We start from the raw sequence: 72089 nt of genomic DNA, 5'->3' as shown, positions 1-72089 counted from the left end.
CTGATTACCATCTTTGCAACCTGGTCCAAAAGCAGCCACAAATAAAGGAATATGATTTCTGACAAGGGTAGGAGCACACGCAGACATCAAGTCACTGGATAACACGCACACTGATTTATGGAGACCAAAGACCTGTGTCTTTCTTAGGTCTGATTCAGGAAGGACATTTGTGCTGATGCCCTTTCTTTATCCTCTTTTGCATGTGGCCAAACTCAGGCTCAGCAACATGGAAAACTAAAAGAATTGGATACGTCTGTACACTCTCCACATATAATGCATGGCTGGCAGGGCTCAATGAACCCTTTACTGAGCTGTTTACAACTCATCAGTGTGGACAGTGTGATTAACTACCATTTTTTTAAGCTACTACCATATGGTAAGCATAGAACATTCAATGAATTGTTTAACCTCAAACCTTGCCAGGTCAGTTACTTTCCCCATTTTACAGGCGAGGTAACTGAGGCTCAAGGTCACCCAGCTAGTAAATGGCACAGATGGGGTTCACATAGCTCTAAAACTCATATCACTTCTACTGTGTTGGCCTACTTCTCTGAAAGAAGTGCTTTTTTTTTTACCTCCATGACAAATACGTGAAGAATACTATCTAGAATGAAAAGCTTCACCACCAGGGGCCCTCAAATTATATCAAATTGTTAAATGCATAAACCACCTCATATGAAAGACTGGCCCTGGTGAACAGAGTGTATGTACATATGTACACGTGATGCATATAAAAATTACAAATCCTTGAGTATATTACATATACAAACTTCATAATTCGCCTAATGTAAAATAATGTGCATGCTTCATAGCATGTTTAAAACTTGACCTCCCAAATCTCCCCTTTTTCCTAACATTCTATTGCTTCCATACTGTTAAAATCTTGTGTATGCACCACCTTGGGTTCCCTAGATTGGTTATCTTTCTATGTAAAGGCCTCAGACTTTGGATCTGGCACAAGGTTTAATCTTGCGATCTTAGAGCTGAAACAGAGAGAAGCAGATAATAAACAATGGTAACTCAAGAGATATAAATACACCCAAACTGGAAAGAGCTGCTGGTGCACCAGCACCATCCAATATTGGAAACTGTCTCCTTTCAAGTATCAATCAGTCGGGAGATCTTAGCACTCAAAATCAGCAAGATTCATTTTGTTCCCCCTTAATTCAAGATAAAGAACAGACTCCCTTCTCCCCTCATGCTCTTTTCACTTTGCTGGCATTTTATAACTTGATGGATATTAATAAATAGCCTAAAATGGTCAAATCAGAGATTTCCAAATAAACTTGGCAGAACACAAAGTACTGGGCTTCAGATGGGCAAGAAGAATATTAGACCTTCTGGGGTATTATCCACCCAGTCAGAACATTCTACTATTCATCCGTCATTACTTATTTCCTCATTCCAAAGTGGCCTCTTGCCATGACAGCCTGCCACACACTGCCCTGCAATCGTTCCCACACACATTGCACCTTTGGCAGAGAGACTTCCATTCTTGTTTAAGGCAGTTATAGGTCTCACATTTGTGATAATTTATCAAATGTCTTGCTGAAATGCTATTTTTTTTAATGAGGGTATGTAAGAGACTCATACCATCTTTGCTCTACTTGGCAAAAATGAAAAGCTTTGAAATTTCTTGGCCTCTTTTGAGAAAGAAGCTTAAGGCAAATCCATTCTTCATATCTCGTACAGGGCTTGGCATTACCCTCGGGCTGTAGGCATTCCTTATGCCAAGGCTGGCATGCTGAATTGTTATTTTCTATAATCCATTGCATGAAAATATGTAAAATTCTAGCAGTTGCATTTGGAATTAAGTCCTAGTCTAATAGCCACTAGGGCACGCCTTCTCCTCAACTCAAACACCTACCATAAGCATCACATATAGAATAGATGTTTGTTGGCAACTCATCTTGCCAAGTTGGTTTAAATGCATGACCTTAGAGAAGGAAAAAGAGGGAAGAAGTCACATCCAGGTGCAATAGGAGTAATGAAATCCTTCAACGAAATCATGATTAGCCCTATTACAGATGGGTTAACTGAGGCTAAGAGATGGTAAGTAATCTAGGCAATGACCACAAAGCTCAATGGTATCATGTTTGATATCAGGACCCTCTGGCTTCAAAGACCATGTGATGGCCACTTCTTGATGATACAGAAGAATACACTTCGAATAAATATCATGTCAAGAAACCTATATTTTTACACAATTGGCATTCAATTGAAAAGGATTTAAATGATACTTTTACCTGATGAGGAGGTGGAGGAATTCAGCAAAAAATAAAAAAATTAAAAAAAAAAACAAGTAAATAAATAAAATATGCTGCTAGCTCCACTGCTAAATTATAATGAAGGAACACCTGTATGAACACACGCAAATAAACACACATAATAAAGAGCACCTGGTTAGAGACAGAGCAAAGCAAGATGGCATAGCCACTTTTTGAAACCAATACAACAGAAGCCACATTAAAAAGAGCATATTAGAGGAAAATAAAGTCTACTGGAAGCCTCAGTTTATAAACATTCAGGACAGACACACATGCCACCAAAAATTTAGCAGTCAGCCTTCTTCCAGAACATGGGAAGACTGAGTCGTAATTGCAAAGACACAGTCATGTTACTAAATACAGTGAAGACACCTAAACAATGCTGTCTAATAAGAGTATAATGCAATCCATAAATGTGAGTCACATGTAATTCTAAATTTTGTAGTGGCCATTTTAGGAAAATAAAAAGAAACAAATAAAGCTAATTTTAAAAATAAAATTGTATTAACTTAATTGTCTTACTTCAGGCTATTATAACAAAATATCCTAGACTGGGTAGCATATAAACAACAGAAATTTATTTCTCACAATATTGAAGATTGGGAAGTCAAAGATCAGGACACTGGCAGATTGGATGCCTGGTGAGGTTCTGTGCCTTAGTTTTTAGAGGGCTGTCTTTTTACAGTGTGCTGATATGGCAGAAAGGATAAGGAAGCTAGTGGTCTTGTATCTCTTTTATAAGGTCACTAATCTTATTCATGAGAGCTCTACCTTAATGACCTAATCACCTCCAAAAGCTCTATATCCAAATATATTACATTGGAGAGTAGATTTCAACATACGAATTTGGGGATGGGGAGGGCACAAACATTCAGTTTACAGTACTCAATATACCCCAACTATTATCATTTCAGTATATAAACCATATGGAAATATATTAATGAGCTATTTTACATTTTTTATAAATCCATTATGCATTTTACACTTAAAGTACATCTTAATGTAGACTAACTATACTGCTCACAGAAATTAGGGGATATTTTATGCCTTCACTTTTTAAATATTCCCTAATTTTTGTGAGCAGTATACATTTTAAGTTCTTTGTCCCGTGGAACCATATTGGACAGCGCAGCTCTCTACACTATGCCTCTAGAAAAAGAGCTAACATGGATGTGTGCCAATATATCAAATTAATATCTATTGTTTGTCTCATTGGTCCTTGTGATGTCTAAATATAGGATACAGACTAACAAGAATACTGGGGAGTGTAGGAGGACTGGACAGACTTGAGGAAGATTTCAAAGCTAAGTACAGTGTGTCCGTAAAGTCATGGTGCACTTTTGACCAGTCACAGGAAAGCAACAAAAGATGATAGAAGTGTGAAATCTGCACCAAATGAAAGGAAAGCCCTCCCAGTTTCTGTAGGATGATGTGGCAGCATGTGCACATGCGCAGATGATGACGTAATACCGTGTATACAGCGGAGCAGCCCATGGTCATGCCAGTCGAGATGCGGATGGTACAGAGGAAAATTCAGTGTGTTCTGTGGCTTGCTAAATTCGAATTCATGACCAAAATGCAACGTGAATATCAGTACATTTATAATGAAGCGCCACCACTTAGAAATAACATTACTCGGTGGGATAAGCAGTTGAAGGAAACCGGCAGTTTGGTGGAGAAACCCCGTTCTGGTAGGCCATCAGTCAGTGACGAGTCTGTAGAGGCTATATGGGATAGCTACCTAAGGAGCCCTAAAAAATCTGTGCGTGAGCCCACATCGAACTGCACTGAATAGGTATGAAACTGGGAGAGTTTTGCTTTTATTTGGTGCAGATTTCACATTTCTATCGTCTTTTGTTGCTTTCCTATGACCAGTCAAAAGTGTACCATGACTTTACGGACACACTGTATAGGCAGGGCGACTGGCACCCTAAGGGACAGAGTTAGTCCACTTACAGGTAGAACACTGAAATGGATTCATGAGCTAAGGAGAGAAAACGAGGAGTCTTGGAAGCAAGACTTCCTGCAATGTGTAAATTTTCACATAGCTCACAGTTTGAGACAGGCAGTGGGAAGGTCAAGGAGCTTTGGATGACAGTCTGCCCTCCAGAGCAGGAGCTGGGAACACACACGTGAAGCCCAGCTAGAGATTCAAAGAGAGCTGGCACTGCTCAAGGTGACAGAGTGGGACTAGTGGCTGTAGTCATACCTTCGGTTGACAAGTCTTTGGGTTGAGAAAGATTTCTCTCAGAAAAAAAAATGCACAGAAACAATAATAGCAATGCTGAAGAAAAATTAAAAACCACATCAAAAATCAATGGCATAAGTGTGGATTGTTCTACTCTCTAACTGCCATTGAGAATGTGTAGAAAAAAATACAGATATATTAAAGTGTTAAACCTTTCTCTTTAATAAAACAGTGGAAAGCTAGAAGAAAGTATCAGAGAATGTCAATATTTTCCCAGGATAAGAAAGGTTTTTCTAATCATAAAATTTATGGAAGAAAGCCATTTGGGGGTGTGAGAAACAATCAATGTGTTTGTATCAAAAATAGGACAGTTCTGAAATTCAACAAACATTATAAGCCAAATTAAAAACAAATGATCAACAAGAAATGTTTTATATAAATGTATTTTTGCAAATCAATAGCAAAAATAAAAAATAATGAGTTAAAGACATGTATAGACATTTTTAAGGAGAAAACAATCGAAAAGGCATGAACAGACAATAACCTTGCAGAATTTAAACAAATGGAAAACTGAATGACAATATTCAATCTTACCAGTAACAAAAAAATGAGACTTAATTCAAAGATACCATGATGTCAAATCTATCTATAGGATTGTTTGTCATAACGTTATATGTATCAGCAAATGACTAAAATGGGAGTGTCCTCTGTGCCAAAGAGAGAAAAATTGGGCAAGTTAAATAAAAATACACACTTACAGAATAATATTTAATGACATGTTTTTGATGTGAGGTAAACAGGAGGAAAATACAGGCTACCAATATTTATTTGATATAATTCTAAATTAAAATGAGATACAAACTTACACATAAATTTATTTTTGTTAAAATATATGTGTTGTTTATATTTTTAGAACAAGATATATTATATAGCTCGTCCAGTTACCTCAGTTGGTCAGAGCATCATTCTAATGTGCCAAGGTTGTGGGTTCAATCCTTGGTCAGGGCACAAACAGGAGTCAACCAATGAGTGCATAAATAAATGGATCAACAAATTAATGTTTCTCTTTCTCTCCCTCTCGTCATCCTCCCTCTCTCTAAAAGCAATAAATAAATAAACATTTATACAGATTAGATTTTATTAAGATTATATATGTGATTCTATTTATATACACAAACACATTTATAGAAAAAAACTGAAATATATTAAAGTTTTAACATATTTATCTCTGAAAAATAGTTATGAATTATTATTATTTTTTGTATTTTGTTTTGTGGCTTGCAAGTGTTCTAAAATGATCACATATTATTTTTATTACTGACTTTCACTAATTTTTTAAAAACCCCAAATATGAGTCGGCAATATGTTTAATATGGGGCAAAAGAGTGATGTGGCCACCAATAAAACTAATAGGATTTCTATTGCTGAAACCAAAGTACAATATAAACAGGTAATTTCTGATTCAAGTGAAAAAAAGTGACTAATGTTCAGCTACCGTAGTCACTTTTTACTATAGACAATTACACATAGACTATGAATACAAGGACCTTGAGGAAGGAGAAATCAATATGAGCTGGAAGTATTGGGATATGCCTTGTAGTAGAAATAAAACTTGTCCCAGTCCTTGAAGATATTCTGAAAAACAGATAAGGTAAAGGCTTGAGATTGGAGAACATCACTGATAAGACAAAACTAAAAAGAAAAGACAAAACTACAGAGGAGTTCATGTACAGAGAGCTTCTTTTACGCAAGTGCAAAAATTTTCTTTTTTCTACAAATTCTCTTTCTTCCAGTAAACAACCTAGCCTTCTGGCTTCCAGACTATATGTCTTTGGATCTAGGAAGGATGGTGGAAGAACAATTGTATCAGTTCTTAAGCTTCTAGCTTAGAGATACCAGTCACTCTCACTAAAGGGAGCCTCCTCTAAAATTAGAATTGCAAGGGTAGAATAAGCAATAATTTCAGCTTAGTTAATTTAATTCATTCTTTGCTTTGTGTCTTGGCCAAAGTCACAGGCTACTCATTCAGCCAAAGTCTCAGGCTAAACATTCCTTCTAATTAAATTCTTGCTACACAGATGGCTGAGCTTGAGTTAGATGACTAGCATGTAACTCTCAACTTCTAAGAATATATCCTTGAAATAGACATTCCAGTTAACTGTGTATCATTAATAATCTTATATGGAATTTCTTAGTTTCCATTCCCTTTCTAAAGTCTTTCACTATAGAAAGACTTCTATTCTATCCTTCTGCCCAACCCATTCTTTCTTCTGAAGATTGTCTTCTCTGCACCTAGCTTTTCTGCCAGCTTCAAGAATTTCACCTACTTAGTATTACATGTGGCCCACAGTGAGACACAAGGGGTCTCTAGTATATACGAGGGTAAGAAAATGATCCAGATAAAAAGACTTTTCTAAAGAAACACTTCTTTGTACACTCACAGGACAGCTCCCTTTGGTTTGGGGCACTGAGGACCACCATAATAAGATAGTGTTTTTCTTTCCAGCAAATCCAGAGTCATACAGTTTGACTATTCCAGACACTGGCACCCAGTATGCTGTGTTGTTCCAAAATCTTTTCACATGGAACAATCCTCTTTCAATTAATCACAAAGTACATTCCAAAGGGAGATCCCAACCACCAACATACCAACAGGGACCAACAGGGATCTGGCCAGTGACCCCAACTCTTGTAACTTGTTGATTCCTCAGGTGAACTTGAATGCATTTCCTGAAGGTGAAACCAGCCTTCAGAGTCCACCAAGCCTTTTAGTCCCTTGAAAGTTCTTACAGTGTCTATAAAAATTTCTGCTCTTAACCTTTCTTATGTTATAAAAAGAACAGCCACATTCCTCATAACTATTTGATGTCTTATATAAAACCCTTTATGAAATAAAATTTAAAAATCTCCCCAGATAGCCTCAAAAGAAAAGTTGTCCGGCATTGCCTTTAAATGGCTTGCTTATTTAATATCGACATGAAGATAAGAGTCAGGGCTCTGAATTCTGGACGGCCCATGCTGGCATTGAGGGGCACGGTTAAAACCTGCCAGTTGCTAAAATATCCCTTCTACTCCATGGGGAGACAGTGTCAAGAGTAAAAGCCAGAAAGGGAAATGTTGGCTGGCATCCAAAAACAGTTGTAGAAAAGAAGGTTCTCTCTCCGACAGCCTTCTGACATGCTTTCTTCAGTTTTGCCATAAAGTTGAAATCTTTCCTCAGGAGAGATGAGTGTATATATTAAGACCGCACGAGCATGGTGGGCTCACGAATTTCAAACATGGCCCAGTTTGACATGAAGGAAGGAAAGAGGGTGGGGGGTTGTGAAAGAAACCGCTGAACTTTCAGAAAGGCCTGTCAAAAGTGAGCCATTTCAACAGGTTTATCTTTGAAAGGTTCCTACCGCCAAACTCTTCTGGGCGATTCTAATGTAACTTGCACTCCATCCTGGTATGATTTTATATGTGGCTGCTTGGTTGCTTGATTTCGGATAGTTTGGGTCCATTATATGATACATGTGATCTACATGACTAAAATACGGGCATACATGAAGTAATAAACACACACGTTAGTATCCAAACAGCAGCTAAGAAATGCAGTCAGAATTTTAAAAGCGTATCCAGCAAGAAGAAGGGGTGATAGGAAAAGTATGTAAAAAAAAAACAAACCTCTCCAATCTCAACTAGCGGTGACTCTGTCATGGAGAAGAGTGGCAGGCCTCGGTCTTTATTTAGACTCACGAAGTCTGAAATATGTCGGAGAGATGTGTCTGTGTACACCTATCAGAGTAAGGTAGAGTGAGGAGGAGCCTTCAAGCAAAGTAAAACTTCAAAAAAGATACATATGCATATGTTTAGTACACTCATAAGCTATGTAGAAAAAAATTTAAAAAGTAAATACTTGGCAATTGTCTAAATAATTTCATCATTGACTTTAACAACACACAACATGTATGTTAGACCTTAATCAACTGTGTGGTTTTAATAAAGCAATCCTTATTCCATGCTTTCTTGTGTTTTGAAGTATAAGAAAGAGCAGTGTTTCTAACCTTTACGTCCCTCTGAATCACTTTAATAAGTAAGCAAAGAAATAAACCAGGTATAATTGTGCACTAAGGAAGTTGAAAGTTAATTTCTCAATAAGCCTATAAAGTTATCAAAATCTGTAATGAAAACATAAAGCATAATGTTCTTGATTTGTCTACTCGGTGAATTTCGGGATTTGTTCTCCACTAGCTAGTTCTTTATCTTCTTTACAACAAACATCTTCTGAACATCAATTTTCTCACTTGTGAAATAGAAATAATAATAACACCTATGTCTCAGTATTATGTGATTTCAAAAGGTACACTGGATTTATCTTTAGCAGGCTATAAAATGATGCTGCACACATGTGGATTCATGATGTAGCAGTAATATATCTGATTCATTTCACTCACAAGATTGAAGAGAAAGGATATTTTATAGCTCCTTAGATTTTAATCAGTTTCTAATGCACTAATTTCATGGTCATAAAATATTAGAGCTGAAAGACATCTTAGAAATCATTTCATTCAAACTCCTTGTTTTTAAGGCCCACAGAGTCGGTGATGTGCTCAAAGTCAAACAGCAAACTTAGAAAGTTACGGACATGCACAGAATACGGACATGTGTTCTATGTGCGAAATATTTTCTTTGACAAGATTCTCTTTCTGCAAAAGATTAGGTTAACAAATCTGGCCTTAAAACAATTTCTATGAAGTAAAATTTCTATTTCCATTAGTTCTTATAATAAAGTTTAGGGGAGAAAAAAAGATCCCATGGAAACAGGAGCCTGAGAGATTTTTTAAAGCTATAAATGCAATCATTTCATCCCTTTCCTTGAACCTTCCAAGCAGCCCTCTCTGGACCTTATTATAAAAACTCCTCACCATCTCCTGCAAGGTTCACATACTCTGATTCCTGCCGGCTTAGACAAACTCTTCTCTATTGTAACACCCTTTCATCAATTATACTTGGACTACACCTGCCTTTTTTCTTTTTCTTTTTCTTTTTTCCCAGTTCTGGGATTTAGGTGATGACTTTTCTCTCAGATCACTGGAGATATTTCCTGTGACTTCCCCAGTCTCTTTTCTTTCTCCCTATTTGGCTTATTTATGGTGCCTCACTCATCTGGTCTTATGACTATTTTGCATGTTTAGTATCAGTCTCTGCCACTAGAACATAAGCTCCATTAAGAGAGCAATTATTGTCTTTTTTTTACAAACTACTGAATCCCCAGTATCTAGCTGGACTAGCACAGAGTAGTAGTCATTAAATTGTTTATTTGAATAACTGAGTGAATAAACAAATGGATGAATGAGTAGACTATTAACAACTTTTGATGAAAATGATGAAAAATGATGATCATAACTACTTGCAGCTCTGACCTGGTTATAGCACCTTGGCAACCAGAGCCATGTTGAATGAATTACACGAGAAAAGATCGGCACTTGACAGCAAGATCAAAGAACACCAAAGAGTGCATTTTTTTTTTTACCGCTCATGCTCTTGATAAGGAAATGATAACAAAGACCCAGAGTATACATTTTATACCTTTCCCTTAGTCTTATCCTAGCATCTCTACCCCAGAATCTTTCTTCCAGGAACCAAAGAAAGTTTCAGGTCCCAGAGACACTGCACCAACCATGTTCAAAGAACTTAAACTTGAGGGGTTTTAAGGCCCACAGAGTTGATGATGTGCTCACCAAACCCCAGTTCCATTGGGTTGGGATGTGCCTGCTGATCCATTCATTGTTGCAATTTTAAGTCCTCCCTGTTAGACTCAGGAAAAGGGTATATTTTTCTTTACCTTGGTTCAATTCTGTAAACTAGCACTGATCAAGCATATCAATGGTGTTTGCCAAATACTTGGAGGACAGTTAGGTAAATGAATAAATGCTTGGATGCATTTGCTATAGACACATATAATATCTGTCAGATAATTCCCTTTATCCTAAGCCACAAGCCCTGTTCTCCACAGGAAGTTGAGGAAAGGCAGCTGAAACACAGATCTTGAAACCACAGAGACGTGGGTTCGAACAGCAGCTCACCACTCTCGCTTTGTAACTCTGAGCAAGATCCTTTAACCTATGAAGCCTAGCCTTTCTGTCTTTAAAAAGTTTCTTTAGAATTTATCATAAGATTTCTTTCCAAAATGAAGACTAATGAATGGTATCATGTATATAATTATTTACTCTTCACTTGTAGACTACTTGATAGAACTTTTTCATACCTGGTCTGACAACAGGATTTTTATTTATTGCTGTTTGGCTTTGTATTTGTTTCCTATGGCCTAAGATTGTATGAAAATGCCTGATGCTTTTATCCACGCCAAAATAGTTGTCTTGCTATTTTATTTTTGTTAACTCTGACCTCTGCTGGGGGCAGGTAGCCACACAAAATACTATAGAACTGTCTTACCCCACACCCAAATACATACACAACATACTGCTTCTTGATATAATACATCATGAATAAATTTGAAAATGAGATTCAATTCAAGTTTTTTTTCATATTCTCTGCATTGTGACGCTCATTTAAAAACATATTCCCACTTGTCACTGCTTATTGTTCTTCCTGATAGAACTGCAAAATTTGAAGGTGGTTAAGCTATTTATTTATTTTAAAGCTAAGTCTCTTTCATCTCTCCTATCTTTCTCCAATTTCCATCACTCTGGGACTCAAGCTCTCTCTCTCCTTATCACTTCTGCACTGCACCCAGGCTTGAGGGCCACGGAAGAGCTCAGCACTTCCTGGACAAGAGCATCCCTATCTCGCAGAAGCAGAAATGGGATGCACGAGTTCATTATCGGTGAAGAAGGGGAGAATGAGCATAACGTTCAGAAAAGCTGCTGTGGCAGGCCCTGTGCAAATCAGAGATTTGTGGAAATGATCACATTTCTACAGGCTGCCTTCCCTCCACAGCACGTTCTGCTCATTAATTCATTAATCTCTGTACCATCCCTGCAGTGGAGGTAACTATTATTAGCTTGGGTTTGTAGATGGAGAAATAGGACTAAAGTACAGAAGTTCAGCAACTTGCCCAAGATCACAGTGGGAGATGTTGTTGGGAGTGGGATCTGAGCCCACAAGTCTTGTCTCCCAAGTGTCTGCTCTAACAGAGACACCCCCTCCCACCTCGTTCATTAGCATAATGGTTAAGGGAAGCTGTCATTTTATTTCTTGGAGCTGTATTCACCTAAGCTACTGAACTCTCCTGAACACACACACAGCTGAGTTGTTCTAACATTTACATTGCCACATGTCTGCATAATTCCTCTCCTTTCCTTGCCTGGCTGTCAGCAGCTGCCCGGCCTGACAGAATGCACCCACTTGGTCAGGAAAATACATTTTGAAAAAAAAAATAGAAAAATACCATTATACTTTAGGCTGGTGCTACAAAAGAAGCAGGGCATTGTCACCCAGTGAAACAACGCATGTCCTTCTGAAAGGAAAGGGCATAGCGTTATTTTTATACACTGACCCTCTCTCTGCATCCCACCCCAATGTGCAAATGACATTTTCTTTTATCACCGTGATGCTGATGATGAAAATGATCTGACAGTTGAGATGTTTGGCTTGTAACTCCCGAGTTGATTTCAGGAGACCTGAGAAGTAGATCAGGGAGGGGACCAACATGGGCTGAGGGCCTACCATGTGCCAGGCACTGTGCTGCACTCCTTAACCATTACAAAGCTGCCGGGGCTATGGTTATAGATTGAGATGATAAACCAGGACAACAATGCTCCATGTAAAGGGAACAATCAGAGGATTAGCTGCATCCTCACCTACAGGATTTAAGTCATCACCATCAAATTATCAGAGAGGTGATCTTGACCCGGATGACCCAGCTATCAATCAGAGCCAGGATTTAAACTCAGTTCTGACTCTAAATCAGGGGTCCCCAAACTACAACCCGCGGGCCGCATGCGGCCCCCTGAGGCCATTTATCCGCCCCCGCTGCACTTCTGGAAGAAGCACCTCTTTCATTGGTGGTCATTGAGAGGAGCACATTGACCATCTCATTAGCCAAAAGCAAACCCATAGTTCCCATTGAAATACTGGTCAGTTTGTTGATTTAAATTTACTTGTTCTTTATTTTAAATATTGTATTTGTTCCCGTTTTGTGTTTTTACTTTAAAATAAGATATGTGCAGTGTGCATAGGGATTTGTTCATAGTTTTTTTTATAGTCCGGCCCTCCAACAGTCTGAGGGACAGTGAACTGGCCCCCTGTGTAAAAAGTTTGGGGACCTCTGCTCTAAATCATGCTCAATCTATATATTGGAATAAGAATATATCAATAACATTGACCTTATTTCAGTTGAACTCATCTATAAAATCTATACAATTACAAGAGAGGGACCTTGCCTTACACACTACTTGCTGAGCATGAGCTCAGAGCGGTTCTGGGTTCTTGGGATTCCAGCATGCGTACATAGCTGGCTGTCAAGTCACACTGTGATAACTGCTATGCTTGAGGTGGAAATAATGCTATATGAGTGAGGCAGCCCAGCCTAGGCATCCAAATAGACAGAGAAGTACACACTAACAACCAGGTGCCCAGCAATGGAACGGATCCTCTCTCCATTCATAGATACCGACACTAAGTTTAAAGGGCAGATGTGATAGTAGAAGACACAAGGCTAGTGACCAATCTAAGGCTGAGACAGAGCTCTCCCGACCTCCCAGCACGCTTGTGGCTGGGACAAGATCTCTCTCTCTTGCAGCCCTGCTAAACTTTCTGCATGCCTGCCACACAGAAAGAAACCTTCCTTTCTCTGACATTCCTCTTTGCTTCTCTGGTAAGTCTGCTAGTAAATTGTTTTTAAATTGATGTTTAAACTTGGATGGACAATAGTTGAACAATAGTTTCTTTGTAGAAGTTTTATTACAAACACGGGCATAACCACTGCACACGTTAAGAAATAAGGCTTCCTTGTATCTCAGAAGCTCCCAGGTGACCCTATCCTTTTCCAGCGAAAAACACCATTTTTCTGACACACAGAATAACCTCCCTTTATTATTTTGCTCACAAACATAACACTGAATGACATAACGAGCTATGCAAAAATTCATAGAAGGTGATTCCACTCATAAAGTGAAAAATAAAACTATATTGTTTGGAGATATACACACACAGGTTAAAACTATTCAGAAAAACATGCAAAGAATGATTACTTTAATAATGTAAATCAAAACATGTCATTGGATATAAAGATAAATCCATCTTCCTTATCTTACCTACAAGGGTGGGCAGACCTGGCACCTCCCACCCCTCTGGCTTGATCTGCCTTGACCTCGGCCTTCTCTAGACGCCGCTTTGGCAAGAAGCAAGAACACAGCAGGCTGACTGGGTTCGGCCCTTCTCAGTGAACCTCTTTCCCAGGACGTCTGTCCTGCTGACCCATTGTCAATCAGATCTCACTGTGATCTCCTTTCTTGGACTGGTCCTCCCCCCACCTTCCACCTAAATTTGGTGAATTCACTTTCTATGTTTCCATCCTGGCTTTGATCATTACTAATGTTTTATTATTTATTTAGTCATCTGTTTGATGATGTCTGTCTGTCCCCACTAGAATATTAATCCCATGAGGGAAAGGGCCGCCTCTGTCTTGTTTGATAGTGCCTCCTTAGCAACTAAGAAAGCACCTGCTATGTAATAGGTGCGGAATAAATAGCAGGTGAATAAACTGGTAAAAGAAATACTATTTTCTGCTTGGATGTGAATCGAACACCAAGAATACATAAATGTTTTATAACAGAATTCTGAGTTTGTGATAGAGAGCTGGCAAGTGGCAGGAAGCAAACCTCTGATAAGAAAGAGAAAGGCCCCGTGGAAGAACTCCTGCTCGAGAGGCTGGCACATGGACTCTCAACTAAAACCTGAAATTCATACATAGGAAGTAACGAATTTCACCTACTCCTCCTGCTTCCCATCTCACCCCTACCTCCACACTCGCAGAAAGCAGCTTTTAATTAAACCACTGTCTGCCAATTCTAACCCCCTCTCACACCGATAACAGAAAAAAGGGGGAGAGCTAAGGAGCAGAAGAGAGCTGTGAGGACTCAGCCATGTCAGGATGGGACTTTCGGAGCCCCATCCTTCTCTGTCTCCTGTCCTAACTCATGCTACGGCCGTCATCCAGCCGTGTTATCAATGGACCACAGGTCCCATTCAGGGTCAGGTGACCTTGTGAAGCAGAAATAATATGTCACAAAGATATTGTGTAATAAAAGATGTGTGTGAGGCTTGGCTGCCAAAGCCAGCTTTTCTAAATAACATTCTGATTGTACTCGATGCATCAGCAACCCCACTATTCTTGCTGCCCAGGCGCTCTGCAGCCAATATATGCTCTGGATGATGAAAAGCCGAGGGACCCACTGGGCAAAAGCCAAATCTCATATCGGCTGCATCGGCAGAAGGGCATATAAAGCAATCCTGTTAAATATTTAGATGTGTAGGGCCCTAGAGCGTGACACACACTCAGCTAGAAATGTACTTTCTTTCTTTTTTTTTTTTTAACCAGGAAACTTGAGATTATAAACCAGGATAATATTGTGCCTTTTAAAGGGAATTGAATCCGAGGATTTGTTGCATATTGACCTACGGGATTTAAATCATCACCATTAAATCACAGGCAGGCCGGGGACTGGGTTCATTGAATCACAGCATTAATCCCTCACATTTACATTTTGCTTTTTTTTGTTGTTGTTGCAAATCGCTTTCACAAGCATTATACTGTTGGATCCTCAAAACAAAAATCCATGGAGATAAGTTCATTAGCAAATCTTTTTTGAGCATTTCCTGTAGACTGGGCACTAAACTGCACTGTGAGAGACAGACTAGCCCTCAACTGGAGGAACAGGACATGGATAGAAATGGACAGGTATTGTCAAATCCTTAAGGGAAACTGTAATTAAAGGAATATCAGGCAAATATCAAAGATAAAAGTAAAGTTTAACAGCAAGAAACAGTATTTATCATGAACCTGTTATCAAGAAACTGTTTTCGGTTTATGGCTGAGAACTAACAGCCCCCAGTTGTTTTGAGTACAAAAGAGAAGACAAACCATTTCAAAAAAAATAACTATAAAGACACTATTATATGTTAATGCCCACTGAGTGACCCAGAATATGACGATGTAAGAGCGCAGAGGAAGGGAGGCTGAACAGGTGTGTAGGAGAATTCGGAGGTGGGCTAGTATTTGAGGGGAAGGTGAGAACAAGAAAGTGTATGTAACCCTGTGCGTGTGGGAATGTGTAAGTGTGTATTCTCAGGGAAGGGCTTAGTTTTCACGTGGAGAATACTGTGAGCTCTCAAGGGTGACAGAGCTAACCAGCTAGAACTCAGAGGCATTACAACCTCCTCTACTGCAGAATGCTGCCTACAAATAAAGGAAATGACCTGTTCACCCTAAACATGGACTGAGTATTGGAGGTGGAGTCACAAGACTGAATGCAGACAAGGTAGCCCAATTAAAAAGGTCGAATGTGGGAGCCCTAGCCAGATAGCTCAGTTGGTCAGAGCATCATCCCGAGGCATAGAGGTTATTGGTTCAATTCCTGGTCAGAGCACATATAGGAACAGATCAATGTTCCTGCCTCTCTCTTTCACTGAAATCAATAAATTAAAAAAAAAAATTTTTTTTTAAAGGTAGAATGTGGGAAATATCTAGAATACATAGGATAGGTTCCTAGAGGGAGCATCTGAGTTTATTTGAAGCATTGATAAGAGTTAGCAAGAGGAGACCTGGAATAAGCATTTCTGATGGGACAGAAGAAATGGAAGAAGAAAGGTTTGCATGTGGATACAGGGCCCCTTCCAGCTGGAAGCAAGTGTTACCCAGTGCATATGACCCAGCAGAACTCTTCTTTTCTGAGTGAGGGCCTTGGTGGGATGGTAAGAAAGGACGCTGGTAATGAACACCCACCAAGACGGAGCCCTTTAGCAGGATGAACGGGAGCATCAGCACCGAGCAGAGGAAGTTCGAGCACACGTCCTTTTTCAGCCCCAGCCACAGGGTGAGTCCTGGGGACTCTGCTCGTTCTGGAGATGCTACTTCTCAGATCCCATCCGACATCAAAGCAGAGATTTAAAAAATATCTGGCGCCTGACCTGTGGTGGCGCAGTGGGTAAAAGCGTCAACCTGGAACGCTGAGGTCGCCGGTTCGAAACCCCAGGCTTGCCTGGTCAAGGCACATATGGGAGTTGATGCTTCCTACTCCTCCCTCTGTTCTTTCTATCTCTTTCCTCTCTCTGTCTCTTTCTCTCTCTGTGTCTCCTCTCTCTAAAAAAAAATGAATAAATTAAAAAAATGTAAAAAATAAATTGTAAAAAAAAAACAAAAAAAACATACATACATACATACATAAATAAATAAAATGCCTGACCAGGCGGTGGCGCAGTGGATAGAGAGTTGGACTGGGATCCAGAGGACTCAGGTTCGAGACCCCAAGGTCGTCAGCTTGAGCGCGGGCTCATCTGGTTTGAGCAAAAGCTCATTAGCTTGGACCCAAGGTCGCTGGCTTGAGCAGGGAGTTACTCGGTCTGCTGAAGGCCCATGGTCAAGGCACAAATGAGAAAGCAATCAATGAACAACTAAGGTGTCACAACGAAAAACTGATGATTGATGCTTCTCATCTCTCTCCATTCCTGTCTGTCCCTATCTATCCCTCTCTCTGTCTCTGTAAAAAAAAAAAAAAAAAAAAAAAAAAAAAAAAATTACAAAAAAAAAAAATTTTAAAGCCCTGGCCGGTTGGCTCAGTGGTAGAGCGTCAGCCTGGCGTGCAGAAGTCCCGGGTTCGATTCCCGGCCAGGGCACACAGGAGAAGCACCCATCTGCTTCTCCACCCCTCCCCCTCTCCTTCCTCTCTGTCTCTCTCTTCCCCTCCCGCAGCCGAGGCTCCATTGGGGCAAAGATGGCCTGGGCGCTGGGGATGGCTCCTTGACCTCTGCCCCAGGCGCTAGAGTGACTCTGGTCGCAACAGAGTGATGCCCTGGAGGGGCAGAGCATCGCCCCCTGGTGGGCAGAGCATCGCCCCTGGTGGGCGTGCCGGGTGGATCCCATGTCGGGCGCATGTGGGAGTCTGTCTGACTATCTCTCCCCATTTCCAGCTTCAGAAAAATACAAAAAAAAAAAAAAATCTGGCAACTGACAATAATGAAGTTGAGCTTGATATTAAACCTAAATTGTACATAGATTTCTTCAGCCTTCTGTATTCTTTCTTGGTCCTCTCTCCAGTTTCCTTGGTGGTTCTTGAATATCTGAAGGTTCAGTAAGAACTATGGAGGGTAAGTGTATTAAGTTCCATCAATTCATTTTTGTTAAAGATAAGTGAGAGTTAATTACAATCATGCCTCTTGAACTTCTCTTAATGAACCATCTAAACCAATGCTTTGAAGAGAATAATAATATTTATAACCATCACTAACCATTAGGGAGTTGTTCACTGGAACTGACTTTGCATTAAAAAAAAAAAAGAAAAGAAAAACCCTCAGACAATCTCATCTCTTATTTCATTGATAAGATAACCAGAATAAAAAAGAAATCATGTAAATAAATATGGCATTTTATTTTCCCCTGCTGACATGGTTGAGAAAGAGAGCTACCACATGGACACTAAGAGCAAGAAATTTAAATTAAGAAAAGCCTGAACCACCAATTCAGCCAAGAGTAACTAAAGACATCCTGCATCAAGAATTAGAAGATGGGCCCTGGCCGGTTGGCTCAGCGGTAGAGTGTCGGCCTGGCGTGCGGGGGACCAGGGTTCGATTCCCGGCCAGGGCACATAGGAGAAGCGCCCATCTGCTTCTCCACCCCCCCCCCTTCCTCTCTGTCTCTCTCTTCTCCTCCCGCAGCCAAGGCTCCATTGGAGCAAAGATGGCCCGGGCGCTGGGGATGGCTCCTTGGCCTCTGCCCCAGGCGCTAGAGTGGCTCTGGTCGTGGCAGAGCGACGCCCCGGAGGGGCAGAGCATCGCCCCCTGGTGAGCAGAGCGTCGCCCCTGGTGGGCGAGCCGGGTGGATCCCGGTCAGGCGCATGTGGGAGTCTGTCTGACTGTCTCTCCCCGTTTCCAGCTTCAGAAAAATACAAAAAAAAAAAAAGAATTAGAAGATGGGATCCTGGGCCTAGACCCACCACTTCCTGACTGTGACCCTCCGAGGATCACAGCTCTTTCACCTGTAAAATTGTAGGCAGCCTGACTGCCACCTGCACACTGCAGTCTGCATTCCCTCTCACGGGCGGCACTGTGTGCTTGTGAGGACCCAATAAGATCATCTGGCACAATCCCTGGCACGTTGTAAAACAGTGAAACTGCTCCTTTAGTAAGTGAATAACGTCTAAAGAGGCAGTGCGCTGCTGTGCAAAGAGCGTGGCCGTTGGAGTCAGAGAAACTTGGGTTCTGCTGGCGTATTATGTCTGCGGACGATCGTGAGAGCTTTCTGAATCTCATTAAATGAGAGCATCTGGGACAGGCCTAGCACAGGGCAAAAGAAGTGAATAAAATATTCGTTTCTTTTCCTTTTGCTTCAAAACAACCTGTCATCCGGGACCTACGACTTCCTCACTGATGCAGGTTTACACTTCATGAAATCTGCACCCAAGGTCGTGTAGGGATTATTGTTCAGCCCACCCTACTATCAACGGTTCTTCTGTTGAAACTCCTCCAAGTTTGTAAACCACAGTTTATAAAGCTTTAAGATGAAAGAAAGGACACATAAAAAAGTCTGTGTGTGTCTGTGTGTGTGTGTTTGAATGTGTACAAGAGTGTGAGTGTGTGATTTCTCTGGTAAGATCTGAATTTTAGAAAATTACATGGAAGGGAGCCAATCAGTATGAAACTGTATATATATACAAAATAGTCACAGGGAAGTAAGTGAAGCATAGGGAATACAGTAAAAATATTGCCATAACTATGTATGGGATCACATAGGATACTGGAAATATTACGGGGAACTCTACGTAAAGCATACACACAAACACACACACATATGTAATTCAAATATGCTGAGGGGCCCTTAGGACCCTTTCAGTAGGACTGTAACTGACCTACTGGACCAAGTCCAAGGCCTCGGGTGTTCACAGAGCAACCCAGGATCCAGACCGATTGAAAGATGGGCTAGGTTAGGTAAGGACAAAGGTACAATCTAGACTTTGGTATAATTTTTACTGGTGTGGAAAAAAACAACTTTCACATTTGCCATTGTAGGAAATAATGTTCCTATTTTCTCAAACTGCCTTTTATTTTTTCCTGTCTGAGATTTTTCTGTAAATGGGTTATTCAGGAAAGTAAAAAGGCAGAAAAATAAACACTGCTACTGTTTTCAAATGACAACGAGCACTCCGGCTGTTAGTAACCCTCGATCGGTCCTGCTACACTTCAGTAGCAGTATTCCACACACTTCCATCTTACCAGGAATCTTTAATGTATGGAATACACTGCCTCATTTTATTCTTTTTATCAGAACCTTCAAACTGGCATTTATGAGAGTAGCAATCTGGCTCTATAAATTTGAGGTTTATTTCTCCTAGCAATAACCACAGAAAGAAAAGAAATTCTAAAAAGTTGTGACTATATTTTTAAAAATATTGAATCCAGCTGAAGTCCTTTCTTCTGCCTTTCCCAAACAGCTGGGAAGAATATGGCTGTCGAGTCTGTCAACTGGAAAACACCTCCTAAAGGGCAAAATGCAACATTATGGATCACAGTCAACCAAAGGGGGGGGGGGGGAAGAAAGTAGAAAATTGCCCTCCGAGCTGATAAAAACCCATCTGCCTCCCTTGACAAGGCAGTCGTTCCTCACCGGCTCTCATCCTGAAGACATTTAGAGGGTCATAACTTCCAGTTCCTTTTTATTTTATTCCTCTTTCTTTCTTTTTTCTTTTCTTTTCTTTCTTTTATTTATTTATTTATTTATTTATTTATTTATTTATTTATTTATTTATTTATTTTGTGGGCAAAGGCAGGTCTGAAAGGAGCTGGTTGCTGAAGACTGAGGGAAGATGGCCTGAACTAATTCATCTTGTGATCTTTTAGTGCCTTCACAGGAAGGTGATTTAATAGCACTTCATCTGTCAAAAATCGGAAGCTTTGTAATAATTGTATATTAAGCCGCATTTTAAGGAGCATTAGCTAAAGTCCTTGCAGTTTACAAAGAGAGAAGGAAGGAGCAGGGAAAACACTTGACATGTTTATCATCATCGAACTTCCTGTTACTGCCTAGAGAGGTGCTGGACTCTAGAGTGACTAGCCCACAGGGCAGTGATGTCCCTGCATTGTGCCCTGTCCAGTGGAAGGCCAGACCATAACTGGCCTCACTGGAGCACTGAAGGCAGGGTCATATTACTGACGTGGAAACTGGATTTGCTGTTCAGAACCACTGAGGAAAGACAGGGGCAAAACCACCCAAATGAGCTCTGTGACCATTTGGAATCTAGGGTCCTTTGTTGCAAAGTGCAAGACACTGTGACTGGTTTGTCTTTATTTATTTATTTTTAAATTTTACTTTGTATTGGTTTCAGGCCAAGACTTGAGTAGTCAGACAATCATATCCTTTACGTAGAGTTCCCCATAATATTTCCAGCATCCTAAGTGATCCCATATATAGTTATGGCAATATTACTTACTATATTCCCTATGTTTCACTTACTTCCCTGTAACTATTTTGTAACTAGTAATTTGTACTTCTTAGTCTCTTCACTTCTCTCACTCAGCCCCCAATCATCCTCTCCTCTGATAACCATCATTTCTTTCTCTGTAGCTATGAGTCCATTTCAATTTTGTTTGTTCATTTATTTTGTTCTTTAAAGTTCACATGTAGGTGAAATCATATGGTATTTGTCTTTCTCTGACCGACCAATTTTACTGAGCATAATACCCTCTAGGACCATCTATACTGTTGCAATTGGTAAGATCTCATTCTTTTTTATGGCCAAGTAGTATTCCATTGTTATATGTACCATAGCTTGAAGTATGTTTTTTTCAATGCCAAGAATTGATTCTCCAATACCAATCGGTTGCCAATTCTGACCGTATCGACCTGGAATTGGTGTTAGATCCCCCAAGGTAAAGTGGTTCAGACCCACAAAACTACCCCCAACTTCTGATGCTATGCCCAAGTGAGATCCCCAGATGACCCACATTTCAGATTAGTTGACTAAAAATCCAAGGTTTCCCAAAACTCCCTCTTCAGGTTTTATAATCTGTCACTGATTTATAGAATTCAGGAAAGTGCTTTATTTGTGATTACTGGTTAATTATAAAGGATACAATTGAGGAGCAAGCAGATGGAAGAGATGCATAGGGAAAAGTACAGAGGTGATGGGCTCAGAGCATCTATGCCTTCTCCAGACATGTCATCCTCCCTTCACATCAATGTGTACGTTCAACAACCCAGAATCTATTTGAGCATCTTGATAACCCAATCTCCAGCCTCCTCAGAGGCCATGGGGTGGAGCCGAAATTTTCCACCCTCTAATTGTGTGCTTAGATTTGCTGGGACTGTCTCCACACTGAACCACCTAGAGGCTCCATCCTGAGCCACCATTAGCATGAACTCAGGTGTGGTAAAAGGTGCTCATTATAAATAACAAAAGAGACACTCCTATCATTAAGAAAATTCCAGCAGTTTTAGGCATTCGGTGCCAGAAACAGGAACAAGGACTAAATATATTTCTTCTTATACCACACTTGAACATAGTTTGTGCAGGCTGTCAAGGGTAGTGTTGGGCAGATAAAATATATTATGCTCACTTTGTTAAAGATGGCGCTGCCCACGTGGAAGCCTGTTGCCCAGGTGATGGTATTGGTTGCCCTTCTTGCTTGGGATGGGTGTGATTATATTAGTGTGTGTTGGGGGCGGGCTGTGGGCAGGCAGGATCCTTGTAGCCTGGGGCTTGGTTTTGGGACTAAGTCTTTCCCACCTTTTTTGATGTGGGGTGGTGCACTCTCATGAGAAATCCCATTATGCCTCAGATAAGTGACTTTGTATCAGAAACTTCCTTGTTTGTATGTTGGATTAAAGGTTTTGGTTTCTACACTATAAAGTGGGGCAGACCGGAAACTTGCTCTCTCTCGGTTCCTGAGATTAGCATTAGAGGAGAGCAGAAAAAGGAGAGCAGATGAAGGCCACGTGGAGGAGAGGAGATGCAGCCAAGATGGAGGAATGCTGAAGAAGCCAGTTTGTGCAGAGTTTGTGCAGAGAGAAGGAGATGGGGAACAGAGGTGAATAAGGCTAGTGAGCTAGAAACCTTTGATTCTAGGAAACTCGGATAAGTCAGTAGCTTTGTGAGCACTGAATGAGTGGGTTTTAGAGCCCAGTGTATGTTTTTACTTGCCCGCTGGGTGCAAGCTAGGATTAAAGGTAATGGCTCACCAGTTCTTGGCTTCATTGTTTCATTACTGACTGTCCGAATCAAATGCGAACCTGCATGGGCCAGGCGGCTGTGATGGTGGCCATGGCTACTGGCTTTACAGCTGGCAACAGACCTGTTGCCATCCTTACACCTGTAGTGATGGGGAAAGGAGCAGTTGTGAGAACTGGAAGCAGAGAGTTGCACAGAGAGAGATTTCTTTAAAGGATCTGTGATGACTTCTAGAGAAATGAAATCAGTGTCAGATGATACTACAGAGGGAAGAGGGTGAATTAATATAGGAAATTCACTCACTGTCTGCTCTCCTGCTAGGGTTCCCCACTGGTGGAATTAAAACAGATGCCATGGGCAAGTGACCTCATTGATGAAATCCATACAGGCTAGTCCCTGTGGCAGACAGAAGGTGGAGAGCAGCTTAGGAGTGAGTATAACCCAGAGGAGTATAATATAACCATAAAGGTATGGATCCTGTCCTGTAAGAATGTTAAAACCTGTAGAGAATTTTTATAAAAATGTATTTGAGCCAAACAGAGGATACACCTGGAAGTCAACAGACTGAGAAAAATGCTTCCTGGAGCAGCAGTTTGCAGCTTCTTTTATGCATTTGAATTAAGGAGGGAATGTACAGAGGATTACATGAAGGAGGAAAAAAAGCAAGGTGGGGATTGGATTACAGGATAGTTAACAAGATTACATGCTCCCCTGAGGGTGATTATGGCTCTTTTCAAAGGCGAGCTAACCCAAATGCTCAGAAACAATGGACAGGGCTTGTTTAAGGCAAAAATACTCCCTTTAAGAAAAAGTTAGATGCCTGGGGCATGACTACCCACCTATGCCCAGTTAGAAATTTATGATGAGATTACCTTGTGAGGTTATAGTCCATACAGCCCCATTTTTGTCTACATATGCCATGTAAGTTTCTTTAAACAGAAATCAGACCGCCTGACCAGGCGGTGGTGCAGTGGATAGAGCGTCGGACTGGGATGTGGAGAACCCAGGTTCGAGACCCTGAGGTCGCCAGCTTGAGCTCAGGCTCATGTGGTTTGAGCAAAGCTCACCAGCTTAGACCCAAGGTTGCTGGCTCGAGCAAGGGGTTACTAGGTCTGCTGAAAGGCCCACGGTCAAGGCACATATGAGAAAGCAATCAATGAACAACTAAGGTGTTACAACAAAAAAACTGATGATTGATGCTTCTCACCTGTTGGTCAAATAAGTTTTTAAATATGACATATATGTTTGCTCGCTTTTGGTGTGGGAGATAGGCTGTAAACTGGCAAAGTCGTTATAGCCTAAGGCTTAGTTTTAAGACTAAGTTTTTCCCACCCTGGAGTGGTGCATTCTGATGAGGAATCCCATTATGCCTCAGATAAGAGACTTTGTATCAGAGACTTCCTTGTTTGTATATTGGATTAAAGGTTTTGATTTCTACAATATAAATGGAGCAGACTGGGAGTTTGTTCTCTCTCGGTTCCGGAGATTAGCTTTGGAGAGCAGAGAGGAGAAAAAGGCTACATGAAGGAGAGGAAAGGCAGCCAAGATGGCAGAGTGCTGAAGGAGAAGTCAGTTAGTGCAGAGTTTGAGCAGAGAGAAGGAGATGGGAAACAGAGGTGAATAGGGCTGGTGAGGTTAGAAACCTTTGATTCTAGGAAATTCAGATAAGTTTGATTCAGTGGCTTTGGGAGCCCTGAATGGTAAGGGAAGTGTTTTCCCACTGTGTGTATTTCTTCCCTGCCAGGTATAAGCTAAGAATAAAGCTAATGGCCCACCAGGTCTTGGCTCCGTTGTTTCTTTACCGACTGTCTGAATCTAATGCGAACCTGCATGGGCCAGGCGTCTGTGATGGTGGCTGTGGCTACTGGCTTTACATCATCTCTCTTCATTCCTGTCTGTCCCTATCTATCCCTCTCTCTGAATTTCTCTCTCTCTGTCTCTGGAAAGAGGGAGAGAGAGAGAGAGAGAGAGAGAGAGAGAGAGAGAGAGAGAGAGAGAGAGAGAAAAGAAATCAAACCTTTCTGGTAAATTCCAAGCACATATGTCAAGCTTGCTACCTCAAAGTTCTTACTGACCATCTCACATACATCTCAAAACTTGCCACCTCTGAAAACAAACTCCTCCTTTAGTTTTCCCTAAGTCATTAAACAGTACCTACAGCCACTGTGTTGCTCAAGCTAGAAGCAGGGTTTGTGTTGTCTTCTCCCTTCCCTCTGTCTCCTACCTGTAAACCTTCATCAAGTCCTAAAGATTCTTCCTGGTTTTAAAATATGCATGAAATCTTCCTACTCTACACAGTCATTTCTGTGCAAAAAAGCAATATGTCTCAGGAGACAAATTCATTTCTCTGCTTCTTTTCTTTGTTCTCACCACACCACTAGCAGAAGGACCATTTTCAAAAGCTAGTCCCATCCTGCATCCTTCTCCTGAAATCCCTTCACCAAGCTCCCATTGCATTTAGAAACAAATTCAAAACTTCCTCTGGTCTTTTTTTTTTTTTTTTTTTTTTTCATTTTTAGAGAGGAGAGAGAGAGAGAGAGACAGAAAGAGGAGAGAGAGAGAGACAGAGAGAAAGAAGGGGGGAGGAGCTGGAAGCATCAACTCCCATATGTGCCTTGACCAGGCAAGCCCAGGGTTTTGAACCGGTGACCTCAGCATTTCCAGGTCGACGCTTTATCCACTGCGCCACCACAGGTCAGGCCTCCTCTAGTCTTTAAGTTCCTGAAAGGTCATGTTCTAACTCCCTCCCAGAGTAACCAGTTTGACCTCTCCCCACTCCCTCTCTCCCACTCCTGGAGCTATTGAGCTCATTCCTACCTGAGAAACTCTCCTTTCTTGCTGGAATGTTCTTCCTGAAGATCATGCATGCTGTTTATTTTACTTGGCTGAGGTTTCCATTCAAATGTTACCTCCTCCGAGACGCCTTCTGATTGCCTTGTGCAAAATGATTTCTCTCATGATCGCCTTCAAATTTCCTGCCTGGTTTAACTCCTTCAAAGCCTTATCATTATCTGAAGTGATATATTTATTATCTGTTTATAGTCTTCTTCACTAGAATGAAAATTCCTGGAAATCATCAATTCTCGTTGCCTAACTAAACATAATAGTTACTCAATATTTTTTTCTCTTAAAATAGTGGATAAATGAATATGCAAAGTTGCACAAAAAAACAATACACTCCTTCTTTCCTCACTAATGACTCTTTAATTCAATTAAGTAAGCACCTCTCTCATAACTTAATATATTAGTTGTTTATATGCAAAATTAATTTTTCCAAATGGAATGACAAGATTCTGAAGCCTAAAGAACACACATCACATAACTTCTCATCCTTCATGGCCTCAAGGGCATTGTTTGCCACCTAGGAGTTGCTGAGTAAATAATTGTTGGAAGGATAAATAAAAGGATTGAAAAGGAGGGCATGAAGGAAGAAAGTACCTTTCTCTTTGTGGCAATAAGCTCTGCATACAAAATAAACGGCTCCAGTCAAAAACAGCTTGGGTAGATACTCTCAAGGAAATAACCTTCTTCTCTATGTTTAATACACTCTACCTGGTGTTTCTCATTTCTTGAACGTTTTAGTCTTGGCACAAAATTTGGAGACATAAAAGGGCACAACTTAAGCCCTTGGAGAAGCTCTGTTAAAGAGTGAGAAACAGAAGTAAGCCGTGGATATGATTTAAGACAGGTACTTCAGACTCCATAAATTTTTCTCAGTCAGCATTAGAACTGCTTAATATTTTATATAGCATTGCTTGCCTAGGTGTGACATCTAGAAAACCTCATAAATATATAAGCTTTTTCTTTGGATTTGTTTTTTGCTCCTGGCATCTGGGGTGGCTTTTGAACCCATTACCTATCTTCCTCTTCCTCTCTTTCTGTTCATTCATCTCAATTATAAATGCTTGACTTTTCCTTTTTTTTTTTTTTTTTTTTTTGCAATTAAGAAATAGATTCTAGGTCATAAGCTTCCAGTCTTGTTTTTAAAGTAATAAATAGAGATTACAACACAAAGAAAGTTCCTTTATGTCAAATAAACATGGGAAGTCTGATGATTCCTTCATTCATTCATTCTTTCTTTCAATCAGTGTGCTAAATATGTTGGAATAGAAGCAAAAATATATAGAACAGGCCTATTTATACTTTCTGCCCATGACATAGATGTCCGATTGCAAATTGTGTTTTAACACAATACCACATTCCAATTTGTAAACATAAGTCACATTTGTTTTCTTTTGCTTTTGTTTTTGTACTCAGCTCATAGTCAATACCTTCCTTGTGCTCCACGTTGGCTCACTTCTAAGTTCAGTATGTGTGTGGTGGTGCGTGGTGGTGGGCGTAGGTATGTACAATAAAATCCCATTTCCTACTGGACATTAAGTTCCATTGAGAGATAGAATCAACTCTTACGTATTTTACATATCTCCTCTGTGCATCACAGGTTAGATATATAACAGTGACAAATAGTTCCATATTTTTATTTTACATTTACATTTTTTTTTTTCCAACTCAAGTCAATCCGACTTCAAGCATCCATTTGCCATGGTTGACAAAATTCGTTAATGGTCATGCTGTGTGCACTGATTATACACTCTGAGGTCCTGACAGGACCAGGAGGGATAAAAGGTGCAGAAAAGGGTGGAAACGCCTCCAGTCATCAACCCACACCTTCTGTAGACACCGAAGGCTGATAGCTCTGTCACCAGCGGTAACCGTCAGTGTGAGACTGGCTGCAGGCACCCTCTGCTGTTCCAAGGCTGAGTTTCGTGCCCAGCCTCCATGTTCACTCACCAGGCCCGAGCACCTCCCATGCTTGGCCCTGCAATGCAACATGCAAGCACACTGCATGCCTCCACCACTAACAGCACCAACAAATTTCAGATTCCTTTCTCAATCTTAAGAAAGTTAGTCTCTAGAGATAAGCACTTACATGTGTACTTGAATGTGTCCCCAGTAATCTAGTCCCCACCCATCCCTACCTCAAATCACTGGACTGTGTTTCACAATCCTATCAGGTCCAAGAAATCTGCTTTATAATAAACATCAGGTAATGCATGATTTATTAGTCTGATATAAAATTCATACCCTCCTTATTTCTGCAATTTCAAAAATATATGTTTTGTTCTATTTGTATTATAAAAGAGAAATAGGAGGAAAAATACCTTAAGATATTTAATTGCTAATTTAGAAAGAGGTTGAGAAGCTGAGAAACGAAGCAGAACTTGCAGTGAACTCATATAACTGATGAGCAATAATTGGAGTAATTGGAGTAATAACTCTCTGAAAGACAAGGAGTCTTGCTGAACACCACAGGTTTGGCATTGGGATGTCAAAAAGCAAACCCTAGGAATAGGAGTGAGTCAGAAATAGCTTAGCCGTCTCGATGACCGAATGCGTGATTCCAAGTACAGCAAGTCCTTGAATAACATCATTTCACTCAATGTACAATAAAATCCCATTTCCTACTGGACATTAAGTTCTATTGAGAGATAGAATCAACTCTTGCGTATTTTACATATCTCCTCTGTACATCACAGGTTAGATATATAAGAGTGACAAATAGTTCCATATTTTTATTTTACATTTACATATTTTTGTTATGATGTGGATGAGGAGGAAAACAATGATTTCTGGCCAGGTGTGCTGTCTGTGTGGAGTTGGCAGGTTCACCCACTTCAGCATGGGTTTCTCCCCACACCCCAAAGATGTACGCGTGAGGTTAACTGGCATGCCTAAATTGTCCTGGTTTGAGTGAGTGTGGTTTTGTCTGTGAGAACACCTGTAAAAATATGGTGTCCTATCCAGGATTGGTTTTTGCTTTGAACTCTGAGCTGTGGGGATAAACTCTGGCCATCTGCAGTCCTGAAGTGGATATAAGTAAGTTGCAAAATAATTTTCTTACTTGCTTTTATTAATCTTTCTTAAATGTATGTATAGCTTACACTTTTTTCCAATGGTTAATATTCCAAGTCTTTTGGATTTTTATTTAGAAGTTTGGTGATGTTTTTATGATCAGAAATATTCCATAGAAATTTAACTCTTGTTTGTATTAATTAGCCAATGGTAAAATTGATTTTGTTATACATAGTTTGCTTAAAGTTACAACACTAAGCAAGAACTTCTGTAGTTTAGTCTTTGATGGGTATTGAAGTTGATCTAGGAGCATTATAGCTCCCTGTCATCACCACCTCCACTACTATCCCAAATACATAAACATCAACCAGAGCTACCTATTAATTGACCCTTTTCCATAAATAACTTTTAGCACTCAACAACGACAACAAAATAGCCAGTTGTACAGAAGATATGACATGATTACAAACCAAGAGAAAAAGATAGAACATAGGAATTGATTTACAGGAGATCAAACTAATAGACTGACCAAAAAGGAACTTAAATTATTTATTATTGCCATATTCCAGAAATTAAAAGATAAAATTGATAATGTTTACAAAGAAATAGAACTATTATATATAATTAAATGGAAATGCTAGAAGTAAATAGAAGAAATAAAAAAAAATCTGAAATCAATAACTCAGAAAATTGGTGTGAAAAAGGATTAGGCTTAGCTGAACAGAGACTTAGAGAACTGGAAGCTGTCTTGGAGTAAAATATTCTGATCACAGTAAAGAGAGATAAAAAATAGAAAATACAGACTAGAGAAAAAAAGAAATGGGCTCCAGTGATAGGTCTACAAGGTTGCAATTGGAGTCCCAGAAACAAAAAAGAGATAAATGAACAAGAAGCAATATTTAAGGAGATAATAGCTGAGAATTTCCCAAAACTAAAAGGCATCAGTCGAGTTCAGGAAACACTACAAACCTCAAGAAAAATAATGACTCCTAAAGAAAACAACAACTAAAAAAAAAAAATCATCATATTACACTGCTAAAAACCAAATAGAAAAAGAAAAATCTTAAAGAATATAGACAGAAAGGATATATTATCTTCAAAAGAACAACAGCTAAGCTTTCAAAAAAAAAAAAAATAAAGCCAGAAGACAATAAAATGATATCTTCAAGATGGTGAAAGAAAAAAACAATTATTTCCAGTGAGGAAAAAGTAATACTTCATAAGTGAAGGTCAAGTAAATAAATGTTTAGAGAATCAATACATGAAAAAACATTGGGCAGGGTAAATATATGTAATTATACCTAGGGAAATTTTAAATTATATGACAGCAATAGCAGAACATGGAGACAGGTGTAATTGGAATAAAAGTAATCTGAAGTCCTTGAATTGTCCTGGGAATGGATAAAATGCTAATATTTACTAGAATTTAATAAGGCAATATATGTACTCTCAGCTATTTTTAAGAAAGATTAAAAAAAAGAAGCAAGAATAAAACATGATGGGCAAGAAAATAGAAAGCAAAGAATAAGTTTATAGATTTAAACTCCAATATATAAATAATTACATAAAATGTAAATGATCTAAACACTCCAATTAAAAGACAGTTCATCAAATTAAAAAAACAAGATTTACCAGAAAAACATTAGAAGTAAAAATTTCCATGTACCTAAAACCACTTAGCATTTATAGTGAAAGTTGAGGTGGTTGTAGGTTCTATGCAGGTGTTTTGCTTTATTTTATTTTGTTTGTTTTGAATTGATGGAACATTTGAAAGTCATACAGGGCAAAGGACAATCTTTTTTTTTTTTTTTTTTTACAAGATTGTCCTGCTCATTTCCAGATATTGAGCATTCTTGTTCTTCCCCCCACTGAATGTCAAAAAATGCCATAACATACTTCCCAAACCCTCTCTAGGGAGCAGAAGTAATACAATCAACTGGCCTGTGCCACCAGAACGGAAATAAGAGTGGTTGACCTGTAGTGGAAAAACTGAGTACCTGTTACCTGGGTCAGGGAAGCCCCAGATTTCAAAGGGCTTGCTGCTCATCTTGTAAAGTGAAAGGGGAAGTTTTCATTTTTAGCCTTAGGTAATAATTACACAGAAGTGACAAAGAAACACACATAGGTCACTTAACATCTCATGAAGTTTCACAAATTATGGCTAAATAAATAACAACGTATTACTCTGGGACCCTTCTCAATGGAAACCACATACACCATTCGTGCATAAGTCTCCTCCCTGAAGAGGCCAACATTCCCTTTCCTGTCCACAACAGACTAGAAACTGCTGTTGTCGTCACACCTCTGCCTCACACCTTCACACCTCTGCCTATGTGACCACTTCAGAAGAGGATCTCAGCATCCCTTAACTTCTCCCAGCTCTCCACTCCAAAGGAGAATAGACCCAGAACTGGGCAAGGACTGAAACTGGAGACCATGTTCTTCATCTCACTGGAAGTCTGTCAAAACCATAGTTCCAGCCTATGCTGTGGAATGGTGAGAAAAAAGAAAAGATCAGAGTGAGGTTTTAAACTGGACAGGATTAATTTTTATAACTTAAAATGATCGTGAAGTCTGGGGATCTGCTACCCAACTGCAAGGAAGTTGAGACAGAAAACAGTTGAAAGAAGTATTTGGAAAAACAAAGGCTATTTAATGTTTGAAACCTCTCTGAACTGATACCCCCAATAAACTGACAACTAACTAGTAGCAGAGATACAAACAAACAAACAAAAAAACCAGGCCATGCAACCTTCCCTTCATGTGTCCAAACATCTCCAGATCTCACTTTCTCCCTAGGCCTGAGTAATTCCCCCATACTCACACCCCAGGTGATTTCAAATAAGGCTACAGCTTCAGTAGGTTCTCAGTGGGACATACATTTTCCTCTTTCATCCCTGTTATCTGGAGAAAGATCTCAAGCCTAACATCCCAAGGAAACAACAAACCCCTTGGGTTGGCAGCTTCTTGCATCAGCACTGATAGCAATTCACACCAGTCCAGTCCGGAGTTGTGGGTCACCTGATGGGCCGACCTCAGGCCATCCAGCAAGGTTGGATTGGGGCTGCCTGTTCAGCAACCTGGCTTCTTCTCCCCCTGCAAGCTTGGAGTGCTGAGAGCTGCCTTGCAGGTGGGGAACAATTGCATTACCATAAACATCCAATTATACAGTCTCCCAGGCAGGCTCATCTAATCCTTTACAAGAGCTGTTGATGGTGGCCAAATTCTGCTCCAGATCTGCGTATTCTTTCACTCAGGAGATACAAGAAGTTACAGAAAAGAGATTTGGAGAAGGAATTCCACCCAATGAGTTTGGCACCAGAGGCTTTCACACAGACATAGCTTCTGGTTCAGGAAGGATTAAGAATTAGTAAGCAGACCATTGTTGGAATTTAACAAGCTGACTGAAAAGAGACTGATTCTCCCCTTTCTGAAATCATGCTTGGGCTCTGGGATGCTCAACCATTTGAGATTGTCTTAGTTCAAATGCTCTTAGGGAAATACAAGGATTGGATCGGTGGGAGGACAACCTAGCGCTAGGTAATTAATCATACCTCTATGATTACACATCACTTTGTTAGTAAGGTAAAAGCTAATATCAATGCAGTTGCCATTAATCTAGTTTTAAGATAAGCATTTATTTAAAATGAAACAACTTTCCTCTTCTAGTTTCAAAATGTTTGGTTCCAAATCTTTGATGCTTATATATCATAAACAAGAGTTCTATATTCTAAAAATTTACTTATTGATATTAGAGAGAGGAAGGGACAGAGATACAGAGGGTGAGAGAGATAGAAAGAAACATCAACCCACCCATCCATGAACTCACTGGTTGATTCTTGTATGTTCCTTGACCAGAGATCAAACTCGAAACCCTGGAATTATCGGGTCAGCACTCTAACCAATAGAGCTACTCAGACAGGGCAAGAGTTCTACGTTTTAATGATGAACACCAAACATACCTACCTAACTTTTAATAAATAAATCAGTATTATACATCAACTGTAATTAAAACATTAAAAAGATATTTTTAGAACCAGGCCACTCTCTCCCTTGCAAGCCTGAACCTCACCCCAGCCCTTTCCTGGACACATTTTTCTTGTATCTCTCTCTCCGAAGGTCCAAAGCTCCTTCTTTTGCCTCTGTAACTTGTTTCCTGAGCCTATTCCTTCTACAGCTCACTTCTTCTACCTCTCTGACTTTCTAAATAAACTTGATCTTATCATTTGAGTCTGGGCTCTGAATTCTATTTTAGCCAGAACTGAATGAAGTACCAAGGTTGCTGAACCAGGGTCCAGACTGATTTCACCAGATAAAAAATAAAAAGAAGAAAAAAATTTAAAGCAATCAGTGTAAAAAAAAAAAAAACCTATGAGATGGTGAGGAACAAACAATAATTCCTAATCTATGTCACAGGAAATAACAAATTGTCTGCATTTAGACCCAGTAGTAGAAACTGGTCTGTGGAAGGGCTACCTTTTTCATTTATTCCTTTAAGCCAGAAGTTCTCAAAGTGTGTGCCCTAGAAGATTTCCAGATGCGCCCTATGGTATTCCAGAGAAATATGTGCCTTTTGGGGACCAAATATCCAACAGGGTTTTTGGAGTTTAGATTTTTGGGGACAGAGGTGTGGGAATTGGCTATAGCTGACAGTCTGCCCAAACCCCCAACTCACTTGCCTGATTAGGTTGCAAAAGGCTGTTCAGCTGTGGTGTTGGATTGTTTACACTACCCCCCATGTTCCCTGGAAAGACTGGAGGCAAGTTTCTTCTATCCTTTGTTTGGTGTCAAGTTAAGATGATATGTATGGTGGGGGTTTTCTGCACTCAACACAATTAAGAGTAAAAAAGAGAGGAATTCTTCAACGTATTGGTGAAGAAATGAGAGTTTGCCTTTCAAATATATGCCCAAACATTGAAGAAATCGCTAGGACACATCAGGCTCATGTTTCTCATAAACACAAGAATGAAAAAACTTAACACATTCGTGCTGGGACCTGCCGAATTTACTAAATCTTACTAAGAATGTGTCTATATATATATATAAAGCTAACTTTTTGGTCATTTAAAAATTTTTAATCCCTCTTTCTTATGAATTCTAAAAAGCATAACTCAAAAAATATAACATAAAAATGTATTTTAATGTCAGAATAAATTTAATTTTGTCATATTTATTTTATTTAATTGCATAAAAGCATGTTTGGACTTTATATTTTTTCTTTAATATTTGATTTAATTATTACAACATATTTCTCAGAAATTTGTATGTAGTGAGCCTACAATTATTTGTAGAATTTTAAGTGCGAGTGCGCCCCTACTTCAAAAAGTTTGAGAACCACTGCTTTAAGCCCAAACATACCTGATGCAATAGTTAATCTAGAATAGTTGAGAACCATCAAATCCCAGCCTTCGTGAAATGCGTGCATGAATGATATAAATCTTCTGTGGGCCCAGGGTCACTTTGATCTGTTTAGTCAGTGGCTCATAAAGCAGCACTCACCGTCCTGCGGACTGAGGTGGCCACGTTGGCGCTAGGGGCCGCGGCAGGGCCTTCGCAGGGAGGACCGGAATGCACTGCGGTCTTCCATTGCCTCCAAGACCAAAAACACATGCTCTAAACTCAGTTTGGCAGAGAAAGCCAGCGATAGGGGAATGTTTCTACGCTGAACTCATCATCTTCATTGATCCTTCTCTGCCATTAACTACCACTTGTGGGCATAACTCCTAAAGTTCAGTGGCGCCTTCATAAAATCAAATCGGTTTGAACGACACCTAAGTGTGTGCCCCTAAAAGAACCCCAATCTCAAGGTCAGAAACCTAATCATTATCACCACGAAGGGCTGACAAAGGGAAATACATGGCCTTCATTGATTTGGAAAATGTTTTAGCGAAAAAATAATAATAAAGGGGGCATGGTTCTCATTCATCATAATTTGTTTAATACTTTCTCATATCCAAAACCATAGAGAGTGGCACTACTATTTTTATCTTTTTTGTTTTTTCCCTTTTAAAAAAGATTTAGTTCAGGGATGAGCTACCAGTTACCTAAGGAGACTATGCATCACAGACCAGTAAGTGAAGGTCAAAACTATTACACAGGCCTCTGGGCCACTCTCCCATTGTTTATATGTAAATAGGAGGAAAACAAGCCATTTTGCCTCAAAGGGCCCAGAGGAGGCCGGATGAGATAGTAAATTTAGAATATCTGTAGTATGTTTATGAAAAGATAGTTTATGAGGCCAGGGCATAATACATATAAATATTCTTATTATTCTGATGCCTACTGAATAGGGCAGCCTTGCCAAAGGCTGTTTTCTCCACAAAGCCCTTCTGGAGATTTCCACAAGGGTCCACCAGGTGAAAGGCCACGCTTTTCATTAGCTAACCCCCAAGCAAGGTTTGGAAGCCAGAATTTTTTAATAAGAAGAGCTTTTTCCAAGTCCTAGTTTTCAGTGTGTTGACACAGTTACTCACACTGCAATTTCAGAATCAATGCTTCTGGCAGAACTCTTTCTCTCTACTGATCTTTTAGGGATAGAGGTAAGCAGCATAACTTACATGGAGGCAGGAGGCCTTCAGTCAAGGCAGTTCTGGGAGGTTGGGCTACATTCTGGCAAACACCATCCCAGGTGAGACTCGAAACTGGATTATTGCTACTAACTTTTCCAAAACTGACTCAGTTATTTATAACTTTCAAGTTTTGTGTTTTTTTTTTCCTGTATTTTTCTGAAGCCGGAAACGGGGAGAGACAGTCAGACAGACTCCCGCATGCGCCCGATCGGGATCCACCCGGCATGCCCACCAGGGGGAGACGCTCTGCCCACCAGGGGGCGATGCTCTGCCCATCTGGGGCGTCGCTCTGTCACGACCAGAGCCACTCTAGCGCCTGGGGCAGAGGCCAAGGAGCCATCCCCAGCGCCGGGCCATCTTTGCTCCAGTGGAGCCTCGGCTGCGGGAGGGGAAGAGAGAGACAGAGAGGAAGGAGAGGGGGAGGGGTGGAGAAGCAGATGGGCGCTTCTCCTGTGTGCCCTGGCCGGGAATCGAACCCGGGACTTCTACACGCCAGGCCGACACTCTACCACTGAGCCAACCGGCCAGGGCAAGTTTTATTTTTATAATCATTTTAACATTCAGTGATCTCCGCCACCATTATCCCATGTAGGATTAACAAAGAAAAAAACAAAGGAAGATGGTAAGGTTTTCCTTACTTTGTGCATACAGTACCTGGCTTGAAAATTCAACATGGTGTTAATAATCATTTCATAAAATTATTGTCAAAATATAACTAGGAAGGGAGAGGTCTATGTACCCAACATTTCACTGTATACATTTAAATTTTTATTATGAAATGTACAAGTTTGATCAATTATCAGTGATTTGTATGTAACAACAATCTAGGTCCGGAAAACCCCATCAATCCTTTCTAGTCACTACCTGTACCTCAAGTAACCAGCATCCTGGTTTAAATATGACCACATTTTTATATTTATTTGTAGTTTTTACTCTACACAGTTGTCTCTGAGTACTACAATTTGGGTTCACTTGACTTTTGAAATTTATGTAACTGGAATTATACTATATGTACTCCTTTTTCTCTGCCTTCTTTACTCAATGTGTCCAGGGTTTTTTTATTAGGGGTAGTCGTGTGGGCATGAAATGTCTGTGTGATTGGCCATAGCCACTCAGTCTCCAGCCCCCGCAGAGGTCAAACTGACTCAGTGCAGCCCAAATTCCCAGGCACAACAAAAGAGGTGTTCATTGTGGATTGTTGCAGTGTTAGCATAAACTATATGGTATGGCCCCAAGCTTCAGGTATACAAGAGACTCTTAGGTAGGAGGGGGTAAATGGAGTAAAGAAAAAAAAATCTAAAATCTTCTCACTTTCTGCAAAAGTATATTAAAAATTGAAAAATTTAGATAATATGACGCTACAGATCCTCTAAACACCTGTGCAATGAGAAAGACAGCTAGCTTGACCCTGTCTAGGGAGGTTGGAGCCATGAGGGATCCTGACCATGGAGGAGTGGGATTGTGAAAAATGAAGAGCCAGGGACAGAAATTATACTAACAGTTGCCCTTTCATGTATTATAACCAAGCCAATCCTTCCACACTGCTCATCTCTTGAATTTGGAATTCTTTGATTTCTGGGGGGGAAAAATCAAGATAAAGTCTATATGTGTTCCTATATTGTCTATCTGCAGGGTAGGAAATGAAAGGGTTGTGGGGCACAAGAGAATGCCAAGCCACCAAGCCAATGAAGGTACCCAGAAGTCATCCTCCGAGTCCATGAGCTACGGTAAGAAGGACCTGACAAGGGACCCAACAGGAGTTTATGCCCCATGTTCCTAAGACATTGCTTCCTGCTGGAAGCTGTAGAATGTCAGGGTAAACATTATGAAGTAAATATTGTGCACAATGGGGAGGGAATTAGCTGTGCAATTCCCATTAGTGCTAATGAGACTTTGGTGGTTAATTTCCCATGCCTTGTGCTGAATATTTGCCCCAATTAGTTATGTCAAGCTTTTTGCCACACTTCGACCAACCCAGTTTTCACTACTGGGGAGGGGTGTTGAGGGGAGGAGGTAATTGTCCTCATCATTTCCTTCAATTTCAGATGGTGAAAGCAAGGCTGAAGTCATCTAATCATGTTGTTTGCTTCTTCGGATGAAAAGCCTCTGAGAAACTAGCACTTTGCCAAAACTTTTCGAAAGCACAACCCCTTGGAAATCATTGTTTTCATTAGTAAGCTACCTGCTGGGGTATTCTCTTATAGGAGACGGGTTTATTTTAGTTTATTTATTTCACGCCAAAGAATAATTTCATCTCTAGTCTCATTAGACCTACAGTTTGGTTTAACATCCCTATTACTTCCATGATGATGCTCTAGAAAGTAGGAAATTAGAAAAGATGTAGGAGTAATTTTTTTTTGAGGAGCACAATTAGATAGATCAGTCCGTAATAAGTATTTATTCTTGTGTTTGAGATAAGGATTTCTCTTTTGTTCCAAAGAATTGTGTGTTTATCTCATTTATGGTGCCTCTCATAGGTGCCTTATATATTATATATATTCTTTTTTTCCCTACTAGATTTTAAACTCTCTAAGGATTGGGGCAGTGTTTTAGATATCTCTACTTCCTACACACTCAGTTAATATTTTCTAATAAATGAAAATTTAACATGCATAACCAATATGGGTATGAAGTAATACAATGTAGCTAGAAGTTCCCTTTATACCAGAGGTCCCCAAACTTTTTACACAGGGGGCCAGTTCACTGTCCCTCAGACCGTTGGAGGGCCGAACTATAAAAAAAACTATGAACAAATTCCTATGCACACTGCACATATCTTATTTTAAAGTAAAAAAACAAAACGGGAACAAATACAATATTTAAAATAAAGAACAAGTAAATTTAAATCAACAAACTGACCAATATTTCAATGGGAACTATGCTCCTCTCACTGACCACCAATGAAAGAGGTGCCCCTTCCGGAAGTGCGGCGGGGGCCGGATAAATGGCCTAAGGGGGCTGCATGTGGCCCGCGGGCCGTAGTTTGGGGACCCCTGCTTTATACCATACCTTAAGGTTTGTGTAGCCATGCCCTATACATTTTCAGAACTTCAAAATAATTGTTTTTAATGTGTGAGAAGTGTCTCATGGTATAAATAACAGTGTTTGAAACAAAAATAGAGGATAAAAAGAAGAATAGGAAAAGAGGGTGCATTTTCACAATAAGTTGGTGGAAAAGACATATGAAAATAAATGAGAAGAAATAAAATTCAACCTTTAATCTGGATTTTGTGTGGTTTCTATGAGCAGGTTCCTATGAATCTCTGAAAAGGGTTGCAAGGTCATATGCTTTAGGACAAAGTGAGGACAGTATAACCCTCTGCCAGAGAAAGGAATTGAGGAATGTATATTTAAATAGGCTACAGGGCGGCTTTTTATATTTCATACATGCCTGTTAAACCTCATAGCTCTTAGTCAGGGAAGAAGTAGATCCAGAGAACACAATCACTGAGCATGAATCAGAAAGGAATTTTTAAATTTTGCTTGAGAATATATATTTTAGCAGAAAACTACAAACTGCTCCTTCCATGTATAGTCTCCATAAAAAAATTAAAAAGAAAAATTTTAAGCATTTCATTGAAAACTAAAGAAAGTAAATCCTGAAAACATGCTGGTGACTAAGAGAAGGTGACCAAAACTAAGTGTAGACTGCTTCTCCTTATAAATGCAAGGCCCATAAGATGTCATAAATGCAGCCTTTAGTAATAAGTGTATGATAAACATGGGTTGAATAAATTAAGGAATAGTCCCAAAGCACATCACCCCTAGATTGGTCTTGGAAGATACTGTTTTCAAAACTTCATGGGTTGGTTTAGAAAAGTAGCCTCCCTATGTAACAATTTATGACCATCAGGAGAGAGACACAGGCATCTATTTCCTAGCCATCAGATTTCCCTTCCCACATTGTTCTCCATAAAATAATGTCAATTTACCTTTACTTATACCTGTAGTAATTGTGGCTAACTTATATTAAATGCTTCCTATGTACCAAGCAATATTCAAACATATTTGTATTAACTTATTTAATCCTCCTAGGAACCCTATGATATAAGTATTATTATTATTATTATTATTTTAATTTTTCTTAAGTGAGAAGCGGAGAGGCAGAGAGACAGATTCCCACATGTGCCCCAACTGGGATCCACAGGGCAAGCCCCCTACAGGGAGATGCTCTGCCTATCTGGTGCAGCTGCTCTATTGCTTGGCAACCAAGGTATTTTAGTGCCTGAGGTGAGGCCATGGAGCCATCCTCAGTGCCTGGAGCCTACTTTTTCCAGTGGAGCCATGGCTGTGGGACGGGAAGAGAAAGATAGAAAGAGAAGGGAGACAGAGAAGGGTAGAGAAGCAGATGGTTGCTTCTCTTGTGTGCCCTGACTGGGAATCAAACCTGGGACATCCACACACTGGGCCAACCCTCTACCACTGAGCAAACTGGCCAGAGCTGGTATAAGTATTATTATCATTATTTTACAAACATAAAAAATAAGGCACACGAAACAGAAGCACAGAGGGCTAGATGATTTAAAGAACTCTACCACTTTACTTTGGCTCAAACCATCTTTGTAAAAAAATTCACAAATGAAAATAAAATAAATAATTAAAAGTGTCCTTGCGCCTTGCCCCTCATATTTCTGTCCTAGGTAGGCAGTGTGTTTACTGGAACAAGGGGATAGTAAGAAAGAACAAAAATTTTCAAATCAGATCCTTGTCCTCTGCAGACCACTATCTACTTGAGGCTATGGCCACACAGAAATGGATCAAGGCACACAGTAGATGATGTGTGAACCAGAACTCAATTACATACTGCAAATTGTACTGGTACAGGACTCGCTGCTATTCTTATTTATTATAGCCTTCTGTTCCCCTCCAAACACAGAACATAACATTCTCCTGGATATTTGTCTGTTGCAAAATTATTTTCCATAAAGTATAAACAAGTAACTTTACAGGATCAAGCTTTCATTCTATGCATGTTTAAATTTTAGGATCTCCTTCATTGAGTGTAATACCTAAACCTAGATTCAGAAAACCCATGTGTGAGGCTTAGTTTGGTGTGACTACGTGTAAGGCACGTAGCCTAGAGTGTTTTCATCTGACCCAGGTCCATGGTCAAGCTGTCAGGATCAAATCCCATCAGCAAATATGTGGGAGAGAGAACGAAACGGAACAAAACAGGATGCAAAGTAGGGAGAGTCGTTATCATCATTTATCATCATCACACCACCTCACAAGGTCCACATTGCAGAGCTTACGGGGGTGGGGTGGGGGGGTGGGGGTGGATATTGATGTCCTCAGGTTATGGAAAGAGTGTCAAAGTCACATTCTCTAGAGCTAGCATTAACTTGTTTAGGCCACCCTTCAGGAATCAGCCAGACCTTTATTAAAGGTCATACGACCCTGCACCTTGCCGGACACCAGGCTAGAGACAAACAGTGGAGAAAACACTGTCTCAAAACTCAAAGATTTTTTTACAAAACATCAACACATTCAACATAAACAGGAAGAATTACATTAAAATAGCAAAACAGAGAAGGAAGGGAACCTTATAAACTGAGTGCTACTCATAGAAAGGCTGCAAGGAAGAGGCAGATGAAATTTGACATTGACCTTTAAAATGGTCAGGAATCTTCTAGTCACAGATGATAGAAATCCAACTGAAAATAGAAATGTATAGGTTGAACGAAACTTTATAAATAGTGCTGATATCAAGCATGTTGGGATCCAGATGCTCAAACAATGGCCTTGTTTCTTATCTCACTCTCAGTCTCTGTCTCCATCCTGTCTCAGCATTGAATTCCTCACTGTGATTTTTTTCCTCTGGAAGCTCTCTTTATATGGCAAAAAGAGGGTCATTCCGAGCTCTGGGCACACACATTTCTTATTGTTTGTGACCCCAGAAACAAAGACACCTTCCACTTCCGGTTTTTACCTGTCTAAACCCTTGGAGGGATGCCTATTCGCTCTGCCTGGCTGTGAGTTCACCCTGTGGACAGAGTACCAGGGACAGGGGGCTGGGGTGTCACAGCCTGGCCAAATGCTCATGTATGAGGCCAGCAGTGAGTGAGACAACATGATTGGCAGTCTCCTCAAACCCGTAAGCAGGCAATTGCCTAATAGACACAAACAATGCAGAGTCATGAAGCTCAAATAACTGAAAGGAACTAGAAAGGCAGAGAGAAAGGGTGGAAAGCGAGGAAAATGCAGAAATAATAAATGAATAAATTTATGTCATAGACTGAATGTTTGCGCTCCCACCACATTCATTCACCAATGTGATGGTACTTGAATGTGGGACCTTAGGGAGGTGAGTAGGTCATGGGGGTGGGGCCCTTGTGACTGAAATCAATGCCCTGTAAAAGAGACCCTAGAGAGCTCTCCCTTGCCCTTCCACTATGTAAGGGCACAGCAAGAAGATAGCAATCTATAAACTAAAAAGCTTCACCAGATGCCAAATCTACTGGCACCTTGATCTTGGACGTTCAGCCTCCAGAAATGTAAGAAATACATTTCTGTTGTTTTTAAGCCACCCAGTCTACAGTATTCTATAACAGCAGCTCAATAGTCTAGGAAAGTTATAAACGGGGAGATGAGTACAGTGTACGTATTAGGGGAAGGAAAGAGGGTGTGGTATAGTGAGTTGAAAAGAGACTGATCATAAAAGAAAGTCTGAGCATGGATATTATAACATTTCCTCTTTCTGCCACATGTTATACTCCTTTTTTCCCCCAAGATGAACTAAGCAAGCCTTTGTTGAAGGCCTGATGAGTCCTAAAACTAACCTAGTTGATTTGACATAAGATGTAGTGCACACCTTTGTGAAGTTCATAGCCTAACTGTAGAAACAAGACATATACACATAGAAAGCTGTCTAATGACGGATGCTAAGAGATGAACACATAGCCAAGCTCAGTGCTTCAGAATGAATCTGCCTGCACAGCACAGCCCCTAGGCATGGGGTTGACACTTCAGTAGAAAGAAGGCAGGTCTGGCGATGCTCCTGTACAGGTCCTGCTGCATGGACCAGGTGGGCCCTTAGACTGCAGCCTCTTTCTCACCCTGTGAAGGTCAGACTGTGGTTCAGAAATAATCCTGGTGACATAAATTATGTAAAACAACCACTTCAGGGTGTTAAACAGAACTGAAGTCTGAATTTAACTGCCCAGCAAATCACTGAAAAGGGACTATAGCAATATCTTTAATAGATGATATAAATACTTAGGGCATAAAACTGCCTATTCTACCTATTTCCATTACAGCAATCCCCTCCCTCTCCCAGACCTGTTTAGGGCAGATAAACAGGCTCTCGGCTCCTGTTTTCTGGGAGCATGCATTTTCCCCCTCCTTCTCCCACACTATCTAAACTTACTTGTTTGGTTTTATCTGAGATTCGTACCTAAAAGAGCATGAGCAGCAGATGAGCCTTGCTCTTTTGTATGGGACACAGGGATTACTAAAACTTATAAATTCCTGTGTTGGTCAACATGTCAGGCTGATATAACATCTGTCAAAATGTGGTCTTGTCCTAAACCGTCCTCTCAGCTCCATCTCCCCTGTCCCCAACCCACTTCCTCAGTTCTCACCTCTTCTCATGACCCCGAGCCCATGAATCTCTCGAACCCCCTCCTCTGACCATAACAGGCTGCCTTGTGTGGCAGTTTTCCCAAAGTGGAATGAATGAATGTAGGGTGCTCTGAATCTGAAACCACATAAGCACATTTGATTTTTTTCCACAGGATGTGGCAGAATGTCTTGGGAGGCAGCATGGGGGCAGGGGGGGGGGGGAGGGGAGGGAAGGGGGGATAAGCCGGATTTTAACGGCATAGAGATTCAAACCTGAAACCAGCTCTGATGTTATTCTTTCTGAGATGCAGTTGCTTCTTCAAAAAATAGAAATAGTTCCACTCAACTCCTGATTGTGAAAATTAAAATAAAATGGGAAATGTTTATTCTTTTTTCCCCCTCAATTTTCTTTCTTTTCACGGTGCCCATCAGTGTGCCTTCTGGACGTCTCACGAATCTCGTTGCCAGGTCCAGCTGCTCCTCTGAAACCCAGAGTCACACACCACACTCTTTCTGCCTTCCTAAACTCTAACAACATTTAAAAGTCCAGCAGAGCCCTAATTCCTTAACTCTCTAATCATTCCAGCTTTTATTATGTTCTGTGGTCTCCAAGAGCCCTCTGTACTTTATTACTCACTCCCGCTATTTTTCTTTCCCCATGAAGCTCTCTGATGCAAGAAGGTACACTTTGTGCTCTTTTTGTGTTCTTTCTTAAAACTAGCAAAGTGCTGGTCCTTTAGAAGAAATAAAATTAGTAGGTGTTGATCAACAACACCATAATCATAACATAACATGGAGAAATTAGTAAAGGATAGCAGTGAAGACAATAAAAATTGAGTATGAGTCAGACAGTCTTCTAAAATGCTTTGTACAGATTATCTGTTGAAGCAAAAGCCTAAATGTATTAAAATAATCAGGGGCTCTGAGGAAGGGAAGAGAGCTGAGTTGTTTGTTTGTTTGTTTTTAATTGTTGTTTTTTTTTGTTTTTTTTTTTTTTAAGACAAAGGCTTTGGAGAGGAGATAAAACTTCTGAAGAACTTCCAATAGTTCCAGTTACAAGGCTGCAGTTAGAAAGAGCTTGCAGAGTTTGGGATAATGTTATTTTCCTATTATATATGGTCTATCAATCAGCTGGAAATGTGTAATATATAACAGATTCCTTAGGAGCCACTGGCCCAGCCTAATCATGGTGCGCCTCGGGTTTCTGTGATCCCTCCCATTTGTGACCACATAAATAAGAACTCCTGTAGACACGTCTGCCTTCCTTACAGTGTCCTGTGTGTATGATTTGTTTCTCATGAAATGTTAACTTCCTTTCAGAAAGAGACTTTTTGCATCTTCAAAAAAAAAACACAAAACCCAATACAGACCTGAGCCTACACAGTAGTCTATGGAACAACTTTTTTATTAAACTCCCTAAAATTCCAAATATCACCACGAAATCCAACTACATCTCAAAAGCCCACTACCTTTCAGTAAGGAAGCACGTGACAGAGTGCCAATAGAAACAGCAATTTCTTTTCTAAACCCCCCTCGGAAGGGAAACCATGTTGCACAGTAGAGCATAACAATTTGAAATCCTGAAATACAAAGCCGAGCTGCACATGCGGGAATGAGGCCCGTCCCCCACTCGGCGACATCTGATTACTAACGGAGGACTAATTCCTGTCCTTGTATGCCCGAGTACACCTTCAATTTACGCTAACTTAAATGAAAACCCCCAAGGGGAAAACATGACCCTAAAGATTTATCTGATGAGAAGGCCATATTAGATCCTTTTAAATCCTTTAATTTGTGAAAAGTCCCGAAGTCAGTGAACCAAACAAACAGCAGTTCTCTCCCCATGCTGTGTAACTTGGGTGATATTTATGGACAGGGAGAAGTTCTGTGTTCAGCAATTTCCTAATCAACTAAGAACAAATGGAGAAAGCAAATCCATGAAATAGGAAAGGGCAAGACCACCGAGCTATGACTTAAAAGGCGGCAGAGAAATGTTAGTGCCATTACCCTGTTAAGCCTCCCGCGCCCCAGCCAAAATGCATTCATCAGAGATCTTCTAGAATTGGAACCTTGAAGAAATGGCCTAAGGCTGTTGTTAAAGCTTAGAGTCTTGCCAGGCAGCCCTAGAGAAGCAGCCCTGCAAAGGAAAGGTGGGCTTGCAGATAGCCTCAAATATCAATGACATGTCTCACTGGGTTCATTTTTGTTTGATGTGATGTGTTGTTATAGGCTGTTTCCAGTAATCAATTCAAATTGAACAAATCATTTAAAAATACTTACTATGCGTATGTCAACACGTGAGAGAGAAGTTGGAGAACCTTAAAAGAGAAGGCAAGGTCCCCTAAATTATTTTAGAAGCTGGCTTTTGATTTTGACTTTGCTTTTGCTTGGACTTGGGAACCATGACCGCTTCACCTGGGGTCCATCTCCTGCATCATCTTCTACCTCCAGTAGGTCTGCCTTTCAAACCAATATCCCAGGCAGATGAACCATATATTATTGTTACTTCCAGCTGTGCTTCTAAAACCTTATTTCATACCATGGAATCCTGTCAGGAAAATCTTCCCTAAAATATGACTTAACTGCCTCCATACTGAACCTCAGACAGTTCCTTCTCATCCTTGATTTATAGGAAAGAGAATAACAATTTCCTTTTTATGGCTCTGTTTATATTTGCAGACTTGAAAGTAAAAATACTTCTGAATCTAAGGAACACAATGGCAGAGTTTCTCCACACAGTGAGCAGAGAAGGTAAAAGAATGAGAGAAGGGCAGAGTTCAAAGGACCTCAGAGAAGGCTCCCTCTCGGTTCAGCTTCCTCCTGTTGCCCGTGTGGGGACTGTCTCCCAGAAAATATGAGGCATCTGCACAGTGGCGTGCTCTCTTTCTCTCACAGCACAGTGGCTATGGAAACAGGTTAGCCCCACAGACTTGAAACTAGTTTCTTTTGCTCTTTTATTTCACACAGTTTACAAAGTACCCTTACCCAGAAGTTAAGGTAATTTTGACGTGTCTAACATGGACAATCATAGAATGAAACAAAGCTATCAATGTCATGCTGAACAGATTTTTAACTTTCTTTGCGACTTAAATTCAAGTTTATTTGGTTTGGTTTGAAACCTGTTGCTTTATCTTTTTCTTCTTATGGGCTCCTTTTTATTATTATGATGATGATGATGATTGATTGATTGATTGATTGATTTTAGAGAGACAGAGAGAGAAAGGGAGAGAGAAAGAAAAAAAGGGAAGTATCCATTTATGGTTCCACTTAGTTGAGCACTCATTGGTTGCTTCTCACCAAGGATTGAACCTGCAACCTTGATGTTTCAGGACAAATTCTAACTGACTGAGGTAACCAGTCAGGGCCTCATATTGGTTCTTAAATCTCAACTCTAGCATCACCTTCCTTAGAGTTCTCTTTTTCACTTTCTTTTTTTTTCTGAAGCTGGAAACGGGGAGAGACAGTCAGACTCCCGCATGCGTCCAACCGGGATCCACCCAGCACGCCCACCAGGGGCGACGCTCTGCCCACCAGGCGGCGATGCTCTGCCCCTCTGGGGCATCGCTCTGCCGTGACCAGAGCCACTCTAGCGCCTGGGGCAGAGGCCAAGGAGCCATCCTCAGCGCCTGGGCCATCTTTGCTCCAATGGAGCCTTGGCTGCGGGAGGGGAAGAGAGGGGAAGGAGGGGGGGGTGGAGAAGCAAATGGGCGCTTCTCCTATGTGCCCTGGCTGGGAATCGAACCCGGGTCCCCCGCACACCAGGCTGATGCTCTACCACTGAGCCAACCGGCCAGGGCTCTTTTTCACTTTCTTGACTTACAATGCTTGTGAATCAGTACATTAATTTGACAAGTTTTCTAGATTCTCCCTGGGGAGATGCATATTATTTCCTACTGGTCTCAAAGAATTAAAATAGCACTCAAAACTTCTCTCTATGGCTTGTCCACTACTGTTTTTCTTTTTCTTTTTTTTAAGAAGGTGAGGGATGAGGCGAGAGGGTTCATATTTTGGTGAGACATTCAGCCAGGTTTCTGGAACCTCTACACCAGAAAGCATACAGGAATGGAGTGCAGCATCTCCAGTGAGCCCGGGTCTAAGCTGTGAAGTTACAACTATGAAAGGTCCTGAAGCAAGTCATAAAGTTTGCCCAAGACAAATGTTTGGGTCTGGAGATGTTTGGCAGAGAAACTGGAGAATTAAATAACAATAGCATATAGAAATCTACCTTATATATTGAAAAACAAATCACAAAGAAATGACCAGATTATAAGAGTTCTGGTTTGTTTTTTGTTTTGTTTTCCAAGGAGCTTATTAGTAAGGAAAAATAAACAAAATATCAAGGTATGTCAATGAGGAAAATGGAAGCAAAGTCAGCTACGGCCACAAACCAAGGTGAAAGCAGTTCAGTAAACAGTGGCCTCTGGCTCCTTACATCCTCAAAGAGTCCTTCCCTCAGTGGTTCTCAACCACCAGTTCGCCAGGAGTTTCATGCGGGTTGGCAAAAGAGTTAAACTACCCTGACATTGTATGAAGATTATATACCCAGTTATTATACACTTTATAATCTTCATACAACATCAGGGCAGTTAACTCTTTAGAGTACCTGTGGTTGAAAAATGCTACTTCCTACCACCCTAGATTCCTTGCCCCGGAGTCTCCATGACCTAAAACCATGATTGAGGGACATTTGGCTACCAAGGCAAGAGATAACAATCAGCTATCCTTCTTATTGCTCTCTTTTTTGGCTGAAGGTATTCACTGAAACAATGTCTGTCAAAAGAAGCTATGGAATCATGACAGACATCTAAAGGAGTTCCAGAGGAACCAGAGAAGAATTTTCTAGAACAAACCTTGTAACATTAAACTTAAAGACATCCTCAGAGTAAGGGAGGATGGAGGGATAGACTAGAATCAGACAGTCCCATTGCTTAGAGGGACCAGGGTCCTCTGACTATGCCACATGTCCCCCTCTTAAGTGTGTGGCAAGAAGACTTCCCAGCATTTACAGAAACTTTAAAATCAATTAGTGTGTTGGCTTCGGAGAAGATATTGTAACCTGTCCAGAGTAATAAAACCAGCAATACACAGCATTACTTTCCTCTACGAAAAGCTTGAATAAATAAGACATTTATAAAAATGAGTGGAAAATCTGAAATGAATATCCCAAGAACCATAAAAAAATAAGCTAAGAGAAATTGAATTTTCTTTTGAGTCTCTAAGAGACAGGCGGCAGTTGAGGATTTTATGCATAATTTATAAGGAAAATTGTCCCGTTCGCTCAGGTATACACCGTATCAGTTTGTGGCAAAGATTAACCCAGCTGTCTTCTTTTTTTAATTGAAATCAAATATAGGTATGGAAGAAAATGAATTCTGAATGAGAGAGAATGCAATGAGTCACATGGCCAAAGGCTTACTGAAATTTACATGAAAGTTTTCTTTTTTTAACCAAGTTAACTTTGACTTCCTTTATTGATCAGTAATAAGAAAAGGTCCCAATGCAAAGTCCTACTTAGCACTTAAATTTCCTGTTCTCATTTTCCCTCCACTCTAAGCAAAGCTGGGCCTTATAGGACATATCTCTCTGGACACCTATGTTTTGAGCAGCATCAGTAAAGTACTCGGGGTACTGGCTGTCATTGTTCTCCAAAATGTTACCACAATCAATTCAGCCCTTGGATTTTTTACCCAGAGAGACACTTTGAAATTGCAGATACTGCCAGAGATACTGAACTAATCCCTACTAAGGTCATGTTCTCCAAACCTCAAACTGAGAACATTCAGGGAGACTGGACAAGCAAAAAGAGAAAGTCTTGGAAAGCAGGAAATGAGTACAGAAACTGAAAATTGGGAAGAGGGAACACCAGACTGTTGCGATGTCCCAGTTTTGTTGGGACGACCTCACGGTAGGCCAAGAAGATCCACACCAGCAATCTCCACAGAAGACACAAGTCATTTACTGTGGCCCTGGTTTGTCTTGAGCCCTCCCCTCGACCCTCTTCTCCGTGCCTGGAACACTGTTCTGACCGTGGTGAATTCTTTGAGTGGAAGTGACATGCAGCACTAACTTGTGTGCCAGCCTTACATCAGACATTCCCTTCCCATGGCTTTCTTGGTGTTTGCGTATCCTTGGGTTGGGACCCTGTGTAGCTGAACAGTTGATACATCTTTGTCGCTCCTTGGGAGCCTCACAGCATCTGTCACAAAGCTTCTTCTGTCAAGTAGCCTCCATACTAATACTAAACAGAAAACAATGGCAATGTTGCAACTCCTTACAGTTTCTAAAACACATTCACTTATATAACTGCTTATTTACATAGACCAAAAAGGAAATTAGGCAAAAGTATTTATTATTCCAGGTTTACAGCGGAGTATATAGCCTCAGGAATAACTAGCTTACCTTCTGCTGAAAATTACTCTGTGTCAGGCACTCTTCTGAGCACTTACATGTAGCTAATTGAGGTATTTCAAAAGCACTACAAGGTAGCTGCTATTATTATCCCCATTTTATGGATGAGAAAATTTCAGCTTTAAAATTTTTGGCTATTTTTTCCAATATTTTCTCAAGAGCACATAGAAAGTAAGTGGCAGAAATTGTGGCTTGCATCTAGTTCTATAGAATCAAACTTTAATACTCCTAAATGCTGTTATTCTCAATAAGAGTTAAAGTGCCGGAGCTTTTTTCCTCAAGGTTATACTTTCTAAGTGGCAGGAAGTACTTGTAGATCTTACTCCTCATCAAATGCACTTTCAAAACCATCCTGATATTTATTGAAATGCAGGCAATTTGGCTAAGAAACAGAATGGTATGACATGCCTGGCCCTATACCCAAACTTTAACAACCACTGATTTCTTACCTGAAGAACTCTTCTTTGCAATGGAAATTTCTTATGGATTTCTTAAAGATGGTTTTGAGACATTTTATCTGTAAGAAATGAAATGGATTAAATGATCCCCATTAAGCCTATGGTAATTTTAGCTTTTCCAACTTTGGTAATAGAACACACAGTGTGAGCACAGGGAAAATTCCAATCTAAGGTTGCAGGTTTGATCCTTCTATGTTATTAGCAGAGTGAGTCACTGTAACCAAGAGCTATAGAGAACATTTTTTTCTGGTAATGTCTTTGAAGGTGACAAGAAAGAAATAGGAACAACCCCTCACCCCCTTCAACATACTCAACTTTTAGAATTTTACTCCAAAGCCTTCATTATACTGACAAAGCAAAGAAATGTCAACAAAATTAAGAAATGTCAGTTTCTTAACGATGATGATTTTTCATAGAGTGGGCTTGCATTGTCCAGCACTTATTTGGTCGCAGAAAAGAAAGCTGAATTAGAATCATATCTTTTCAATTTAAAATGTCAAGTCAACATATTTAACTAAATCGCCAGGTGAGGTGCTGATTTGGATCTATGCGCTACTTTGAAGAAGTGGTCAACAGAGAAGGTTTGGGTTCTGAGTAGGAGCCTTCCCCAGCTAAGCGGAGTCATGACCTGCCCTGTGCTCTGATCTGTACGGCGATGCTGAGGCTGCCCCGCTGTGCAGAGCAAAGGCTTTCTTTGGGCAGGTAAACCACACACCAGGAAATGCTATGACATGGCCTGAGATTCCTCCAATATATGAAATTCATAGCGCCAAAAGGCAGAGAGGGGACTTGGAATTATTTAATTAATTTCATCAACTTATTTTGACTTTCTGATCCAAGCACTAAATTTGAAATGATATGTCTAGTTGCATTGTGTCAATTTACTTAACAGAATTTACTTTTTCTTGAATGAACTAAAATGTTTGTCTGTATTTATATGTCAATAATATTATTTAATAAAAATCCCCTCCCTCCAAAAATTAAGCAGGGAGAGCTTTTTTTCAGACACAATGGCAGTGGCTCTCCTGGACCTAAAAGTGTTTCTCAAAGTCTGACTCTAAAATCAACCATAAGAATCACCTGATTGGAAGAGCAGTGGAAGGACAGAAGGAGCATCTTTACTCAAGATGCTCTAACACAGACCTCCTGAGTTAAACTCTGGGGAGATGACACCTGTTGTCAGTATGTATAACAGATCCCAGAAGGCACTGTTTCATGTTAACGTTTGAGAATCACTGACCAGGTTCCTGAGGCACCAGGAGAGTGAGGCGCCATGGAGCAGAGGAAAGGGGTGGAGAAGGCTGCAGTAGCCACCATGGAATTGCCTAAGAAAGGTCTCCTGATTGTAATCCTAAATTGTTGTGGCTTTCTTTTAACAGAGCAAGCCCAGGAGTCTAGGGATAGGGCCCTGTGAAAGGTGACGTGGGATGGACCAGGGGCCAGAGCAGCCCATGTCTTTGCAGGCAGGAATTATGAAAAAGGAGGGAAGAGGAAGAGTTGCAGATAGCCTCTGTGCTCAGCCCTTCCCTCACTGGGATCCTCCCCAGGAAAGAAATGAGCTTCACAATTTCAGCTTCGGCCCTGCCCCACATTTGGGGCTCTGGAGGGAGATCCCTTACTATGTTTCCACATAACCTATAGATGCCATGATAAGGTACACTCAGTGACATGACGGGGTGGGTCAGAGGGAGGCCTGAGGGTTGATGCCCTGACCTTCCTCTCTGCCTGACTGAGGGGACATCGAAGGCAACTGAGTTGAGAGCAGTGGCCTGCTTTGGGCCCAGCCTGCTTTGAGGCATCCTCCCTGCCCTAGAAGCGGACGCCAGGGATGGAGTAAATGTGATGATGTATATAAATTATTTAATCAAGATGCTAATTTGAATGGTAGCTAATGGCACAGTCAGTAAATGGGCTTTGAGAATTGAGAACACTAAGTAAACAAAACAGAATTCACAGACAGAAGATAGTGGTTCTAAGAAAAATTAAATTGCTGTTTGACTATTAGGTTTACAGTGGTTTATGAACTGAGCTCTATAAAAGTCTAGCAGTTCCTCTGAACCCCCATTCCTACCACTTACATGTCTGTTGGGGGAAGATGAGTCTCAAAGAGACAAACCGCTAATTCCCTACGCTACCTCCACTTCGTTAGAGCACTACTGATTCTGTTTCATACTAGAACTTTGTTTGATCAGACTGTTTCTCAACTATGAGTGAGAAATACTGTGCTTGAAGATAAAAATGAAAAGGACACTAGGACTTTGGTAAGAAAAGTAGTGATATTCTAAAGTATCATCTCCGGGGCCCAAATGGCCTTATAGTCCAGAACTATTGTCACGTCTTAGAATTTTTTTTCTGTTTTGTTTACTGATGAGTGGAACTGGGGTCTGAAACCATGCTTAGATTGAGTGCAGTAGTTTGTAATGCTTGCAGTCTTGATATGTCCCCCAAGAATAGGGTATTGCATTGATTCCACGTGTTTACAATACAACCAAGTTCCCTAAGCACTACCTCTGGTCACAAGCACAATAAACTGCTTCACAAAGAGCTAATACTTTGAATGACTATCAGCACCAATTTTTATCTGCTAGAAACTGATAAAACAATCAATAGGGAGTTTTTGTGTATTTGTTTTCAAAGAGATAATGAAGTTCTCAGGGTTATTGGGAAGGCCTGCAAGGCCCCCGGAAAAAAGCAAGGACAGCAAGACAAAGCCTTGAGGAAAATCATGGCCTCTGCTTGTTGACCTTGGATAAATTTCTTCTTTTTTAGTCAAAAGTTTCTTATCTGTAAAATGGGAAGGATGATAGCTCACCCAAGCCTTCAACATAGGAATAGATCAAGTGTAAAATAATAGAATCATAGAGGACATCAGATACTATTACTCTGTGATCTCAAATTATCATGTAGCTCTGGCCAGTTGACTCAGTGATAGAATGTCAGCCCAGCATGTGGATATCCCGGGTTTGATTCCCAGTCAGGGCAAACAGGAGAAGCAACCATCTGCATCTCCACTCCTCCCCCTTCTCTCTCTCTCTCTCTCTCTCTCTCTCTTTCTTTTTCCTTCTCACAGCCATGGCTCCACTGGATCAAGCAAATTGGCCTCAGGCAGTGAGGATGGCTCCATTGCCTCCACCTCAGGCTCTAAAAACTGGCTCCGGTTTCAATGGAGCCATGGCCTCAGATGGGCAGAGCAAAGCCCCTTAGGGTACTTGCCAGGTGGATCACGGTCAGGGAGCATGCCGAAGTCTGTCTGTCTGCCTCCCTTCCTCTCACTAAAATAAAAAAAATTTTTTAATTATCATGAAGATCAGACTTGATTGCTTGTTGCCATCATGTGTCATAGTTATCTACTTACCTGTCTCACCCCTATTAAAATAAGATTGTCTTGAGAGTCCAGATAATGTTTTAATTGTCTTTGTGTCTATAGTACCAACATAGTACATGTATATTCTAGAGACTCATTTATTATTAATAATAATAAGTATGTGAAAGAAGGAAATAAACATATGAACAAATAGATTGCTAAGTAGAGGTGTTAAACCATTTAAAGCTCCACATCTAAATCAAGAGTCCTTTATAAAATATCCACAAATAGGTCTCTAAGCCTCAAAACATATATGCCAAGAAAAATTGATAAGGTTGTCTAAGGAGGTGTAGGAACAACCACAACTCATAACATTCCATTATTCTTTTTTTTTTTTTGTATTTTTCTGAAGCTGGAAATGGGGAGAGACAGACAGACTCCCGCATGCGCCCTACCGGGATCCACCCGGCACGCCCACCAGGGGCGACACTCTGCCCACCAGGGGGCGATGCTCTGCCCCTCCAGGGCGTCGCTCTGCCACAACCAGAGCCACTCTAGCGCCTGGGGCAGAGGCCAAGGAGCCATCCCCAGCGCCCGGGCCATCTTTGCTCCAATGGAGCCTTGGAGCCTTGGCTGCGGGAGGGGAAGAGAGAGACAGAGAGGAAGGAGGGGGGGGGGTGGAGAAGCAAATGGGTGCTTCTCCTATGTGCCCTGGCCGGGAATCGAACCTGGGTCCCCCGCACACCAGGCCGACGCTCTACCGCTGAGCCAACCGGCCAGGGCCATTCCATTATTAATGGAGCCTACGCGGCATGCCATTGTTATCAGCAGTCATGTCGTATTATCATACCAAGTCTATAGTCAAACAGAACTCAAATATTTTCCACATGCTGTGGATTCAGATCAGTCTAACTCCAGATTCTTTTGGAGTCTAGAAGCAGAAATGACATAAATTCTAATAGATATTGGCAGATCAATTTGCGCCTATTATTTAATCTTTTTTTTTTTTTTTTTTCTGAAGCTGGAAGCGGGGAGAGACAGTCAGACAGACTCCCGCATGCGCCCGATGGGGATCCACCTGGCACGCCCACCAGGGGCGACACTCTGCCCACCAGGGGGCGATGCTCTGCCCCTCCAGGGCGTCGCTCTGCCGCGACCAGAGCCACTCTAGCGCCTGGGGCAGAGGCCAAGGAGCCATCCCCAGCGCCCGGGCCATCTTTGCTCCAATGGAGCCTTGCTGCGGGAGGGGAAGAGAGAGACAGAGAGGAAGGAGAGGGGGAAGGGTGGAGAAGCAGATGGGCGCTTCTCCTGTGTACCCTGGCCGGGAATCGAACCCGGGACTTCTGCACGCCAGGCCGACGCTCTACCACTGAGCCAATCGGCCAGGGCCCTATTATTTAATCTTATGCTAATGTAAAATATGCACACACACAAATGAAACATCAAGTGTCCATCTTGATGAATTTTCAAAAACAGAACAACCCATGTAACTAGCATCTAAATTAAAAAAAATAGAACATTACCACTTCCCTCAGAAGCTTCCCTTTGTGCCCTCTTCCGGTCACCATCCCAGTAGGAGTAACCAACCACTATTTCAACTTCTAATACTGTACATTGTTTGAGCCAGTCTTCAAATTTTGTACACATGGGACAATGTTGAATAAACTCCGGTGTCTTGTTTCCATTCCTTAATATTTGCTCATTCTCTTCGCTGACATAATATTCCACTATGTTAATACCCCACACTGTATTTATCCATGCTACTGTGGGTGAACATTTGGCTAGTTTCTCACTTGGGGCAATTATTAATCATGCTGTTATAAATAAAATCTTGTGCATATCTTTGTGAATGTACATTTAAATTTCTGTTACAACCAATACATGCTTTTTGAATCATGAATCTACTTCAGTCCTTTCAGCTCCACCTCTGAACATTTTTAAATCCACCTGCCTCTGGCCTCTCCGCTCCCAACTTGTTCTAAGCCACTTCATCTCTGATGTAAAGTACTGCAATGACTCCTAAGCAGTGTCTGCATTTATAATCTATCCTCTACACTGCAGAAATGGCCATCTTTACAAAAAGTAAATAAGATAATATTCCACCACTGGTTTCCCATTGAAATAAAGTAAACACCCGATAGCATGTTCTACAAGGCCCTGTCAGAACTGGCCTCTGTTCCATCTCTGACTTGATTTTGAATTATTCTCCCTCCACTGTTCAACTCTGCTCCAGCCACAATGGTTTTCTTGAAGGTTAAAATATAATAAGAATGCTCCTTCTTCCTGACATGGACCTCCCCCAGAATCTTCACATAACAAGGCCCTCTTCTTCATTTACTTCTCAAGTCAATATCATTTTGCAGAGGCCTTTCTGACTCCCTAATCTAAAATAGTACCTTCCTGCCTGACCTGTGGTGGCGCAGTGGATAAAGCGTCAACCTGGAAACGCTAAGGTTGCCAGTTCAAAACCCTGGGCTTGCCTGGTCAAGGCACATGTGGGAGTTGATGCTTCCTGCTCCTCCCTCCTTCTCTCTCTCTCTCTCTCCTCTCTATAATGAATAAATAAAATCTTAAAAATAAAAAAAATATATATAAATAAAACATTACCTTCCTCTAGGTGGTTTTACAACTATAGTAGTTAAATGGAGCTCATTCCATTACTTAACACTTCTGTTTTCTATTTCCTTCCTTACTCACTATGTTATTGTTTTTAACAATTTTATTGAGATATAATTCACATACCATAAAATTCACCCTTTTAAAATGCACAATTCACTGATTTTTAGTACGTTCACACAGTTGGCAAAGCATCACTACTAAGAATTTCAGAACAGCCCCTCTGTCCCCCCTAGAAGGAACTCTGTATGCCGTGGCAGTCTTTCCTCCCATAGCCTCAGCAACCATCAACCTACTTTCTGTCCCTACCACAGATCTGTAGGTTTGACTATGCATGACATTTCATATAAATAGATTCATACCATAAGTGCCTTTTACATCTGACTTATTTCACTTAGCATAATGTTTTCAAGGTTAATCATTTTGTGATGTGGTATCAGCCCTTAATTCCTCTATTCTTGTCAAATAATATTCCATTGTGCTGACATATCAAATGTTCTTTGTCTATTCATTGATAGATGAACATAATGGGTTGTGTCCTTTCTTTGCAGGGAGCTAGTCTATACAATGTTGCTATGAACATTGGGCACATGTTTTTGTATAGATGTGTATTTTCATTTCTATTGGATATAGACCTAGGAATGAATAACTGTCTTCTGATGTTAGAATGCCATCTCATCTCTGCGAAATAAGACACTGCCAGCATCAGCACATATTAGGTACTCCACGCATCTTGCAGTGGAATTAGTTAACCTAGGATCTCAAAGCAAGGTTAACCAGAACTGATTACCCTGTATAATTTGGTTTAAAAATCTACTGTCTCTTAAACCTCCAATGACTAACAAAAATCAGTGAAAAGGCCCTGGCCGGTTGGCTCAGTGGTAGAGCGTCGGCCTGGCGTGCAGAAGTCCCGGGTTCGATTCCCGGCCAGGGCACACAAGAGAAGCGCCCATCTGCTTCTCCACCCTTCCCCCTCTCCTTCCTCTCTGTCTCTCTCTTCCCCTCCCGCAGCGAGGCTCAATTGGAGCAAGGATGGCCCGGGCGCTGGGGATGGCTCCTTGGCCTCTGCCCCAGGCGCTAGAGTGGCTCTGGTCGCAGCAGAGCAACGCCCCAGAGGGGCAGAGCATCGCCCCCTGGTGGGCAGAGCGTCGCCCCTGGTGGGCGTGCCGGGTGGATCCCGGTTGGGTGCATGCGGGAGTATGTCTGACTGTCTCTCCCATTTCCAGCTTCAGAAGAAAAAAAAATCAGTGAAAAGCTGATTTTTCATATTATCCATGCTGGCTTTCATGTTAAACAGCACATACCGAAAATTATGTATTGATAGAGATATTTGAACTTAAATATACAGTACAATTTGGAGGAGGAAGCAGAATCATGAATAGAATAAGCATCCAAAAGGGAAAAAGATCACCTATGGCCACTTCTACAAGTGAATCAGCCTGCAGGGGCCCTGGTGGAAGTTCCTGGAGGACCAGGGGAAAGATTACTCTACGCTGAGCAGGTTGCCCCCTTCGCATGTGCAGAGACGGCTGAGAAGTGAAACAAATGTCTTTAAATATTTGGGCTGCTGCTTACTGGACTCAAATGTTTTTGTCTCTATCACTGTGGGAATGTATCTCAAAATCCTCTTAGAATCCCATTTATCTCTCAGCAAGGTTGTTTAAGACCACCAGAGCACAGGAACTGCCCCAGTGGAGCCAGACCAATGGTCCATCCAGCTCAGGATCTCGCCTCCGAGAGTAGCAAGTGTGGAATGGTATGAAAAACAGGCAAGAGTCCTTACTGAAATGCACCTAATCGTGCAATGCCAGGGCAGGGGGCTTGGAGCAATCTCTTCTGAGCCCAGCTGGTGACTAACGTCTGCCCTGGAGCGGGAGGCCTGACGGAGCTCGTAACTCTCAGCCCAGCAAGTGTACCCACTGGCTGCACCGCAGAGCCTGATTTCCTTCCCCCGGTGTCTTTAGAAAAGAAGGTTGGATATTTACCACCCAACAAGTTTGCAGCTATTGCATTATGGTGGGCCATTAGAGTTCATTCATTAGCAGAGGGGAAAAGATCTTCAGGGAACTGGAGAGTTTATGTTGAAAATCTAGATAATTTGCTACCATTTCCTATGAAATATTTATTTTATTCTTAGGCTGACTTTTTTTTTTTTAACATTCTGCCTTGCTTGGATGTGTTCCTTAAACAAAGCAGCCTCTTCAGGTAACTGTCTTTGTGCGTCATAAACAGGATAGCAAGCAACATAAGCAACGCAGTTAAGCTATGAGAAGAGAATGCCCTCCCAACAGACACAGTGCCAATATTTCCAGGCTCTTGATGAAAGAGGAGCAAATTATTCATCATTTATTCCTTTATCAAAACTGGGTACTAAGAGCCAGGCTAGACTCTGGGGATACATTGATGAAACAGATAAATCCTACACCTGTGATCATAGGGTATCCATTCCAGTGTGGCAACGGAAAGAGAAAAAAAATGAGACAAATGAAGAAATATGTATTTACAAATTGGGGTACAATTTGCCTAATGAACACAAAGAAGGTATTGAAATGGAAAAAGATTGGACAGAGGCAGGTGTTTAACTCAGTTAAAACCTAGTGTTTTAACTTGCTTTAGGGGTTTTAACAGAGACCAGAGTGCAGTAAAAAGAGAGAGGTGAGTTCCAGCAGAGAGATGCAACCGCTAAGAAAGACTGAGGCAGCAGTGGGGCTGATGTGCTCAGAATGGAGCAGGGACTCATCCTGCAGCGGTGCAGGCTGTGAATAAGAATGGAATATGAGAAGAAGGCCTCTCTGCAGAGCTTATATGTAATGGGAGACAGTTGAAAGTTATTTTCATGCCATGAAAATGTTGAACTTTTGAGGCCAATATCTGAGCAGTTAATAGTCACTGAACATGAGTCCACCATACAGGCAGGTTTCTCTGGGACAAGTTGGCCAGGTTAGTGGAACTAGGCAACAAACCATGCATCTGATCCCTCTGAGACTCTCCAGGTGTGGTCTGACTATCAAATGACCACACAGATTATCAAGCGTCCCCAAACTTCGGCCGGCCAGCGAGCCACATTCGGCCCCCTGAGGCCATTTATCCGCCCCCCCACCCCGCTGCACTTCCAGAAGGGGCATCTCTTTCATTGGTGGTCAGTGAGAGGAGCGCTGTATGTGGTGGCCCTCCAAAGGTCTGAGGAACAGTGAACTGGCTCCCTGTGTAAAAAGTTTGGGGACCCCTGGAAGGCTGCTTGGTCCACACAGCTCCTCCTTTGGGGATCCTGATCTGTGACTTGATATACTTTCCTTCAGTTTGACCCACCTCCCAAACTTGACCCACATCATTGTCAGATCTAGTGTTTTATTCCCTTGATCTGATGTTTAGCAAAGGCATTTCTTTCCTGATTTTTTCCCTCTAATTATCAGCCATTTAACTCAGGGCATCTAATCCTGGTGAGACCTTCTGAGCTCTGAAATCTGGTCCCTCTCTGGGGTAATCTGTTATGCCATGCAGAACACACCATTTCAGGCTCTGGAATTGGCAAGGAGAGGGAAGCATCGCATTGAAACGGAACACAGAGGGGAATGGAGACAAAGATAAAGGAAGGAAGAAACTTCAGGGGCTATGAGTTTGGCTAAAACACAGCCTGATTAAAAATGCAACCATCCTTTTTCAGAGTCTGTAACTTTCAGAATTCAGAAAAGAAATAGAAGTGGTTGGGGAAATATGCATTGGGCTTTGCCATCCTCTGAGCACTTGCAGAATTGGGAAAGACATGGGTACTGTTAACAGGAGATGGCATTCACCCATCCAGAGAGTAAGCAGGTGAGTAGAAAATGCTAATTTTGAGACCTGGTGCTCTGGAGATATTTAAATCCACAGTGTGAAAAGTGGCCAGAGGATGTGGGCTCCTTTGCTAAACCCCTGGAAGGAAACTGGGGAACAGGAAGCTCTCATAGGTTTTGAACTCAAAGACAGATCTACTCTCCTTGCTTTTGACAAAGTGCAATCTAATTGTAATCTGATGACCTCAAAGGGGGGACTCTTCAATGATTAAATTCAGGAGTCAAGAACCACATACCTACTTTTTCCTTTTCGTTTCCAAACCATAAAACTTAATGAGATAAATTCAAGGCCTTATGGAAGATGAGAGTTTAAAAAAAAAAGCCTTAAAAATAAAAAAGAAAAGCCCAGACGGTCTGATCTGGACTTTTTCAAGTTGGCTGCAGCCAGTGTTGCCAAGATCCCAGTCATTATTTTTTAATCTCTCATTGACAAGACAAAGCTTCCCTGCGGACTGGGATTTGGGACTTATTATCTGCATTTTATTGGCCTCTTTGCCAAGAATAGCAGGACCAATAAAACATACTTCAGTCAGCGGGGAAGGACGGGTGGACACTGAGTCCATAGGGACGGCAGAGAGCTGCACTCACACTCCCCGTGGGGGCGGGAGAAGCTTTTAGTTAGTAGCTGGCAGTGAAAAATCATAAAAGGAAAAAAGGGGTGGTGAAATGGCGCAGATAAATGAAAAGAGAGAAAGGGAAAGCCAGAGTGAGAAAGAAAGGGAAGAGAGGAATGAGAGGAGGAAAGAAGGAAGGAAGGCAGGGAGGGGAAGAAGGAGGAAAAAAGGAAGGAAGAGGGAAAGAGAGAAAAGGAAGGAAGAGAAGGAGGGTGGGAGGGAGCAAGGATAATTTTACAAATGGGTCAAAATTTGAAATTCTATATCAGTTTTTTGAGCTGCCTTTCTTAAAAAGTGAAATTATCAAACAACACTGTAACACAATTTTTTCTCACATTTCTCTGTGATTTTAATGGAGAAAATTGAGGGGCTTCCTTTCACCCTTAGAATAAAGTACAAAATCTCTGTGAAGTTTATGAGGTCTTGTAAAATTTATCCCTAGCCAAGTGCCTTCGTCGTGTACCGCCCCCACACCTTTAGCTGAAATCCCTTTACCTTTTTAAAGATGAAATCTGTCCATCCTCGTGTCTCTGCTTTGCTCAGAATATGTCTCCTGCCCGGAGCCCACTCCCCTCTCTCCCTGATGGAAATAACCCCAAATCAAACATCAGGTACAGGTCGCTTCTGAATGAATGATTAGGGAGGGGTACAGGTGAGTTAGAGCCTCTTCTTAAAATATCTGCAGGGTCCGTCTCTGTTCTTGGATGTGGAGAGCATGGCTTGGGAGCCAGAGAATTAAGGGCAAGGGCAGGAAGTGGTGATGAAAGAAGGGCTTGGACAGGATATTTCTGGAACAGCCTGCCAAATCTCATTCTAAATGAAGGGCAGACTGAGAGAACATGATGACTGTGCACAACTAGAATCGTCTCTACTCCTACACACCTTCAACTTTCCCCCCCCCCCCCGATCAAAGATGCACCTGTGTGCCAACCACTTGTGTGATAGTGGAGTCAAGGAGCCATAATTTGATTTTTTGTGTGTTTGGTCAGATTTTCTGCAAGACTGTCCCTATTACTCTGTAGACTGCTCATCAGGTGCCCTTTGCATTTTTCTAAAACAGTGAGCCTGGGAAATTCTCCTAATCAGATGGCCCTTGTGAATCATCCTTTGGGGTTGCACAGTGAATTCTGACTGGGCTTCTTAGAGACTCTGAGAATTGTCCCGTAAGCCCCCAACAAACACCTGTCAGCATCTATAGGAAGCAGCAGTAAACAGGGTCACAGAGCCTTACGGAAAGCGGTATACTATTTAACAACAACAAACTCTCCACTGTATAAATTATCCCCTTGCCAGTGATAATCCTAACCAACATGGAGTACCCTGCACTAAGCCAAGTCATTGGTACAGAATATTTCAAGTAATGCATTGAGCAACATGAGGTAGATATTATTGTCCCCATTTTGCAGTTAAAAGCTTTAAGGCTCAAAGATCTGGAAAACTTTGCTAAAGTCACTGAGCCAGTGAGTAGCAGCCTAGTTTTCTGAGTTACAATGGCAGGCAGTTGCTAGGATGCCCCTACTTAGAAAAATCGACATGTTTGTAGGGGAAATACTACTCCCACCAAGAATACAAGTTCTTGTTCAAGTATTCAAGGCTGTTCATGCACATCCTAAGTTGTCACGGCAAATGGAGGACATGGATGTTTAATCACTTGAGTCATAGTCTAATATCAAGTAATATTCATTCTTCTCATCTAGAAACTTCTTCTCACCTGTCGCAAAGATTCTAATTTGAGTTAAAAAATAAATTCCATAACAAGAAAATGAGTCAGGTCCATTTCAACTGAATTTCACCAAAGATTGCATTTTAAGTAAAATTGAGCATATATGTCTAAATTCCTTTAGTCCCCTAAGATGGTGACTATAGCAATGATGTAATTCAGTGATTTTCAACTGGTGTGCCACAAGAATTTTTTAAACATGCAATACCTGACTAGTCAGGGGCACTGATTCCTTTTCCCTTAGATTGTCAAATTAAAAAAAAATGACAACAGCCAACACAACAATAGCCATCCAGTGTGAATGAATTATACCTATATTTTTGTCAGATAGGCAAAAAATATATTTTTCGGTGTGCCACAGAGTTTATTAATTAAACTATACGTACCATGAAATAAAAAAGTTGAAAATCACTGACTTAAACTATAACTTCAAAAAATTTTCTTTTTGTTTGTATTGGCAGTGGAACATTTTTGCTCAAAAATGGTCTTATGTTGAATTCAAAAAGTAAAAATAGATAAAAACTGGTACATTACTGAGATTTTATTTTTATAACTGTATAGCATTTAATTAGAAATTGATAAATAAAAATAATTAAAAACTGTTTTAATGCCACAGAAATTAGAAATGTAGTTGCAGTCTTATATTAGCTTCATCCTCACTTTTTTTTATATTTGTATCAAATTCATTGAATAAAGAAGCCGTTTCATACAGATAAAATAGGTTGTAAAATTTACCTTGTAACCCCAAGATATATTTTTAATTAGACAAAAGTTAATGGAAGAATTCATTCCAAGATCCACATAAAAATAAGTTAAATAAAATTTAAAGTGTACTAATATATAAAATTTTATATATAGAACATTTTAATTTATGTTCCTTTTTTTTTACAAGTTTAAAAAAACCCAGTTAAGGTCAATTTAATACATATTTTGAATTCAACATTTAGACACTTTCTTAATGTTTTAAGAAACTTAGTTTGAAAACCACTCAGGTAATTAAATTCAGAAAATAGTTTCTGCCTCAACCATAGAGTGAATCTGGCAGTAACAAATGTTTACATGGTACTTTTCCATGCATGTTCTGTTATAAGCTCTTCAGATTTAATAATTCATTTAAGCCTCACAAACCTCCTAGGAACTAAGTAAAATATCCTCCGCCCCCTTTTACTGAATATTCCTATTTGGAAAGTAAGCAATGATGCAACTCACACAACTAGTAAATAGCAAGAAAGAACTTGACCCAAGTAACCTGGCTTCAGAGGCCTTTGCTCACTTGGGTCACAATGCCCTTGAAGTTGAGGAGAATGCAGGTAATCAAGAACACAATGCAAAGTAGCAGAGACAAGCCAAAGATTTTCTCATTTGGAGCCAGGTGTTTAACCCACTCCAACTTGAGTGCTCTAGAAAATCCACCCAAGTGTTCATGATCATCATCTCTAAGACCAAACTGTTAGAAGTAGCATTTTCATTAGACTCTCCCCATCCCTTGTTACAGGTACTAGGCCTTGAACATAATGACAGGGTTGCAGTAAGAAATATATGGATCAGACAGTCTATGTTAGTACACATACCATTTAGTCTGCCCCTCTGATCCAAGGGGACTATCAAACATCCCACACCCACTCTCAGGGCCATGCCCACTACTTCTCTGCCTGACTAGATCAAACAGTTCCTGAAGCCCATCACACAATTTGCCTTTTCCCCATTCCACTGTAAAAGACTTTGGGACCATTCTACCAAAATCACTTCTAGTGTCCCTAAGACATTTACATACCTTTACAATGTTCAAAGGACATTTAAAACTAATGCACCCTATACCTCAGAATCAAGAGCAGAGAGGTGTGAGAAATGAACCTTACTCTGAGTAATTACTATTCCTTCTTTTTTTTTTTTTTTTTTTTTTTTTTTTTTTCATTTTTCTGAAGCTGGAAACAGGGAGAGACAGTCAGACTCCCGCATGCGCCCGACCAGGATCCACCCGGCACGCCCACCAGGGGCGACGCTCTGCCCACCAGGGGGCGATGCTCTGCCCCTCCGGGGCGTCGCCATGTTGCGACCAGAGCCACTCTAGCGCCTGAGGCAGAGGCCACAGAGCCATCCCCAGCGCCCGGGCCATCTTTGCTCCAATGGAGCCTTGGCTGCGGGAGGGGAAGAGAGAGACAGAGAGGAAAGCGCGGCAGAGGGGTGGAGAAGCAAATGGACACTTCTCCTGTGTGCCCTGGCCGGGAATCGAACCCGGGTCCTCCACACGCCAGGCCGACGCTCTACTGCTGAGCCAACCGGCCAGGGCCTATTCCTCCTTCTTATACTGTGTTAAAACATCCAGCTGCACAAAGCTTTTGCTCTCCTTTTACAGTTGTCCCTAGCCATATCACGATTCGCTTTTCATGATCTCACTGTATCACGGATTTTTAAACTATATATATTTAATTTTCTATCACAGATTTTTTACTATATCGTGGGATTTTGTGTTATATAGGTATTTTTATATACTTATTATTTTAATTCTTTTGTGGTAAAGTAAGCATTTTCTAGCCTAAAAATTGAAAAAATATTAATTAAAACATTAAAAGAATATTAAATCGAAATAAAATATGTAGTGTATAGCAGATGAGTAGACAAAGACTCACATGTATGAAAAACACAGCTACAGCTGCTTCCACTTGAGCTAGTTTGCCCACATGAGATTGTACATGGCATATTATTGGCTGATGGATGGAAGGCGACCAACCAGAGCACTGTGTTCTATATATAACACTGGGGGGAATAACTTTTATTTTTTTCATTTTCTGTTGCATGAGGTTTTAGAACTGTTTCTATATATTTCTGTATTGCTGATTTCAAATCTGAAATCTGTTTTTTGGTGCATGCTCCAGTTTTTATGCAATTTTAATTTCTTTTTGTTACAGTTAATGGCATGCATTATTTTTTAAATTAGAGTTAAAGACCAATGACTCTTGGATTGAACGTAACCACAAGGCAATTAATGTTTTATAAACATCACTTTTACATAATTATAGCTGTTTTTAAATGTAAAAAATATTATCTGATAAAAAAACACCCTCTTATTTTGTTTTAAGATTGAATCATGGCTTCTTCGAGTAGGCGTAAATGTAAGAATAGTCCTGACACCTTCTGTTATATATGTGAATGTTACACACTTCAATGTCAAAGGCGCAATATTTCATCATTTGTAACACGTGCATATATTGCCTATTTTCAAGTTCCCCTTGGCAATCAAGACAAGAATTGGGTTACTCATATTGTGTGTCATAATTGTGAGAAAATGCTTCATGACTGGACAAAAGGAAAATGCAAAGGAATGCCTTTTGGTATTCCCATGGTTTGGCGTGAACCTAAGGACCACAGCAGTGACTGTTATTTCTGTCTGATCCATACAAAGGGCATCGGCAAGAAAAAACAGCATATGATCGCATATCCTAATATTCCTTCAGCAATACGACCTATCCCACACTCTGTGACAATCCAGGTTCCAGTTTTCAATGGTTTTATTTCTTCTAAGGATGAAGAAAGTGAACATGGTATATTTTGATAAATGCATGAGGAAATGGTTGTAGAATCTGAAGGGTCCTCTTTTTATGCCAAGCAGTCATTAACCCCTCAGCAGTTTAGCCAACCTGAATTGAATGACTTAGTAAGAGATTTGGGCCTATCAAAGAAAGCAGCTGAGTTATTAGCCTCCAGGCTTCGAGAAAAGAATGTACTTCACTGGTCAGCTAAAGTATCCCATTTCAGGAAGCGTGAACAAATTTTTGTGGACTTTTTTTCCAAAGACAAACACTTTGTTTACTGTCATGATATCAGTAGTCTTCTCAGCCAGCTAGGTGTTGCCACTTACAGTCCAACAGAATGGCGGCTATTTATTGACAGCTCTAAACAGAGTCTGAAATGTGTTCTCCTGCACAATGGTAATGTTTATGCAGAAGTTCCAATTGGTTATTTAACTCATCTGTGAGAAGATTATAATGACATAAAAATTGTCCTTGACTTTCTGAAGTATGAGGAGCATAACTGGATCATTTGTGTGGATCTTAAAGTGGTAAATTTCCTGCTAAGACAACCGAGAGGTTTCACAAAGTATCCTTGCTTTCTGTGTTTGTGGGACAGCCAAGCTTGGGAGAAACACTGGACACAGAAGGAGTGGTCGAAATGTGAAGCTCTGGAAATATGGATGCAAAATATTGTGAATGAACCTGTAGTTAATCGAGACAGGATCATTTTTCCCCCACTTCACATCAAACTTGGCTTAATGAAGCAGTTCGTTCAGGCTTTGAATAGAGAGAGTGAATGCTTTCAACGTATTATTTCTGCTTTTCCTGCCTTGTCTTTCAAGAAGATAAAAGCAGGTGTATTTGATGGACCTCAAATTCAAACCCTTATACATGACGAAAAAATTGCCAGGAAGATGAATAAGGAGGAGAAAGCATCATGGCAGTCTTTTATGGCAGTTACAAAGAACTTCCTTGGCAACAAAAAAACAGAAAACTATAAACTTCTGGTTCAAAGGGTGCTGTTGGCTTTCCGTGACATTGGATGGAACATGAGCGTTAAGATTCACTTCCTGAACAGTCACCTTAATAAGTTTCCCAAAAATCTTGGAGCTGTTAGTGATGAACAGTTTACTGCTGGAGCATCAGATGAGATTTTCCTCAACAAGTACACAAATGTAAGTGCTATAAATGCAAATTTTTGCCTGAATAGATTTTAAATAAGTTTTGTGCAAATTTTATAATTAAAATAAGTGTTTTAATATGTTCTATTTCAAAATTGTAGACAAATTCTGATGCAACCATATCTTTTAGTATATTAGTGTATTTACTGCTTTATATAAATTATATTTTTACAAAGATGATTCTCAAGAAGACATTCTACTTCATTATGTTAAACTAAATGTTGAAAATTTTACAAGATGAAACCTAAAATTTTGAATTTCAAAAAAAACTGTAGCATATAGAGAAAAACTAATGTCATATTTGAGCTCAGCACACTCAAATTAGGTAAGAACAAGTGTTTTTGTGGATGCAACAAAAATTTTGTTCCCCAGTGTAATAAAATGAATATAAGGTCGTTACTTCACAGATTTTCATCTATCACGGGGGGTGGGGTGGGGGTGGGGTCTGGAACCTAACCCCTGTGATAGACGAGGAACCACTGTATTATCTCTTACACTCTTTTGGTCACTGCCCTCACTCATGAATAACTTTAATAACTGAATAATTTACCTTCACTCCAATGCTTGACAGCGTTCTCTAATGCTACAATATCTTCATGGAAACCCCATCCCAACTCTGGCTATCAGATCCTTGACCCATCATGTCTAGTGTTCTTTCCCTTTAATTTTTCTCAACCACACACTTTCATGGCTCATTTCTAGAACTTGTCATTCACAAAAATGGCAGCAACCATCCTGCCCTCCAACTCTAACCTCCTATCCAACTATCTCACTTGCTGAAGTGTCCCTCAAAACAAAGAATCTTTTATTTAGCTGTCTAATCTTTTGGGTTCTTTTCTTTTTTTTAATCCATCACCCCCTGTTCTCTCTACTTTTCTCCTAAACTTCATAAATTCCATGGTTTCTCATCATGCTTACCTCCTGGCAAATGTCCTCAACTCTACTACTTTTTTCCTTCTCCACATTTTCTTGCCAACCTCAACCCTGGAAAAACCCAATGATCCTATTTACCACATGGATTACATAATTTAGAGAACAAGCCAGTATAAATTTGGAATAACCAGCTTCAAACAGACTTCCAGAGCCTTGCCTGATAATCTCACTGCATTTCTCTATAATGCTCTCTCTCTCATTCTCATAAAAAAATAATTTGATAATTCTTTTTTTTAATCATTTTCATCTGATAATCTTTTTTTAATTTTTATTTTAGTGAGAGGAGGGGAGGCAGAGACAGACTTCTGCATGTGCCCCAACTGGGAACCACCCAGGGAGCTCACTAGGGGGTGATGCTCTGCCTATCTGGGGCCCTTGCTCTGTTGCAACCGAAGCCATCCTCAGCACCTGGGGCCAACGTGATCTAATTGAGCCTTGTCAGATGATAATCTTATACTTTGAGCAGATCAGGAGTCAGCAGCCTGAAGCTTCCACATGTTCCTATGTCTAAATCCTTTAACCTGCCTGTGTAAACATGTTTTGCCCTGTTCTTCCCTCTGTCTCAGGTGATTGCACATCTCTCCTCTGTCAAGGGGACTCTCCATATGTGCTCTGCATCACAACCCCCTCACCTTCTCAAGGGCTCTATGTTCTCAGTTGTCCCTGTTCTTTTTGTACATCATCAACCTCTTCCTTCTCACCAAATTGTTCACACTAGCATATACACATGATATCTCTTATGTCATGAAGTAAAGTAAATAAAATAAAATATAGCCTCCCATGACCTAGTTTCCCACCAGCTACAGCGCAATTTCTTTGTTTTCTCTCTGCGGTGGCATAATTGTCGGACACACACTCCACGTCCTGAGCCCTTTTCATTGGACATTCCAGCACAGCCTGCTACGCTCCCATCATCCCCCTGGAGCTGCTCACAGTTCAGCCAGCAGCAACCCCAGCTCCCTCTTCCTGCGCTCTCTCCTCCCTTGATCTCCAGAGCACCATCCTGCCCTTGTTTCCCTCCCTCTTTCCTGGCTGCTGCTTCTTTCTTCTTACAGATTCATCTTTCTCTCCCTGAGAAGTGAATGGCAGAGATATTTTGGGGCTTCCTCCTTCTAGCTCTTTTTTCTAGATTCTTGTCTCTTTTTCCCATAGCTTTAATTGACTTTTCTATTTTAATACTTTCCCAGTTTATTTTCTCAGTAAGGATTTTTGTGAATTTCCCATTCATATATCCAACTACCAACATGTTCAAAATAAAATTCTTGGCTTTTATCTTATCAGGGTTCCCATCTTGGTAAATGGCATTGCCACCCCTATCCTTTCTCAAGCCAAAAGCGTGAGGCAGTGACGTACATCTGTTCCCCCTCTCTCTGCAACTTTATCTGATGCATGAGCAAGTCCTGTCCCTTGTACTTGCCAACTATATCACAAATACTTTGAGCTCTCCCCATTCCCAGAACCAACATTCGCATCCTAGACACCATCGCTTCTCCCTCAGTTACTGCCAGAACCTCTCTGCAGGTCTCCCAGTTCCACTCCTGTTCTCCAAATCCGCCTTTCCTCCACACGAAGGCCAAAGTCCAAGTGGGTCGCCATTCAGCCCACTAGAAGGAGTACGTCCCTCTGCCCTGGGAAGGACTGGCTCTCAGAGAGGCACTGCATTCTTTTTTTCTCAACTGTCCACATTGTTGGAAATAACAGCAGACCCTAGCAAGACCCAGATTTACTTTCAGAAGCTATTGGAGAAGTGGCTCTCAAATTCCACTGTGCTTAAGTATTGGCCAAAGAGCTCATTTAAAGTATTGATGGGTAAACATTGCACCCAAAGATTCTAACTCTGTAGGTATGTTTATAATTAGATATCTGCATCATGACAAATACCCAGCTGATTCTGGTATAAGTGACCAGAGACCTCTCCTTCTGGACAGTGTCCAAAAGAAAAATCCAAGCCAGAATCAGACAGATATTTCTAGAAATCATGTCTAGCCTTCTGTTCTGAATCAATGCTGCCTTAGGTTCTAGCTTACTCTTTAGTAAGCAAAGACTTGGATACTAGGCAGAACGTGAAAAGATTCCCATCTTTCAGGCACCCACAGAAGTTTATTTCTTTGGGGACACACTGAAGTTTTATTCAGTTTCTTCTAGAGAATATGAGACCTCAGGGCCTTTTAAAATAAACACTCACATGTAAGATAGCAGGGTACAGCTTCCAAGGACTATAACGATAAATTTGTGCTATTGGATAATGAAAATATTATCTGCATATATTCAGGCAAATATATTTTGTTCATTTGCTTATGTAAGAGGACACATGCCTTTTCAAGTGTCTGTCACACTGGTTCACTTAAACCATGGGAAGCACTGTTCTAATGGGTTTTCCTGAAATAACTACTTCTTTCCCTGAAAAGTAAAATGGAAGTGTGATCTCATTTAAGGAAAGGTACTGAGTTAGCATCTTTAAAATATATTGTGTGTTGTTTATTTTTGAAAAGCAAAGAAGGGAGATTGAAAAATTAAAAACATATAAAATGAAGTGATCAGTTTCATTTTGTTTTGTTTTGTTTTAATAGTTTCAGACAAATTAGGGACCCTACTGGAGGGAAGAATCTTCAAGATTGCTAAACTAAATCTTCCCAAAGATGTCAGAATTTGATTCAACCTAAATATTCTGTGTTCCAAAATGTTACAGCCTTTTTTCTGGTCTCTCCAGTGGTTTGCTGTCACAGGCCCCCAATGCAGTCGATCAAGAAGAGTAAAACATGAACCAGGATAAATTGGAATAGCTAATATTTCAGTTTCTTCATAAGCCTCCGGTAAAGTTATTCCTGCAGAGGCCCCACATATACTGCTCCCAAAAATTAGGGGATATTTCAAAATGAATATGAAACAATAAAATATGTTCTCCTAGTGGTATAGTAAATCAATGCACCACATAGGCTATTCTGGAAGAATTCCATTGCCCAAATTCTCGTATGGCAGTTTGGGTTTGCACCAAGCTGAGTAAGCAGTCTATTAACTAGTACTTGAAGAGATCTGATGGTGACCCTCCCCACTCCTCTAGCAAAGGCATCAGGTGAATTCCTCCATATACTTTTTAGACCTCCTTCAAGAACCGCCCTGTTTATACATGGTGACATTCTTTAAATTATTTCTCTTTCAAAATTCTAAATATTCAGCCCTGGCGGGTTGGCTCAGTGGTAGAGCGTCAGCCTGGCGTGCAGGAGTCCCAGGTTCGATTTCTGGCCAGGGCACACAGGAGAAGCGCCCATCTGCTTCTCCACCCCTCCCCCTCTCCTTCCTCTCTGTTTTTCTCTTCCCCTCCTGCAGCTGAGGTTCCATTGGAGCAAGGTTGGCCCGGGCACTAAGGATGGCTCTGTGGCCTCTTCCTCAGGTGCCAGAATGGCTCTGGATGCAACAGAGCGACGCCCCAGATGGGCAGAGCATCGCCCCCTGGTGGGTGTGCCGGGTGGATCCCGGTCGGGCGTATGCGGGAGTCTGTCTGACTGCCTCTCCGTTTCCAACTTCAGAAAAATACAAAAAAAAAAATTCTAAATATTTATTTTGACTTGTTTTTTTCTGGGTACAAACACGGTGAGAAGCAGATAGAATTTACTTTGGTACCATGCCTTTCTAAGAGTGTGTTCATTTATTTATTTAATACATTTTTATTGAACATCTAGCATCTGCCCAGCACACAATTGCATTACGATTTACTTTCAAATAAATTCAAAGTCAAAGAAATTAATTTATTCTTGGCTGTACATTTATGCATTTATATGTGTATCATGTGGAGGGAAAAGATGAATTTCAAACCTAGTGTTAGCTGTAAAACACATGAATGAGGTACATTTTCACACCATGATTCAAAAGGCTAAATGTTAGCAATTTTAGGAAAGAGTGCCAACCTTGACAATGGACATCAGAGAGCAAAAGTGTGTTTGTACGGCTACTTTTGGTTGAATTCACTCTCACATTTTGTACTTCACCCAGAAAAACAACTTAGTAAAAGTTGCAATGTATTAGTAGCATTATTTCAACAAAACTACAGATTAACATCTGTATTTAAATATTTAAATTTAAGCAATAGGTATAGATGGCCATTCATGCTCTAGATAGAGAGTAACTATATTTGGTGATTAGCTACAAATCAATCTCTCTCTCACTCACCATTTGCTTATTATTTCCCACAGATAACGAGGGGACAGATATTTGCTGTCAAGATAGCTCTGGCCTTCAGTAGCTCAGCAAGACGGTTTGTGTGATGCCTATGATTCCATTTGTCACAGGGCCTTTATGAAGGAACAGAAGATATAACTTAGCCTCATTTTCCATTTCCTGTTATCTCTCCGATTTCAGCTTTCAGCCGTTCTGTTTTCCTGTACCTCGCCGGGAGCCGACGTTATCAGAGCACCACCTGCTACCACCAACGCAGCTGAGGCCCCGTCAGCTGTGCCAGGAGGAGAGAGCTGCCTTCCAGAGCCGCCGGGACACTCCCCCTGGGCCGGAACCAATCACGGCCACAGTTTGGTCTACGCATGCTGAGTATAGTGAAGGCACTTGACAATTAACGGCATAATTCCAAGGGCAGAGCATCTTTTGGAACCATAAAGCACTTCCCAACTTGCATTTCACTGGATCTTCCGAGCCCTCTGTAAGACAACAGAACTGGTACAACTACGCTTGTTTTTAC

The sequence above is a fragment of the Saccopteryx leptura genome, chromosome 11, assembly GCF_036850995.1.
Source record: "Saccopteryx leptura isolate mSacLep1 chromosome 11, mSacLep1_pri_phased_curated, whole genome shotgun sequence".
Classification (NCBI taxonomy): domain Eukaryota; kingdom Metazoa; phylum Chordata; class Mammalia; order Chiroptera; family Emballonuridae; genus Saccopteryx; species Saccopteryx leptura.
Note: the sequence above shows the minus strand (reverse complement) of the source record.